Raw genomic sequence first — 58,016 nt, forward strand, 5'->3', positions numbered from 1 at the left:
TAATTTTAGAATTTAGAATTTTAGAATTTAGAATTTTAGAATTTTAGAATTTTAGAATTTTAGAATTTTAGAATTTTAGAATTTTAGAATTTTAGAATTTTAGAATTTTAGAATTTTAGAATTTTAGAATTTTAGAATTTTAGAATTTTAGAATTTTAGAATTTTAGAATTTTAGAATTTTAGAATTTTAGAATTTTAGAATTTAGAATTTTAGAATTTTAGAATTTTAGAATTTTAGAATTTTAGAATTTTAGAATTTTAGATTTTAGAATTTTAGAATTTTAGAATTTTAGAATTTTAGAATTTTAGAATTTAGAATTTTAGAATTTTAGAATTTTAGAATTTTAGAATTTAGAATTTTAGAATTTTAGAATTTTAGAATTTTAGAATTTTAGAATTTTAGAATTTTAGAATTTTAGAATTTTAGATTTTAGAATTTTAGATTTTAGAATTTTAGAATTTTAGAATTTTAGAATTTTAGAATTTTAGAATTTTAGAATTTAGAATTTTAGAATTTTAGAATTTTAGAATTTTAGAATTTTAGAATTTTAGAATTTTAGAATTTTAGAATTTTAGAATTTTAGAATTTAGAATTTTAGAATTTTAGAATTTTAGAATTTTAGAATTTTAGAATTTTAGAATTTTAGAATTTTAGAATTTTAGAATTTTAGAATTTTAGAATTTAGAATTTTAGAATTTTAGAATTTTAGAATTTTAGAATTTTAGAATTTTAGAATTTTAGAATTTTAGAATTTTAGAATTTTAGAATTTTAGAATTTTAGAATTTTAGAATTTTAGAATTTTAGAATTTTAGAATTTTAGAATTTTAGAATTTTAGAATTTAGAATTTTAGAATTTTAGAATTTTAGAATTTTAGAATTTTAGAATTTTAGAATTTTAGAATTTTAGAATTTTAGAATTTTAGAATTTTAGAATTTTAGAATTTTAGAATTTTAGAATTTTAGAATTTTAGAATTTTAGAATTTTAGAATTTTAGAATTTTAGAATTTTAGAATTTTAGAATTTTAGAATTTTAGAATTTTAGAATTTTAGAATTTTAGAATTTTAGAATTTTAGAATTTTAGAATTTAGAATTTTAGAATTTTAGAATTTTAGAATTTTAGAATTTTAGAATTTTAGAATTTTAGAATTTTAGAATTTTAGAATTTTAGAATTTTAGAATTTTAGAATTTTAGAATTTAGAATTTTAGAATTTTAGAATTTTAGAATTTTAGAATTTTAGAATTTTAGAATTTTAGAATTTTAGAATTTTAGAATTTTAGAATTTTAGAATTTTAGAATTTTAGAATTTTAGAATTTTAGAATTTAGAATTTTAGAATTTTAGAATTTTAGAATTTTAGATTTTAGAATTTTAGAATTTTAGAATTTTAGAATTTTAGAATTTTAGAATTTTAGAATTTAGAATTTAGAATTTTAGAATTTTAGAATTTTAGAATTTTAGAATTTTAGAATTTTAGAATTTTAGAATTTTAGAATTTTAGAATTTTAGAATTTTAGAATTTTAGAATTTTAGAATTTAGAATTTTAGAATTTTAGAATTTTAGAATTTTAGAATTTTAGAATTTTAGAATTTTAGAATTTTAGAATTTTAGAATTTTAGAATTTTAGAATTTTAGAATTTTAGAATTTTAGAATTTTAGAATTTTAGAATTTTAGAATTTTAGAATTTAGAATTTTAGAATTTTAGAATTTTAGAATTTTAGAATTTTAGAATTTTAGAATTTTAGAATTTAGAATTTTAGAATTTTAGAATTTTAGAATTTTAGAATTTTAGAATTTTAGAATTTTAGAATTTTAGAATTTTAGAATTTTAGAATTTTAGAATTTTAGAATTTTAGAATTTAGAATTTTAGAATTTAGAATTTTAGAATTTTAGAATTTTAGAATTTTAGAATTTTAGAATTTTAGAATTTAGATTAGAATTTTAGAATTTTAGAATTTTAGAATTTTAGAATTTAGAATTTTAGAATTTTAGAATTTTAGAATTTTAGAATTTTAGAATTTTAGAATTTTAGAATTTTAGAATTTTAGAATTTTAGAATTTTAGAATTTTAGAATTTTAGAATTTTAGAATTTTAGAATTTTAGAATTTAGAATTTTAGAATTTTAGAATTTTAGAATTTTAGAATTTTAGAATTTTAGAATTTTAGAATTTTAGAATTTTAGAATTTTAGAATTTTAGAATTTTAGAATTTAGAATTTTAGAATTTTAGAATTTTAGAATTTTAGAATTTTAGAATTTTAGAATTTTAGAATTTTAGAATTTTAGAATTTAGAATTTTAGAATTTTAGAATTTTAGAATTTTAGAATTTTAGAATTTTAGAATTTTAGAATTTTAGAATTTTAGAATTTTAGAATTTTAGAATTTTAGAATTTTAGAATTTTAGAATTTTAGAATTTTAGAATTTTAGAATTTTAGAATTTTAGAATTTTAGAATTTTAGAATTTTAGAATTTTAGAATTTTAGAATTTTAGAATTTTAGAATTTTAGAATTTTAGAATTTTAGAATTTTAGAATTTTAGAATTTTAGAATTTTAGAATTTTAGAATTTTAGAATTTTAGAATTTTAGAATTTTAGAATTTTAGAATTTTAGAATTTTAGAATTTTAGAATTTTAGAATTTTAGAATTTTAGAATTTTAGAATTTTAGAATTTTAGAATTTTAGAATTTTAGAATTTTAGAATTTTAGAATTTTAGAATTTTAGAATTTTAGAATTTTAGAATTTTAGAATTTTAGAATTTTAGAATTTTAGAATTTTAGAATTTTAGAATTTTAGAATTTTAGAATTTTAGAATTTTAGAATTTTAGAATTTTAGAATTTTAGAATTTTAGAATTTTAGAATTTTAGAATTTTAGAATTTTAGAATTTTAGAATTTTAGAATTTTAGAATTTTAGAATTTTAGAATTTTAGAATTTTAGAATTTTAGAATTTTAGAATTTTAGAATTTTAGAATTTTAGAATTTTAGAATTTTAGAATTTTAGAATTTTAGAATTTTAGAATTTTAGAATTTTAGAATTTTAGAATTTTAGAATTTTAGAATTTTAGAATTTTAGAATTTTAGAATTTTAGAATTTTAGAATTTTAGAATTTTAGAATTTTAGAATTTTAGAATTTTAGAATTTTAGAATTTTAGAATTTTAGAATTTTAGAATTTTAGAATTTTAGAATTTTAGAATTTTAGAATTTTAGAATTTTAGAATTTTAGAATTTTAGAATTTTAGAATTTTAGAATTTTAGAATTTTAGAATTTTAGAATTTTAGAATTTTAGAATTTTAGAATTTTAGAATTTTAGAATTTTAGAATTTTAGAATTTTAGAATTTTAGAATTTTAGAATTTTAGAATTTTAGAATTTTAGAATTTTAGAATTTTAGAATTTTAGAATTTTAGAATTTTAGAATTTTAGAATTTTAGAATTTTAGAATTTTAGAATTTTAGAATTTTAGAATTTTAGAATTTTAGAATTTTAGAATTTTAGAATTTTAGAATTTTAGAATTTTAGAATTTTAGAATTTTAGAATTTTAGAATTTTAGAATTTTAGAATTTTAGAATTTTAGAATTTTAGAATTTTAGAATTTTAGAATTTTAGAATTTTAGAATTTTAGAATTTTAGAATTTTAGAATTTTAGAATTTTAGAATTTTAGAATTTTAGAATTTTAGAATTTTAGAATTTTAGAATTTTAGAATTTTAGAATTTTAGAATTTTAGAATTTTAGAATTTTAGAATTTTAGAATTTTAGAATTTTAGAATTTTAGAATTTTAGAATTTTAGAATTTTAGAATTTTAGAATTTTAGAATTTTAGAATTTTAGAATTTTAGAATTTTAGAATTTTAGAATTTTAGAATTTTAGAATTTTAGAATTTTAGAATTTTAGAATTTTAGAATTTTAGAATTTTAGAATTTTAGAATTTTAGAATTTTAGAATTTTAGAATTTTAGAATTTTAGAATTTTAGAATTTTAGAATTTTAGAATTTTAGAATTTTAGAATTTTAGAATTTTAGAATTTTAGAATTTTAGAATTTTAGAATTTTAGAATTTTAGAATTTTAGAATTTTAGAATTTTAGAATTTTAGAATTTTAGAATTTTAGAATTTTAGAATTTTAGAATTTTAGAATTTTAGAATTTTAGAATTTTAGAATTTTAGAATTTTAGAATTTTAGAATTTTAGAATTTTAGAATTTTAGAATTTTAGAATTTTAGAATTTTAGAATTTTAGAATTTTAGAATTTTAGAATTTTAGAATTTTAGAATTTTAGAATTTTAGAATTTTAGAATTTTAGAATTTTAGAATTTTAGAATTTTAGAATTTTAGAATTTTAGAATTTTAGAATTTTAGAATTTTAGAATTTTAGAATTTTAGAATTTTAGAATTTTAGAATTTTAGAATTTTAGAATTTTAGAATTTTAGAATTTTAGAATTTTAGAATTTTAGAATTTTAGAATTTTAGAATTTTAGAATTTTAGAATTTTAGAATTTTAGAATTTTAGAATTTTAGAATTTTAGAATTTTAGAATTTTAGAATTTTAGAATTTTAGAATTTTAGAATTTTAGAATTTTAGAATTTTAGAATTTTAGAATTTTAGAATTTTAGAATTTTAGAATTTTAGAATTTTAGAATTTTAGAATTTTAGAATTTTAGAATTTTAGAATTTTAGAATTTTAGAATTTTAGAATTTTAGAATTTTAGAATTTTAGAATTTTAGAATTTTAGAATTTTAGAATTTTAGAATTTTAGAATTTTAGAATTTTAGAATTTTAGAATTTTAGAATTTTAGAATTTTAGAATTTTAGAATTTTAGAATTTTAGAATTTTAGAATTTTAGAATTTTAGAATTTTAGAATTTTAGAATTTTAGAATTTTAGAATTTTAGAATTTTAGAATTTTAGAATTTTAGAATTTTAGAATTTTAGAATTTTAGAATTTTAGAATTTTAGAATTTTAGAATTTTAGAATTTTAGAATTTTAGAATTTTAGAATTTTAGAATTTTAGAATTTTAGAATTTTAGAATTTTAGAATTTTAGAATTTTAGAATTTTAGAATTTTAGAATTTTAGAATTTTAGAATTTTAGAATTTTAGAATTTTAGAATTTTAGAATTTTAGAATTTTAGAATTTTAGAATTTTAGAATTTTAGAATTTTAGAATTTTAGAATTTTAGAATTTTAGAATTTTAGAATTTTAGAATTTTAGAATTTTAGAATTTTAGAATTTTAGAATTTTAGAATTTTAGAATTTTAGAATTTTAGAATTTTAGAATTTTAGAATTTTAGAATTTTAGAATTTTAGAATTTTAGAATTTTAGAATTTTAGAATTTTAGAATTTTAGAATTTTAGAATTTTAGAATTTTAGAATTTTAGAATTTTAGAATTTTAGAATTTTAGAATTTTAGAATTTTAGAATTTTAGAATTTTAGAATTTTAGAATTTTAGAATTTTAGAATTTTAGAATTTTAGAATTTTAGAATTTTAGAATTTTAGAATTTTAGAATTTTAGAATTTTAGAATTTTAGAATTTTAGAATTTTAGAATTTTAGAATTTTAGAATTTTAGAATTTTAGAATTTTAGAATTTTAGAATTTTAGAATTTTAGAATTTTAGAATTTTAGAATTTTAGAATTTTAGAATTTTAGAATTTTAGAATTTTAGAATTTTAGAATTTTAGAATTTTAGAATTTTAGAATTTTAGAATTTTAGAATTTTAGAATTTTAGAATTTTAGAATTTTAGAATTTTAGAATTTTAGAATTTTAGAATTTTAGAATTTTAGAATTTTAGAATTTTAGAATTTTAGAATTTTAGAATTTTAGAATTTTAGAATTTTAGAATTTTAGAATTTTAGAATTTTAGAATTTTAGAATTTTAGAATTTTAGAATTTTAGAATTTTAGAATTTTAGAATTTTAGAATTTTAGAATTTTAGAATTTTAGAATTTTAGAATTTTAGAATTTTAGAATTTTAGAATTTTAGAATTTTAGAATTTTAGAATTTTAGAATTTTAGAATTTTAGAATTTTAGAATTTTAGAATTTTAGAATTTTAGAATTTTAGAATTTTAGAATTTTAGAATTTTAGAATTTTAGAATTTTAGAATTTTAGAATTTTAGAATTTTAGAATTTTAGAATTTTAGAATTTTAGAATTTTAGAATTTTAGAATTTTAGAATTTTAGAATTTTAGAATTTTAGAATTTTAGAATTTTAGAATTTTAGAATTTTAGAATTTTAGAATTTTAGAATTTTAGAATTTTAGAATTTTAGAATTTTAGAATTTTAGAATTTTAGAATTTTAGAATTTTAGAATTTTAGAATTTTAGAATTTTAGAATTTTAGAATTTTAGAATTTTAGAATTTTAGAATTTTAGAATTTTAGAATTTTAGAATTTTAGAATTTTAGAATTTTAGAATTTTAGAATTTTAGAATTTTAGAATTTTAGAATTTTAGAATTTTAGAATTTTAGAATTTTAGAATTTTAGAATTTTAGAATTTTAGAATTTTAGAATTTTAGAATTTTAGAATTTTAGAATTTTAGAATTTTAGAATTTTAGAATTTTAGAATTTTAGAATTTTAGAATTTTAGAATTTTAGAATTTTAGAATTTTAGAATTTTAGAATTTTAGAATTTTAGAATTTTAGAATTTTAGAATTTTAGAATTTTAGAATTTTAGAATTTTAGAATTTTAGAATTTTAGAATTTTAGAATTTTAGAATTTTAGAATTTTAGAATTTTAGAATTTTAGAATTTTAGAATTTTAGAATTTTAGAATTTTAGAATTTTAGAATTTTAGAATTTTAGAATTTTAGAATTTTAGAATTTTAGAATTTTAGAATTTTAGAATTTTAGAATTTTAGAATTTTAGAATTTTAGAATTTTAGAATTTTAGAATTTTAGAATTTTAGAATTTTAGAATTTTAGAATTTTAGAATTTTAGAATTTTAGAATTTTAGAATTTTAGAATTTTAGAATTTTAGAATTTTAGAATTTTAGAATTTTAGAATTTTAGAATTTTAGAATTTTAGAATTTTAGAATTTTAGAATTTTAGAATTTTAGAATTTTAGAATTTTAGAATTTTAGAATTTTAGAATTTTAGAATTTTAGAATTTTAGAATTTTAGAATTTTAGAATTTTAGAATTTTAGAATTTTAGAATTTTAGAATTTTAGAATTTTAGAATTTTAGAATTTTAGAATTTTAGAATTTTAGAATTTTAGAATTTTAGAATTTTAGAATTTTAGAATTTTAGAATTTTAGAATTTTAGAATTTTAGAATTTTAGAATTTTAGAATTTTAGAATTTTAGAATTTTAGAATTTTAGAATTTTAGAATTTTAGAATTTTAGAATTTTAGAATTTTAGAATTTTAGAATTTTAGAATTTTAGAATTTTAGAATTTTAGAATTTTAGAATTTTAGAATTTTAGAATTTTAGAATTTTAGAATTTTAGAATTTTAGAATTTTAGAATTTTAGAATTTTAGAATTTTAGAATTTTAGAATTTTAGAATTTTAGAATTTTAGAATTTTAGAATTTTAGAATTTTAGAATTTTAGAATTTTAGAATTTTAGAATTTTAGAATTTTAGAATTTTAGAATTTTAGAATTTTAGAATTTTAGAATTTTAGAATTTTAGAATTTTAGAATTTTAGAATTTTAGAATTTTAGAATTTTAGAATTTTAGAATTTTAGAATTTTAGAATTTTAGAATTTTAGAATTTTAGAATTTTAGAATTTTAGAATTTTAGAATTTTAGAATTTTAGAATTTTAGAATTTTAGAATTTTAGAATTTTAGAATTTTAGAATTTTAGAATTTTAGAATTTTAGAATTTTAGAATTTTAGAATTTTAGAATTTTAGAATTTTAGAATTTTAGAATTTTAGAATTTTAGAATTTTAGAATTTTAGAATTTTAGAATTTTAGAATTTTAGAATTTTAGAATTTTAGAATTTTAGAATTTTAGAATTTTAGAATTTTAGAATTTTAGAATTTTAGAATTTTAGAATTTTAGAATTTTAGAATTTTAGAATTTTAGAATTTTAGAATTTTAGAATTTTAGAATTTTAGAATTTTAGAATTTTAGAATTTTAGAATTTTAGAATTTTAGAATTTTAGAATTTTAGAATTTTAGAATTTTAGAATTTTAGAATTTTAGAATTTTAGAATTTTAGAATTTTAGAATTTTAGAATTTTAGAATTTTAGAATTTTAGAATTTTAGAATTTTAGAATTTTAGAATTTTAGAATTTTAGAATTTTAGAATTTTAGAATTTTAGAATTTTAGAATTTTAGAATTTTAGAATTTTAGAATTTTAGAATTTTAGAATTTTAGAATTTTAGAATTTTAGAATTTTAGAATTTTAGAATTTTAGAATTTTAGAATTTTAGAATTTTAGAATTTTAGAATTTTAGAATTTTAGAATTTTAGAATTTTAGAATTTTAGAATTTTAGAATTTTAGAATTTTAGAATTTTAGAATTTTAGAATTTTAGAATTTTAGAATTTTAGAATTTTAGAATTTTAGAATTTTAGAATTTTAGAATTTTAGAATTTTAGAATTTTAGAATTTTAGAATTTTAGAATTTTAGAATTTTAGAATTTTAGAATTTTAGAATTTTAGAATTTTAGAATTTTAGAATTTTAGAATTTTAGAATTTTAGAATTTTAGAATTTTAGAATTTTAGAATTTTAGAATTTTAGAATTTTAGAATTTTAGAATTTTAGAATTTTAGAATTTTAGAATTTTAGAATTTTAGAATTTTAGAATTTTAGAATTTTAGAATTTTAGAATTTTAGAATTTTAGAATTTTAGAATTTTAGAATTTTAGAATTTTAGAATTTTAGAATTTTAGAATTTTAGAATTTTAGAATTTTAGAATTTTAGAATTTTAGAATTTTAGAATTTTAGAATTTTAGAATTTTAGAATTTTAGAATTTTAGAATTTTAGAATTTTAGAATTTTAGAATTTTAGAATTTTAGAATTTTAGAATTTTAGAATTTTAGAATTTTAGAATTTTAGAATTTTAGAATTTTAGAATTTTAGAATTTTAGAATTTTAGAATTTTAGAATTTTAGAATTTTAGAATTTTAGAATTTTAGAATTTTAGAATTTTAGAATTTTAGAATTTTAGAATTTTAGAATTTTAGAATTTTAGAATTTTAGAATTTTAGAATTTTAGAATTTTAGAATTTTAGAATTTTAGAATTTTAGAATTTTAGAATTTTAGAATTTTAGAATTTTAGAATTTTAGAATTTTAGAATTTTAGAATTTTAGAATTTTAGAATTTTAGAATTTTAGAATTTTAGAATTTTAGAATTTTAGAATTTTAGAATTTTAGAATTTTAGAATTTTAGAATTTTAGAATTTTAGAATTTTAGAATTTTAGAATTTTAGAATTTTAGAATTTTAGAATTTTAGAATTTTAGAATTTTAGAATTTTAGAATTTTAGAATTTTAGAATTTTAGAATTTTAGAATTTTAGAATTTTAGAATTTTAGAATTTTAGAATTTTAGAATTTTAGAATTTTAGAATTTTAGAATTTTAGAATTTTAGAATTTTAGAATTTTAGAATTTTAGAATTTTAGAATTTTAGAATTTTAGAATTTTAGAATTTTAGAATTTTAGAATTTTAGAATTTTAGAATTTTAGAATTTTAGAATTTTAGAATTTTAGAATTTTAGAATTTTAGAATTTTAGAATTTTAGAATTTTAGAATTTTAGAATTTTAGAATTTTAGAATTTTAGAATTTTAGAATTTTAGAATTTTAGAATTTTAGAATTTTAGAATTTTAGAATTTTAGAATTTTAGAATTTTAGAATTTTAGAATTTTAGAATTTTAGAATTTTAGAATTTTAGAATTTTAGAATTTTAGAATTTTAGAATTTTAGAATTTTAGAATTTTAGAATTTTAGAATTTTAGAATTTTAGAATTTTAGAATTTTAGAATTTTAGAATTTTAGAATTTTAGAATTTTAGAATTTTAGAATTTTAGAATTTTAGAATTTTAGAATTTTAGAATTTTAGAATTTTAGAATTTTAGAATTTTAGAATTTTAGAATTTTAGAATTTTAGAATTTTAGAATTTTAGAATTTTAGAATTTTAGAATTTTAGAATTTTAGAATTTTAGAATTTTAGAATTTTAGAATTTTAGAATTTTAGAATTTTAGAATTTTAGAATTTTAGAATTTTAGAATTTTAGAATTTTAGAATTTTAGAATTTTAGAATTTTAGAATTTTAGAATTTTAGAATTTTAGAATTTTAGAATTTTAGAATTTTAGAATTTTAGAATTTTAGAATTTTAGAATTTTAGAATTTTAGAATTTTAGAATTTTAGAATTTTAGAATTTTAGAATTTTAGAATTTTAGAATTTTAGAATTTTAGAATTTTAGAATTTTAGAATTTTAGAATTTTAGAATTTTAGAATTTTAGAATTTTAGAATTTTAGAATTTTAGAATTTTAGAATTTTAGAATTTTAGAATTTTAGAATTTTAGAATTTTAGAATTTTAGAATTTTAGAATTTTAGAATTTTAGAATTTTAGAATTTTAGAATTTTAGAATTTTAGAATTTTAGAATTTTAGAATTTTAGAATTTTAGAATTTTAGAATTTTAGAATTTTAGAATTTTAGAATTTTAGAATTTTAGAATTTTAGAATTTTAGAATTTTAGAATTTTAGAATTTTAGAATTTTAGAATTTTAGAATTTTAGAATTTTAGAATTTTAGAATTTTAGAATTTTAGAATTTTAGAATTTTAGAATTTTAGAATTTTAGAATTTTAGAATTTTAGAATTTTAGAATTTTAGAATTTTAGAATTTTAGAATTTTAGAATTTTAGAATTTTAGAATTTTAGAATTTTAGAATTTTAGAATTTTAGAATTTTAGAATTTTAGAATTTTAGAATTTTAGAATTTTAGAATTTTAGAATTTTAGAATTTTAGAATTTTAGAATTTTAGAATTTTAGAATTTTAGAATTTTAGAATTTTAGAATTTTAGAATTTTAGAATTTTAGAATTTTAGAATTTTAGAATTTTAGAATTTTAGAATTTTAGAATTTTAGAATTTTAGAATTTTAGAATTTTAGAATTTTAGAATTTTAGAATTTTAGAATTTTAGAATTTTAGAATTTTAGAATTTTAGAATTTTAGAATTTTAGAATTTTAGAATTTTAGAATTTTAGAATTTTAGAATTTTAGAATTTTAGAATTTTAGAATTTTAGAATTTTAGAATTTTAGAATTTTAGAATTTTAGAATTTTAGAATTTTAGAATTTTAGAATTTTAGAATTTTAGAATTTTAGAATTTTAGAATTTTAGAATTTTAGAATTTTAGAATTTTAGAATTTTAGAATTTTAGAATTTTAGAATTTTAGAATTTTAGAATTTTAGAATTTTAGAATTTTAGAATTTTAGAATTTTAGAATTTTAGAATTTTAGAATTTTAGAATTTTAGAATTTTAGAATTTTAGAATTTTAGAATTTTAGAATTTTAGAATTTTAGAATTTTAGAATTTTAGAATTTTAGAATTTTAGAATTTTAGAATTTTAGAATTTTAGAATTTTAGAATTTTAGAATTTTAGAATTTTAGAATTTTAGAATTTTAGAATTTTAGAATTTTAGAATTTTAGAATTTTAGAATTTTAGAATTTTAGAATTTTAGAATTTTAGAATTTTAGAATTTTAGAATTTTAGAATTTTAGAATTTTAGAATTTTAGAATTTTAGAATTTTAGAATTTTAGAATTTTAGAATTTTAGAATTTTAGAATTTTAGAATTTTAGAATTTTAGAATTTTAGAATTTTAGAATTTTAGAATTTTAGAATTTTAGAATTTTAGAATTTTAGAATTTTAGAATTTTAGAATTTTAGAATTTTAGAATTTTAGAATTTTAGAATTTTAGAATTTTAGAATTTTAGAATTTTAGAATTTTAGAATTTTAGAATTTTAGAATTTTAGAATTTTAGAATTTTAGAATTTTAGAATTTTAGAATTTTAGAATTTTAGAATTTTAGAATTTTAGAATTTTAGAATTTTAGAATTTTAGAATTTTAGAATTTTAGAATTTTAGAATTTTAGAATTTTAGAATTTTAGAATTTTAGAATTTTAGAATTTTAGAATTTTAGAATTTTAGAATTTTAGAATTTTAGAATTTTAGAATTTTAGAATTTTAGAATTTTAGAATTTTAGAATTTTAGAATTTTAGAATTTTAGAATTTTAGAATTTTAGAATTTTAGAATTTTAGAATTTTAGAATTTTAGAATTTTAGAATTTTAGAATTTTAGAATTTTAGAATTTTAGAATTTTAGAATTTTAGAATTTTAGAATTTTAGAATTTTAGAATTTTAGAATTTTAGAATTTTAGAATTTTAGAATTTTAGAATTTTAGAATTTTAGAATTTTAGAATTTTAGAATTTTAGAATTTTAGAATTTTAGAATTTTAGAATTTTAGAATTTTAGAATTTTAGAATTTTAGAATTTTAGAATTTTAGAATTTTAGAATTTTAGAATTTTAGAATTTTAGAATTTTAGAATTTTAGAATTTTAGAATTTTAGAATTTTAGAATTTTAGAATTTTAGAATTTTAGAATTTTAGAATTTTAGAATTTTAGAATTTTAGAATTTTAGAATTTTAGAATTTTAGAATTTTAGAATTTTAGAATTTTAGAATTTTAGAATTTTAGAATTTTAGAATTTTAGAATTTTAGAATTTTAGAATTTTAGAATTTTAGAATTTTAGAATTTTAGAATTTTAGAATTTTAGAATTTTAGAATTTTAGAATTTTAGAATTTTAGAATTTTAGAATTTTAGAATTTTAGAATTTTAGAATTTTAGAATTTTAGAATTTTAGAATTTTAGAATTTTAGAATTTTAGAATTTTAGAATTTTAGAATTTTAGAATTTTAGAATTTTAGAATTTTAGAATTTTAGAATTTTAGAATTTTAGAATTTTAGAATTTTAGAATTTTAGAATTTTAGAATTTTAGAATTTTAGAATTTTAGAATTTTAGAATTTTAGAATTTTAGAATTTTAGAATTTTAGAATTTTAGAATTTTAGAATTTTAGAATTTTAGAATTTTAGAATTTTAGAATTTTAGAATTTTAGAATTTTAGAATTTTAGAATTTTAGAATTTTAGAATTTTAGAATTTTAGAATTTTAGAATTTTAGAATTTTAGAATTTTAGAATTTTAGAATTTTAGAATTTTAGAATTTTAGAATTTTAGAATTTTAGAATTTTAGAATTTTAGAATTTTAGAATTTTAGAATTTTAGAATTTTAGAATTTTAGAATTTTAGAATTTTAGAATTTTAGAATTTTAGAATTTTAGAATTTTAGAATTTTAGAATTTTAGAATTTTAGAATTTTAGAATTTTAGAATTTTAGAATTTTAGAATTTTAGAATTTTAGAATTTTAGAATTTTAGAATTTTAGAATTTTAGAATTTTAGAATTTTAGAATTTTAGAATTTTAGAATTTTAGAATTTTAGAATTTTAGAATTTTAGAATTTTAGAATTTTAGAATTTTAGAATTTTAGAATTTTAGAATTTTAGAATTTTAGAATTTTAGAATTTTAGAATTTTAGAATTTTAGAATTTTAGAATTTTAGAATTTTAGAATTTTAGAATTTTAGAATTTTAGAATTTTAGAATTTTAGAATTTTAGAATTTTAGAATTTTAGAATTTTAGAATTTTAGAATTTTAGAATTTTAGAATTTTAGAATTTTAGAATTTTAGAATTTTAGAATTTTAGAATTTTAGAATTTTAGAATTTTAGAATTTTAGAATTTTAGAATTTTAGAATTTTAGAATTTTAGAATTTTAGAATTTTAGAATTTTAGAATTTTAGAATTTTAGAATTTTAGAATTTTAGAATTTTAGAATTTTAGAATTTTAGAATTTTAGAATTTTAGAATTTTAGAATTTTAGAATTTTAGAATTTTAGAATTTTAGAATTTTAGAATTTTAGAATTTTAGAATTTTAGAATTTTAGAATTTTAGAATTTTAGAATTTTAGAATTTTAGAATTTTAGAATTTTAGAATTTTAGAATTTTAGAATTTTAGAATTTTAGAATTTTAGAATTTTAGAATTTTAGAATTTTAGAATTTTAGAATTTTAGAATTTTAGAATTTTAGAATTTTAGAATTTTAGAATTTTAGAATTTTAGAATTTTAGAATTTTAGAATTTTAGAATTTTAGAATTTTAGAATTTTAGAATTTTAGAATTTTAGAATTTTAGAATTTTAGAATTTTAGAATTTTAGAATTTTAGAATTTTAGAATTTTAGAATTTTAGAATTTTAGAATTTTAGAATTTTAGAATTTTAGAATTTTAGAATTTTAGAATTTTAGAATTTTAGAATTTTAGAATTTTAGAATTTTAGAATTTTAGAATTTTAGAATTTTAGAATTTTAGAATTTTAGAATTTTAGAATTTTAGAATTTTAGAATTTTAGAATTTTAGAATTTTAGAATTTTAGAATTTTAGAATTTTAGAATTTTAGAATTTTAGAATTTTAGAATTTTAGAATTTTAGAATTTTAGAATTTTAGAATTTTAGAATTTTAGAATTTTAGAATTTTAGAATTTTAGAATTTTAGAATTTTAGAATTTTAGAATTTTAGAATTTTAGAATTTTAGAATTTTAGAATTTTAGAATTTTAGAATTTTAGAATTTTAGAATTTTAGAATTTTAGAATTTTAGAATTTTAGAATTTTAGAATTTTAGAATTTTAGAATTTTAGAATTTTAGAATTTTAGAATTTTAGAATTTTAGAATTTTAGAATTTTAGAATTTTAGAATTTTAGAATTTTAGAATTTTAGAATTTTAGAATTTTAGAATTTTAGAATTTTAGAATTTTAGAATTTTAGAATTTTAGAATTTTAGAATTTTAGAATTTTAGAATTTTAGAATTTTAGAATTTTAGAATTTTATTCTGATTGCTAGTTTTGGCAACCAGGAGATCTGTGTAAACATCGCGTGAATATTCTGACGAATTTCGCGCTAAATCGTATTCAGAGGGGGCTTCACCCTCTCAGATTTTAATGAATCTTTCTGTACATAAAGACTTTGTCACAAAAAGCCACTTGGCGAACTTTGTTTTTTTTTCACAAATGATCTAGACTGTCTTTTTAAAAGGGTCAACCTTTTTTCCAATGTTTTTCAAATGACTGCAGTCTAAAAATGACAAATCCTACAAAAATGTTGTAGAAGTGATTTTTACAAAATTAGTAAAATTTTTGAATAAAAATAATTAAAAAATTCTTCTACAGTGAAAAAAATCGATTTTAAAAATTTAAAGTCGATTTGCAAAAAAACACACATCTTTTATTATCATGAAATTTTGTTCCAAAATAGGTAATTATGTTCACTATCTACCGTCACAAATATAAGCATGGCACTTTTAAGGGACTTTTCCACTATGTACCCATCACATTTTAAGAATTTGGGGATTCTAACATTTCAAAAGGTTAGAATTTCAGATTTAGAATTTTGTAGTTTCGGATTTTTTTTTATATTCGAATTTTAGAAACTCAAGAGTATTTGAATTTTAGAATTTTAGAGTTTCCGAATTATACAATGTTAGATCTTTAAAATTATAGCATTTTTAAAATTTGGAATTCTTGAGTTTCAATTTCAATCATTCAAAAATTTTGACTTGAGGAATTTTACGATTTTTGAAATCCGTATTTTAGAATATTCTAACAAGAATGGTGCAATATGATCATATGGTCGGTGTTAAGTCAGATCGACCTAAGTGACAAAATATTGATTTCGAGAGAAATGAGTTTAAAGTTTGAATCGCAGCATCCTTTACATTATAACGTAGCGGAATAAAATTTGGACAAAATTCAAAAGGCATTTTTTTGTAGAAAACCAATTATTGAATGTTCTCTCTGTATGAAAACATTTGTCAGCTTATTAACTTAATGTAGAAAAAATTGAACCCATTCGAGAAGCTTTATGATAGTTTACAGGATCTTTTTGCAAAGGAGTCAAAAAAATTGATGTTGGCATATTCTTAATTTCTTTCTTAATTTTGATTATCACGTTTGTTTGTTTTAGGTAGAAAATTATTGGCATATACTCTCTGCTTCAAATTATTCCAGAAATCCTCATTTGGGCGAAATTTTGGTACATTTGGAGGTTTATCAGCCTTTGGTACAAAAAGTATGTCGTAATCCTCCAATGCCCTAAAACTTTTTTTGGCATTATAGCTAGGTGCCAGATTGGGCGTTCGCTGCCATATCGTTCACATGGTATCTCCTAGAGGGTCGAAATTAACACTGGATGTTTAAAATAAGTGTGCCTAGAGTATGACGTTTAGTATGATGCCTTGCAACCGGTTGCATTTTTGTTTTAATGCTGGAAGCGTTGTCCAAATTTCATTCCGCATACGTTAATTGGAAATTAATGTTTGCCATCATTCTTGGTTATTGTTACATATTGCAAATCTGGCAAAAGTCGAATGTAGCTGACGAAATTCTTTATCTATTGCTATTATTATCTGTTTATGTTTGGCGACAAGGTTCGGTCTGACTTATCACCGACCATATCATATTAGAATTTTAGAATTCAAAAACTCAAAAATTGTAGCATCTCACATTTTTAGAATTTGAGAGATTTTTTTAAATTTTTGAATTTCGGGATCCTAGAATCCTGTTTTCTTAGGGTTTGTATTTTATAATATTAGCATTTATAATTGTAGTCCTTCGGCAATTCAGAATTTTAGATTTTAGAATTTGGTAATTTCAGAAACTTAGAATTTAAAAATATTGAATTTTTTTGGTTTTGATTTTTTTGGTATTTCAGAATTTTGGAATTATAGAATAATAGAATTCTGGCATGCTAGAATTTTAAAATCACGATTTTAAGAATTATAGAAATCTCGAGTTTTAGAAATTTAAAATTTAGAATTTTTACCATCTTGTAATTTTTGTATATTGAAATGTTTGAATTTTGAGGTCCATTCTATGGAAATTGTGGCATTCTTTAATTTTAGACATTCGGAAACCCATAATTACAGAATTTAGGAATTTTTAGAATTTTATCATTTTAGAACATGAGATTTTTAAAATTTCAATCTTTTCGAATATTGAAAAATTTGAATTTTGTAATTTAAGGTATCTAGATTTTTTGAAATTTGAGAATATTAGAATATTAAATTTTTAAAATATTGGACTTTTTAAATGTTGGAATTTCAGATAGTTAGAATTTAGGAACATCAGAATTTTAAAAATTCAAAAATTTTAATGTCAAGAATATTGAATTTTTTTAATTCTAACAAATAAGATTTAAGGGGTTGCATATGTTGAGGTCGGCCAAAAAATCGAATTTTTTTATTCATATATCGAAAAGCTCAGGTTCCTAAGAATGTTACCTAAAATTTTTATAGAGATCGGAGCATTGGACGCAAAGTTATAGCGTTTTTCATTTTGCTCTCTTATGAAGGTGTTGCTTAACTTGAAACTTTAAACGCGATTATCTCGAAATCATGTTTCCCAAAAGCATCTTTGCGGTGACTACGATTGCCGGAAAAGTTTTCAACCGATCACAAAACTTTTTTTTGACTTGTTCGTAATTTAACTGCCGTGTCCTTGAACGATTCCATTTTTTCGTCAAAATTTTCATATTATTGTTAAGAATTTTTTAATAATTTTTTTCAGGTGAAAATAATGATTTTTTGAAAAAATCGTCCCCTTTTGCAAAAAGATTTTTTTTTAAATCGATCGTTCAAGGACACCACAGGTACATATACTAATGATTTTTTTTAGTTTGGTGGTTTCTGTTGAGTTGTTGGACTGGAATCGTAGTCACGGCAAATCTCTTTGAAAAAAAAACGCTTTTTGCGGAAGTATCTATAGCTTCGACAATTATTAATATTTTTTTTATTTTCTCAAGTGGATTTTGCAAATTGGACGTTGCACTACCCTAAACGTATAACAAGTATTTCATAAAAATATGACTACATACCTTTATAAAAATTCTAGAATTTTTGAGTTTTGAGCTTTCGGATTTTGAATTCTGGGAAGTTAGAATCAGGCGCCGGTATTGATCAATAATCACTTTAGGATTACCAGGAATTGCACATTGAAAGATGTTTTGCTACTCCCAAGCATAATTATATATTGATTCCCTGTGCAACTTCAGCTAGTCCAGATCGATAACGGAGTAGCAGCCAGGGGTCGCACAAGCTCAAGCTCAAATAACGTAGGGGAACTGGGGGTAAGCCCGACACCCTGGGTAAGCCCGACACCCCACGACTTTTCCCAGATATCAATTTTTAAATCATACAATAATGACAGGATATTATTAGTACGATTATTTTGGGCATTTCGATACACATCGATGCCGTATAGATTCGTTAAACGTCAACAAAATAAACAAAACAAGCGAAAGCAAAGTTGATGCGCATTTGGATGTTATTTTTAGTTGATACATTTTAAGGTTTCAATAACACAAAAGCTTTAAAAATGACCAGTTTTTGTGTCACACATTCTATTCTACTCTCCATATCGTTATTTGTGTGAATTGAAGATAAGTTTGAGTATTTCAATACTGTTAATTGAGCATTTAACGAAAATGTGCGCTGTTGGGGTAAGACCGACAGTTTGTGGGTGGGGTAAGACCGACACGGTGTTTAGTTGATTGGGTTCGTTTTTGAATCGATACAAACGACTGGGTATTTGTTGTGTTCAATTAGACTATAATTACGTCATGTTAATAATTGAAATACACGGAAACTATGTTTTTTGTCTTTCTTTATCAGTATTGTCTAAAAGCCGACCAAAAAATTAAGAATTTAATTGAACGTGATTCATAGTTATATTACAAACAGAAACGAAAAGTATAATCTAATATGAGATTTTGAAATGATATTGATGAAAAATTTTCATTGGCCGCCGGATTATTGATCAACAGTGTTCCGAAAAATCACAACACGAACCGGATAGCTTACTACGAAGCGTGCGTCACTTTTAAGTGAATGAGTCCTAGTATTAGCGTATATAATCTGCTTGCAGAACAGCTATTCTTACTTAGAATGGCTATACAAGTGGCAATTAGTCTCGAAAGAATTACTTGAGAAAACGCGTACCATATAAACCATGCGTTAAACATTATTTATTCATAACACCACGCATTCGAATGCTCTTCCTTTTGCTACGCGATGAAACTACAGAAAGCATGCGTTTGCATCACACATACTCATATACACTTAATTAGACTTTATCACACATACACAATACAATTTTAATGGAAAAAATTTGACAAAAAGAAAGTTCAAAAGGGGGTCGCTCTTGCCCCTTTGGGGTGTCGGTCTTACCCGCAGCGTTTTTACAATGTCATTTTTCTCCATTTTTTGGCAACCAATAATTTTTAATGAATTCAATTTTTTGAAATGCTGAAAAAATTATATTTTGTTAAGAACCACCTAAACAAGGATTATGCATAGAATATAAAATTTTAGGAGCTTTGTGGAATTTTAGAAAAATTATTGCGCTTATGGTGTCGGACTTGCCCCGCGGTCCCCTATCGGGTAACATGTTCGTCCACCTTATAATAACCGAGAAATATAAATTCATCACCCACACGGCATGATTTGGTACTTTTGAATTGCAATCCCATGTGTCGTTTGTAAATAATGAATTTGTCCTAAATTGAAAAAAAATTTAAAAAAATGCTCTCCTAGGATGATGGGCTTGATGGTATGGCTAACATTATCAAGCATAGTTCGTACATCAGTTTGAATGAACTTCTGACAGAAAATTGCTTTAAGATGCATTGATGGAGCATCGAGGAGACCGAAAGGGCTTATTGAGCCTTAACTCCGCCAATTATCACTACATTTTTATAAACTTATGCTTATTTATTTCACTGAAAAATGTATTCTGATTGCAGTTGAAAATCGAAATAGTGAACTTGCGCCTTTCGACTTTTCTCCTATTTCCAGCGTACGCAACTAAAGCGCAACTGGTGTAGATGATGCGCAACTTGATTCTCTAACATGTACACAAGATGAGCATTAGTTGCCCACTTTGTAAATAGGGAAAAAGCAAAAGGCGCAAGTTCAATATTTCGATTTTCAACTGCAAGTACACCAAAGTACTAGTTTGATGTAACGAAACATCAAGTAGAATTATGATCTCAGTGTCTACGGTGTTTAAATTGTGTGTGCTTACCTACTACAGCCCGTTCATATAGATCATTGTATTGATTACATCGTACCAGGCCTTGGTCAAGTTATGCATCGTTTCCCTATCATACTCTAACTCACTGGTGCCAGCGGAGATAAACTACTGACAAGCATTCGTAACCGAGCGCTCGTTCAATTTACACACGCGCGTTGTTTGTTAGTTAGACGATATCGGTGAAGGTGTTTATCCCAGCAAGGGCTGGAGTATAAACATGATCAACGTTAAATTGTGTCAGGCAATGCAGTGTAGTGCGGTGCTAAACAGATTTCGTACCTGAAAGACGGCTTTGTTTAGACGAGCTACACCAGCTCTCTACTGTGTGAAGGTCACGCGGGTGACGGATAAAAGAAATGAAGGATCAATTCACCTACCAGCTCGTCAGCAACGAACTGGTGAAGTGTTTCGTTTTTTACTTTTCTTATCGATTTTTTTATTGTTCTTGATTTTTTTTATTTTGATTTAGTTAAATAGTGTGGTCGAGCGTGTTGCTCCCGCGACAAAATGGATCAAGGAGAAGGATCTCCCTCCCAAGATGAATCTTTGGGAGAAGTGGAACACCTATCTGATTCGGAGACAGATGATGTTATGGACTATCCACTTCCCCCACTTTCACCCAATGTCTCAAACCACCCCTCGCGTCAAGGTTCACCAGGATGGATCCGCTGGTCCTTGGGTGGCATACTTTCGAACCAAAAATAAACCGTTTAACAGCATAAACGTTACTCGGCCGTAACCGAGATTAAAAAGGTTCGAAGGTTGAAACAGGCCAATGGTATCGTTAGCAATAGCCTCTTTGCGCAGAAGAATCGCGTCTACATTCCTTCTCGTGATGTGGAGATCGACGGTGTGCTAATTAATATGGGTCTAACTGTCGATGATCTGATGAATGATGGGGTTGGCCGCTTTAAAAACCCTAACCAATCAGTTAAGATTTTGGAGTGCAAGCAATTGCACTCAAAGTCCATCGAAGATGGGAATTACTATCCATCAGACTCGTTTCGCGTAACCTTCGCCGGATCTGCACTTCCGAGCTACGTTTAAGTGGGAGAAGCTCGTCTACCTGCGCGTCTGTTTGTACCGCGGGTCATGAATTGTTCCAATTGCAAGCAGCTAGGTCATACGGCCACCTACTGTAGCAACAAGCAACGGTGCGGCAAATGTGGTGAACGCCATGCGGATGGTACTTGCAGTAGGCCCACTGAGAAGTGTGTTTACTGTAGGGAGAATCCACATGCAATTTTGACATGCCCAACGTACAAACTTCGCGCGGAAACTGAAACGATCTGCCAAAGATCGCTCCAGACGCTCCTACGCAGAAATGCTTAAAAGAGCTGTTCCACTTATCTCCGAAAACCCATACGCTCTCTTGCCAACTGACGATAACGCCTCTAACGACCCTGGCGAGGAGCACTCTTTGACTCCGTTTGGAAACCATAGGAAAAGACCTAATCCAAATCCACCCGGACTTCCACGTAAGGGTCTTAGGTTGTCCCAAACAAAGGTACAAAATAAAAATAATTCATTAACTGGAAGTGCTGCTACAAATCCGAAGATAATACCTCCTGGTTTTGGGAAATTGAGATACAACCAGGAGTTTCCAGCACTCCCCGGGGCACCAAAAATCCCAAGTGCTCCCATTTTACAGTAAGAAACTCAAACTTTCAAACCTTAAACTTTCTGACATTGTGGACTGGATATTCACAGGTTCACATTACCGATCCTCTGAAAAGCTTACTGGTTAATATTCTACCAACAGTAAGAACATTTTTAAAACAGTTGACTGGGCAATGGTCCCTCCTTGCAGCGATCGTATCCTTCGATGGCTAATTTATTAAACGGAATCACGGATCTGATCACTGTGTTACAGTGGAACTGCAGAAATATTATCCCGAAAATTTATTCATTAAAACACTTGCTAAATTACAATCATTGTGATGCATTTTCCCTATGTGAAATATGGCTCACTTTCTAATATAAACCTCAACTTCCACGATTTTAACATTATCCGCTTGGATCGAGAAGACTCATATGGAGGGGTAGTTTTAGAGATCAAAAAGTGTTACTCCTTCAATTGAATCAACCTCCCTTCGACGCCAGGCATTGAAGTTGTCGCTTGTCAAACAACAAGCAAAGATCTTTGCATTACATTCCTCCTAGGGCCATGATGGGATATCGAAGATTCTCCAACGTGATTGAAAACCCCCCTCTTTGAGACTTTAACTCCCACGGTACGGGGTGGAGCTGTCTGTATGACGATAATCGATCTTCGACAATTCAAGACCCTTGTGACAATTTCAATATGACAATTCTGAACACAGAAGAAATGACACGGATTCGTAGATCACCTGCGCAATCAAGTGCACTGGACATATCTCTATGCTCGACATCACTACGGGTAGATTGCAAGTGTAAGGTAATATCTGATCCCCACGGTGGTGATACCGATTGTAATTGCAATCACCACTGGTTCAAGACCATCGGAACCAATCAATGTTCCCTATGACCTCACACGAAGCATTAATTGGAAGTACTACGCTGCTGAGATATCCAAAACTATCGATTCGACACAGGTACTTCCCTCGGAGGAAGAGTATAAGTTTTTGTCCAACTCGATTCTCGATAGCGCGATTCAAACTCAGACGAAACGAGTACCCGACGTGAACACCCAAAAACGTTCTCCCAACTTGTGGTGGTACAAAGAGTACTCAGACCCATACGCGGAGAAGGCTGCCGCGTATAAAGCCTTCCGTTATCGAGTGTACGCGATATTAGAAAAGCGAACGAAAAATTTAATGATAGCTAAGAAACGCAGTTACTGGCGCTGGTTTGACGACGGGTTAACAAGAGAAACATCGATGAGCACTCTTTGGGTCACGGCCCGACGTATGCGAAACCGAAACAGTAATAACGAGAGCGTGGAATATTCAAACCGTTAGATATTCGATTTCGCCAAGAAGGTTTGTCCGGATTCCGCCCGGCACAGAAAATCTACCGCGCCGCGTCCTCTAACAATACCGCAAAGGAAACACCGTTTCCGATTATGGAGTTCTCACTTGCTCTCATGTAACAATAAAGCTCCAGAGCCAGACAGAATCAAATTCAACTTGTTGAAGAATCTACCAGACTCTGCCAAGAGACGCTTGTTGAAGTTTGTTGAGGGTAACATTGTCCCACATGATTGGAGACAAGTAAAAGTCATTGCTATCCAAAAATCCAGGAAAACCAGTATTCGGAAGTTATTCGAGAAAATGATCTTGTTTCGCCTCGACAATTGGGTCGAAACAAATGGCTTTCTGTCAGATACACAATTTGGCTTCCGCAAAGGCAAAGGGACGAACGATTGCCTTGCGCTGCTCTCAATAGAATTTCAAATGGCCTATGTTAATGAAGAGCAGATGGCATCAGTATTCTTGGATATTAAGGGGGCTTTCGATTCAGTTTCTATCAACATGCTTTATGAGAAATTGCACCAGCATGGTCTTTCACCAATTTTAAACAACTTTTTGCTAAACCTGTTGTCTGAAAAACAAATGCATATCTCGCATGGTGATTTATCGACATCACGATTTAGCTACATGGGCCTTTCCCAGGGCTAAGCCCTCTTCTCTACAATTTTCACGTGAATTGACGAATGTCGTCAATTCCAGCACGCTAAGGCAGCTTGCAGACGACGATGTGGTCTCTCCCGGTAAAGTTCAGCCGGAAACGAACTGGAATTCTGGCTGGTTCCAGTTCGTATTCCGGCTCCAGTGATACAACCGATTCTAACTAGAATCGGTTGTGTCACTGAAGCTGGAATACGAAATGGATCCAGCCAGAATTCCGATTCAATTCCGACTGAGCTTAACTGGGCTATCACAGGTCCCAAAGCCGTCGTCTTGCAAGAACCACTGCAAAATACCTTGGACAATTTGTCTGCTAGGGCTCTCCAGCTGGGTATCGAGTTCTCTACGGAGAAAACTGAGCTAGTCGTATTTTCTAGGAAGCGTGAACCAGTGCAACTACAGCTTCAATTAATGGATCAAGCTATTGCTCAGGCTTCAACATTCAAATATGGGTATGGTTCGACTCTAAAGGTACCTGGGGATGTCGCATTAGGTATCTGAAACAGAAGTGCCAACAAAGGATCAACTTTCTCCGTACAATAACCGGAACATGGTGGGGTGCCCATCCAGGAGACCTGATCAGGCTGTACCAAACAACGATACTATCAGTTATGTAGTACGGATGTTTCTGCTTTCGCTCCGCTGCGAACATACACTTCATCAAACTGGAGCGAATCCAGTATCGTTGCTTGCGTATTGCCTTGGGTTGCATGCACTCGACCCATACCCATGAGTCTCGAAGTGCTGGCGGGAGTTCTCTCGCCGATAAATCGATTCTGGGACCTCTCATATCGATTGCTCATTCGATGCGATATTCTGAACCTATTGGTGATTGCAAATTGCGAAAGGCTTGTCGAGCTTAATTCTCAAACCTTATTCATATCTTTGTACTTCGATTACATGGCACAGAACATCAATTCATCTTCGTATAACGTTAACCGTGCTCATCTCTTAGATACTTCTGATCCAACTGTGTTTTTCGACACATCCACGAAGGAAGAAATTTGTGGAATTCCGGATCACATTCGCCCACAAGTGGTCCCAAATATTTTCTATAATAAATACCATCAAGTCGACTGCGCCAAAATGTTCTACACTGACGGATCAATTCTCGACGGGTTCACAGGCTTCGGTATCTTCAACGAAAATCTTGCAGCCTCATTCAAACTCAATGATCCTGCTTCAATTTACGTTGCAGAATTAGCTGCCATTCAGTATACTCTCGGGATCATTGACACCCTGCCCTCAGACCATTACGTCATCCTTCGGAAGTCCCAGCTCCTTTGAGGCCATCCGTGCGGCGAAGCCTGGAAAGCACTCATCGTATTTCTTGGAGAAAATACGGGAATATCTGAGTGCTTTATCTGAAAAATCTTACCAGATTACCTTGGTTTGGGTCCCGTAACATTGTTCTATTGCGGGCCATGAGAAGGCGGACTCCTTAGCCAAGGTGGGCGCATTAGAAGGCGACACTTACGAAAGACCAATTTTCTTCAATGTATTTTTCAGTATCTCTCGTCAGAAGACGCTCGATAGTTGGCAAACTTCATGAAGCAATGGACATCTGGTACGGTGGCTACATTCCATTATCCCGAAGGTATCAACGAATGTTTGGTTTAAGGGCTTGGATGTGAACCGGGACTTTATTCGGACGATGCCAAGGCTCATGTCCAACCATTACACATTTGATGCGCATCTCCGTCGTACAGGGCTTGCTGAAAGTAATCATTGTTTGTGAGAACGGCTATCACGACATCAAGTATGTTGTTTGGCTGTGCGCAGAGTACTGTGTTGCCAGGTTCCAACTAATAGATTCCCTTCGGGCCCGAGGTAGATCACCCTATGTACCAGTCCGGGACGTCCTGGCAAGCCGTGAACACCCCTATATTTTTCTTATCTATATCTTTTTGAAAACTATTGATGTCCAAGTTTCATACATTTTCCCCTCTCTCCTTCACAGTAGAACCTCACCAACCTATCCCTGTATCTACAATATGGCATTGCTTCACGAGTCTTCGATGCATACCCTTCTTGATAACCGTCTGTCCAGAACATCATGACATACCTCACATGTAGATGATATAGAGAACATCATGACAGCATCAGAGTGCCAATAATTATCCGAAATATCGACCCTTAGCGATTACAGGTTGGAAACCACTACAATAAAGTGTGCATATTCGCCACAATGATCAACCAGCAAATGACAATGTCAATACACATCCCCCTTCCTACCTTTTTCCTTTACTTACATAAGAGGGGAGCAAGCCGCCCCTAAATACGGCTTTCCCTTCCCCCACTAACATGTGCCATGTAATTAAAAAAAATTAATTATCGGCCTCGTTCAGCTACCGCATTTGGACCTAAATAAACGTATTTAAGAATAAACTACTGACAAGCATTGATCCTGCTAATTCTCCTACAAACAGACCGCCAATCACTGCTTTGGTTTTCGATGCCAAGAGGTATCTCTTGTTATATACTTAGCTAACTGTTTGCTGCACAGGGCAACATCTGTCCCGGTTGACATCGATACAGAGATAACCCTTGCGGCAAGTAGTTCATACAATTGACATAGGTTAGGTCTTAAAATAGATCCCTCCAGACTTATCAGCAACATTGATTTGAACAAAACTTGGTCTCACCAATCTTGGGTGGAAGTTTTCATCCACCATCGTTCATCGGAGTCGCTTTTGATGCAATCCAGATTTATCTCGCTGTTACTGATTGTACCAAATAGTTGAATTTAATTGTGGATAATGCAGAACGAATTTGCGTGTATTTAATGTATGTTTTTTACTACAGAAGCTCGATGAGGAGTGCATAGGATATGTTGCTGATCGGTAACAAGCTGAAGAAGAATGCATATAGTTGATTCCCGGAAATGAACGAATTGTTCAAGCGATATAGGCAAATCGAACATCAGCTTCGATGTATTGAGTAATATACGATAAAGCTTCATATCTGCTCTGTATTCTAGTAGGTCAGGAGCCCGCAAGCACTCATCTCTGCCGCTGAAAGTTTATGTGGACCGACTGCGTTACAACAAGATTACCGATCAATTGAACCATAGGTAAATGACAAGACTAAGCTGTAAGTATATTCTGTAATTGAATTCTTTTTAGTAGGTCTTCCTGGGCGGATACGTAATTCATCCACTGATCAACAAAAAACCTCCAATTTTGCCCTGAATAAGAAGGAACACAACGGAAAGGCGAGTAACATTCCTGCTCTACTCCGACGGTGGATACGTTGATATTACGTACTCGACCCTCTTCGATTTCTACTTGTATAAGACAAAGACTTCGAGTAGCACAAGCTTCAGTACATAACATAACTGTTATGTCATATTGCGGTAGTTGAACAAAAGAGAAGTGTGTCGATACACATATTTAAGACTTCACTATCATCGACGCTCTGTTGAAGTTGAGGACTGGACAACTCAACCTGGTTCTCCATGCGAAGCGGTAACACTACACATCAATACAAATGCGGTTTCTTTATTTTGTTTTCCCTAAATTGTTTTTCTTTAGGTGTTGAGCGAACATGTGATCTCAAAGATGACACTTCTCAGCCAAGAAGCAAATAATGCACAGCAATAACCATCACACTACTACATCTTGCACAATTACATAAACTATAGATGGATAACAGTGTTGAAATCAAGATCGGTCCCAGGAAATTGAGATGTGCAGCAAGTATGCGAACCCAATCGTACTGCATTTGTGTGTCCTTCACCCAGAAAATTGCTGTACCGCTAAAACTTCTTTACGGTCAATACAATAACGAAGATTCGGTCCGGGTCACTCACGTTACGAGCAATGGCTGGCAGCATGAGGACCAGTAGTTGACCGAGCAAAATTACACCTTCCACATTTCCGCACTGTGTGCTACTTTCAGGCAAATGCTGAAGCAGGCTGGTGCGGTGATCGGGCCCAAAATACTGATGTCATATGTAGCAGGATTGAAGCAAACGGACCAGATACAATGTTCCAGTAACCGATCTCAATATCGACGTACCTCAAAAGGATCTGCTACGCTCGCATTTTAGTTTCGCCTAAAATTAACATAAGGTAAAATAATTTTGATTAACTTTTGCAGTTCTTCAAATAGCTAACAATCTTTTTAGCTCCGCATGGATGTGTTCAGCTATTTCCTAACGATAACCATTTGTTGTTTCATAAACACCTACGTACGTACAACGGAGTACGGGTGTGGTCCAGACACAGCAGTTTTGCATGAAGTAGACCTGCTGATAATGTACAGCAGCCTATACAACGACCACCGTCGAAAGTCGTGCACTTTCATCTTCGCTTCCACGGGAATTTCGTCAGACGTGAAATTAGAGAAAAATCATAACGTGTACGCTTATACACTAATACCATCACATTGAATTCAAAGGCTTTCAATGCCTTGCTAGCACTCGGCCAATCTCGCATATTGTCAGCATTGAAAGCATAAAAATACAGGGCAGCAATCTCTGACGTCGTGGCCTGCCAAAAATGGTTACCAGTGGAATGAGTTCCAAGACGAAGCACCAGATTCATCGATGTTAGCTGTAAACTCGGCATGAATAAATCCGACTGTGGAATGAGCAGCATGTTTCTCGGGCGCTACAGTTCCGAAGAATAAGTTGCGGTGAGAAGCTCATAGGACCGTCACCGCCACTGGCCCTCTGTAAATGTAAATTTAAACAATGATTGGAAAATTCTATTACGCCGATTGTATATATATATATATCTATATATATATATATATATATATATATATATATATATATATATATATATATATATATATATATATATATATATATATATATATATATATATATATATATATATATATATATATATATATATATATATATATATATATATATATATATATATATATATATATATATATATATATATATATATATATATATATATATATATATATATATATATATATATATATATATATATATATATATATATATATATATATATATATATATATATATATATATATATATTGCAAGGATCCGAATATCCGCAATTTAAATGGAACCATATTTTGTATGAAGTGCGAATAAATTTTAAAAAATTGATAAACATTATTTTAATAGACAAGAAAACAAAACAGGAAAAAAGAAGAAGGCAAATGTCAAAATAAGGGGGCCGACGATCGGCCGATTTTCTATAGTTCGATGTCGGGCTCACGTCGGCCCGATAATGTCGATGCGTTTGATATGTTCGAAGGTTGACGCGGTTTATGCAAATGGTGCAGAATTGCACGATATAAACCCGATATCCTGCTCTGATCGGCCCGTTATCGGGCTTAGTCGGCCCGATCATCGGGCCGATTTAGCTCTACAAAATTTACTGGGATGGACCAAAAGCTATGTTCGAATTTCGAACTTACTACAGTCCAAGCTGAGTAAAGTTTTGTTCATACCAACTTGAGCAAATGCTACGAGAGTTTACTTTGCTCAGAATCGGGCAGAGCAAACTTGTCTTGAGCAAATGCTCATTTTTATTCATACGGCTTAATGTCAGCGTGGCAAGCAGAAAGTTAGCAAAAGTTGAGCAAAGCGAAATTGATGCTGGCAGAGTTTCTGCGAGCATTTTGCGCGTTTTGTGCGAGAATTTTGGCAACGAATTCGCTCAAATGCAACAACCGTTTCTGACAAAAGCGGTTAAACCAACCGATGCTGCTCACTTTTATCCAGAATCCAGCCAGAAATGTACGGCCAAGATCTCTGCACGCTTCCTACCACATCTTTGTCAGATGTTTTGCTCGATTCGTGCTAAATTCTACCAGGTGAGAATTGCCAGGATCTTTGCACAGTTTATGTCTGAATTATGACAGGGTTTTGCTCGGTTCCTGTCAAAATTTGCCAGAAAACGCAAGCGAAACCGAGTTCGCCCTAGCTCAACCAGCCCGACAGGATACGCGCAGAAATCTGACAGGGCTGCCAAACCAAGACTTACAGAAATCCCGCAGAGCGGTCTCTGCTTGAAAATTTGCTCACTGGGGAAGGGCAATCCCTCGTGACCAAGAGGCCATGACGTATCCAACGGATAAGAAATTTGGCAAAATCTGGTAAACTAACCCGACAGGATACGCGCAGAAATCTGAGAGGGCTGCCAAACCAAGACTTACAGAAATCTATCAGAGCGGGCTCTGCCAGAAAATTTGCTCACTGGGCCTGATTGGAGTGCTCTAGAATAAACCCAACGTTGTATATACAAGTATGGCATAGATGGCACTTTGGTATTCGTGAGCTAAATCTTACATGAGTGATCACAGAATAAATCGACTTGCTTTCGTCATACCGGTCGTTCCACTCCCATTGAATCGTGTGAACGCTATGACGTCGACCCGTTGTGCTTCTGGATTGTTTACATACTTTTGGTTGCCAACTGGTACGGGACGTGCAAAGTGAAATTAACTAACTGTCATCGCGAACCGGCAATGGCCTGTCATTGCGAACCGAACCTTTCTTGATGATTTTCATTTTCTTGTAATAGACAGTGTCTGGGTAGTATCGTAATATCCTGGCTATATAAACGGTGTTTTTAGCAAATATATTTTACATGTTGCTTAGATGCATGTACATGCACAGAAACAAATATGTAAAATGCAACGACGGCACGTGCAATTTTATTATTCTGCTCAACAGTTATGGTTAATGTTTTACTGAGCTCAGACAAACGATAACATAATCCATGTCATGTTTGAGCTCTATTATTTTCGGCACATATCTGTACCTCATCGGCAGAAATCTATGCCGCATCGGCACAGCACTATCATCGTCACTTGCTTGAAATGATTTGGCCAGCGGATTTTTTCCTGCAAAATAACATCAATATCGGAAGGGAAAAAGAAGACCGTCTTCGCATGTCCCGTCCCAGGTTGCCAACACCAAAGGCGTTGTTTACTTATGTAAAGGCTCGCACAGAATGAAGCCAAATCTACCAATCGAACATGTCAACGGCTACCTATCGTGCAAAGTAAACAAACATACTTCTTTATCTATACCCTCATGCGTGCTCGCAAGGGGAGTATAGTTATTGGCAGGAAAAATATTACAATGATAGGAGTGAAAAACTATTTGTTTATATATTTACCTTTTCTCATTTCTTCTCCTCTACAGTGCCATTGAACGACTATCAGACTTGTATAGTTGATAAATTCACAAACGGAACGTTACAAAATGCTCTATTATCTAATTGCGAATGTTATGACATTCTTCTTCAAAGTTATTTATGGTAAGTGAATTTATGAGTGTTGCCAGGTTTGATGAAACGTTTTCATTACAAGTAACGAGACTCGTGACGTCTCGAAATATTCTCCTCTTCAGCGCGATAAAAAACAAATAAACAATTTCTGTTACATACAATAGTGCCACTAAATCCCCACTAAAATCTTTAAGTATAGTATACTTTGTAAATTGTTTTAAAATGGGGTCGTACTAATACCTGGTGTAAAGCATGCCTCACAAACAGTATAGTTTTTCGGGACACTCTTAAGAATGTATCCTGCAATATGGTACACTAGATTACGTTCGGAGTTATCAAACACGCTATCGTCAGAAATCTTCAGAATACTCCTACTCCACAAGATCTACCTGAAAAAGGAAGACATTTTAGACCAAGACTAAATTTGGTACCACCTGGTTTACTTTTTCTTCCATCTGTTCATTATACTCTTTTTGATCTGATTTGATTTGTTTGATTTACGGATACCTTCGGTTAGGTTCATTAACCATTTTCACTAAGGAATTTCAGATATAAACTATGATAAAGAAAGCAACTTCAAGTTATCTTTAAATTGAAAAGCAGTTGGGTGTTATTCAAGCTGTATTCTTGCAATAAATTTACACCAAAATTTCAAGTAACAATTAATTTCCTTTTCCAACAAACAATGATTCAGCAAATTAGCATTAACCCATTATAACCCAGGGGTTTCAAAAAGTGAGCCAAATGCAGTGATATCTTCAATTCCACCAAAAAATGTATCAAAGATTATGGGAAAAATAAAATCATCGCTTAAAATGGTTTTGAGAATGAAAATATCTCGTGCAAAAAAATTCGCACGCTTAAATAAAAACAACAAATTTTAAGTTGTTTGACATATTTCTTCGGATTTTCTGATAGACAATACTTCTTTTACACCTGTAGGAACGTTTTGTCACATAATGGAATTATTAGCACGAATTCCAACAATAAAATTCAATTAAATGTATTGCTTACTTTTCAGCCGCCATTTGCCCCAACTATACACGGTTCAAAAATGTAAACAAAATTATAAAAAATGACAGTTGTCTTGTTTCACAATGAAATATGAGGTGCAATAATCCCATTAGTGCAATAATAAAGCAGTTAGATGCCAAAATTCTGCAGTAAATACGCGTTAAACGATGGAGAGTTCTGCGTATGAAATTTCATACGCTAGGATATAATGGGTTAAATGTTAAATGCGTGAAACAAAATGATTTGTTAAATAACATTAAAAAAATAAAAATCAACACATAGCCATAGTTACTGTGAAAATCTTGTTTTGGTATTATAGTATAACATTGGACTTCACTGCAAACGGTTATTATTGTTCTGTCACAGTGACATGGTTTTCTTACTGTTCTATTAGAGTGTCAAGTTCATCCGAAAAATTCCGCTTAAAATAACCTGAGTCGTGCGTTGACTCGAATTCTGTGAATAAATTTAAACACGTTATTAATTGATTAAATAGCATTCAATAAATCAAATGAAATAATGTTTGAAATGGTTTTCGCTGGGATGTTCCGTTTACCACGATAAAGTTGCTAAATTTTCATTCAGTATGAATTTATTTTGTGATTTTATTAAAGTGGTTGTACGACTTTCCCCCGAAAACCATTCCCCAGAAACTAAAACACCGAAGTTTTTTCCCCAGAAAGAGCCATTCTCCAGAAAACCATTCCGTCGAAAGTACCAATCACTAGAAAACCTTTTCCCAGATAGTATTTTTGCCCAAAAAACCGTTACCCAGAATGAACAAATACCCAGAAGAACATACCCCAGAAAAAACCATTTCCCAGAAATTGAGGTATTTTAACTGAAGATGTCTTATTTATTAGTATTATTATTCAGGTTTGGTTTTGTAATACAAGAGCTATTGATAAAATGGTATCTTTTAATGTTGTACCATCTTCCTGGTCGGCAATTAGAACTTCTTTTAATTTTTTGTTTCTCCTGCCTGTTTTTTTACAGCGACGCCGGTTTATCATATCTCCTTGCAGATATCGCATATATTCCGCCGACGTGAACTGCTCTTCCTCTTTGAATGCTTTCACAACCACATAAAGTTTAAGGTCACTGGTACCTTTAAGAGTGCATTTAATTGGTTGTGATACGCTTCTATTGCGTTTGAGGTTCTGGGTATGTCATTGAGGGTGTTGTCTCGCATGGTCCATAATTCAGGGAAAAATCTGGCCTGTGCCTGTGCGCAGTGTTTTCCAACCCTTCGCTTCCCCAAAACGTATTTTTATGTAATCGAAGTACGGGGACATTTATTCCGGAGCTGAAGCACGGACAATACCCAAGCCTTCAGGCACATCTTGAGGTTTCAAAAAGTCCAAGGCCTGGGTTTGTCTGAAAGCGATCTGCATTTGCACGCTTTTCAAATAAATTCCAGATAATCCCAATTTTTGGATCCGTTTCCACCAATGTTTCGTTAGGTGGAAAAAGCAACCATATCGCAAAGAATTGGGAACAATCCTTGCTATAGCGTTTACCTCAGCGCACAGTGGTCCAAAACGCGAAAAACGTGATCGTTTTGAATAACTTCAAAATGGTTAGTTATAGCGATATACTATCTTCGGAAGAATTTATGAGAATGAAACGCCCCATCTTTATAAGTCAAAAGTTTGATGATTAATCCTCCTATAAGTGAGATTCAAAATTTATTTCTCATATAATTAGAGATAGCAAATTGATGTATTTTGCAAAGTTGTAGTAAATTCTTCTGCAAGAAACTTTTCTGAAGGTGGTAAAAGTCTATCTTTAATAGTCTTTGAGATATAGAGCATTCTTAAAGGGAATACCAAAAAATCAATTTTTTCATTATAACTTCATTCCAAGATTTTTTGAAAGTTCAAAATGTTCTCCAAAACTATCAAAATTAATGAAATACAAAATTTCGGTGAAGGAAGCAACTTAATATGTTGAGCAGATTCTGAGATATTCACGATTTTTATTCGAAAAATGGCCTACTTTGCACTCAAATAATTCATGAACGGGCAAAAACGGGCAGACCACTCAATATTCATTTGAAAGTACGAGAAAGATGCTATAATATTCTGTGTTATTCACTTGTATCTCGTTGTATCCATGGCTCTGGTAGCTAGATTTAAAGAATATCATTTATTAGTCTAATATCTTGATTCGAAACATATTCGGCAAACTGAAGAGATAAAGTGGGACTATGTTCGGCATTCTATGTGGAATGTTCTCACAAGAAACATTGTCGAAGACAGCAGCCTTCTGTCTTGACCGGTTTTTAGATACAGTGCATTGTTCGGTGGTACGGAGAGTAATGCGCTGTCTTATGAGCCATATAGTCGAATCCTAACAAGGCACGATTTTAAGTATAATAAGTGAAATCGGTTGCAAAGTTTGTCAACACAGAAGGTCAAGTTCCACAATAGAATGTAGTACCAGGGCTTGGAACATTAATATAAGCATACCGTTTACGTTTGCTATGAACGACTTGACAGTTGAATTTATATTGTTATATGAAAGAAAGCCTTTTAAAAATTTGTTTATTGTCCACCATCGCGATTACTGCAAATACAAATCATTCGATCCAATAAACTAGTTTTGTTGCTTACGGAGTCTGACGTAACGCTATGCAGTGACAATTCTAAACAAGTAATCAAAGCATGCGCGATTACCAAATGAATCGCTTTTAGTAGGCTTTCCATAAATATTGCACCGTATCTAAGAAACTAGTAAAGATGGCAAACTGGTGTCTTCGGCAATGTTTCTAAGAAGAATATTCCCCGACACTTTGCCGAAGGTACTACCACTTTATCTCAACAGCTTTACCGAATATGTTTCGTATCAACATTTTAGACTAATAAATGATATTCTTTAAATCCAGCTACCAGAGCCATGGATACAACCGGATACAAATGATTCATACAGAATCTTGCAGCATCTTTCTTGTACTTTCAAATACATATAGAGTGGTCTGCCCGTTTTTGGCCGTTCATGAATTATTTGAGTGCAAAGTAGGCCATTTTTCGAATAAAAATCGTGAATATCTCAGAATCTGTTCAACATATTAAGTTGCTTCCTTCACCGAAATTTTGTATTTCATTAATTTTGATAGTTTTGGAGAACATTTTGAACTTCCCAAAAATCTTGGAAAGAAGTTATAATGAAAAAAATGATTTTTTCGGTATTTCCTCTAAGAATGCTCTATATCTCAAAGACTATTAAAGATAGACTTTTACCACCTTCAGTAAAGTTTCTTGTAGAAGAATTTACTACAACTTTGCAGAATACACCAATTTGCTATCTCTAATTATATGAGAAATAAATTTTGAATCTCACTTATAGGAGGATTAATCATCAAACTTTTGACTTATAAAGATGGGGCGTTTCATTGTCATAAATTCTTCCGAAGACAGTATATCGCTATAACTAACCATTTCGAAGTTATTCAAAACGATCACGTTTTTCGTGTTTTAAACCACTGTGCAGCGGTTTCAAAATCTGTCAATATAATCGACGGATTAATTATAATATTGTTGTTGGCTGCTATGGTTTTTATCAATTCTAGGGCTTTTTTTGTAGTTAAATTCTGATTTATCTGGAAGGAGCATGTGTACTAAGGGCAGGAACGTTCGTTCAATGCTCAATGTTCCGATTGACCCGTGGATGGCAATTTATGTAGTAGATGAATCAATAAGGGCATGACCTGTGATCAACACGTATGCTCGGTTTATTCGAACATAGGAGTTGACTTCTTCTTTTAAACATGAGCAACTCTTTGAATATGTATACCAAATATATTATAGAAATTTGCTAAAACATGAGCATGAGCATGAGCATGAGCATGACGACTGTACAATTCGTAGTTGCTATTCCATGATTGACCAGAACAAGCGAAATTGCACAGAGAATCAACGAATGGAGCCTGGGAGTAGCTACCCATTCTCAATGTGCACGTTTCGAGGGTTCTACACTTTTAAATGCCAATAATGGCGCCGGCCACGTCCTTACAGTCATCTGGGAAGGAATGTTAATGTGACAAACGTTGTTTTGAAGACCGTGTATACCTCTGCATCTCCACGTTTGCCACGGGAAGGAGCTTTTGTTAGTGGGATAGGGTAAAGAGTTACACAGATCTGGATTCACCTTGATAAGTGATACGTTCTATGCAACTCTCAGACGTGTTATCATGTGATTATTGCTCTGGGCAGCCGGCCGCCGAGAATTTGTAATAGATTTATCGTTTATTGAATTAATTCGGACATTGTAAGAGCTTGTAAGATTTAACTTCAACTCCGGACAACCGGTTGTCGGGAGTGTTACTTATGTTTAATTGAATCAGACGGCAAGTAAACGTTGACGCCTTGTGTTTTCCGGTTTAATTTGGCATGCCTAGAACAATACAATATAACGAAAGTTCTTTACTGTTTCGCGGAATTTTTCGGAATCGATATGTTAATAATTATATAATTTGAGATTTCGTTATATAAGTAATATTTATCATTTATATACTTTAGTATTATTATATGCAAAGAAACGACTACTATGTATCGTTTTCCTTCTCCACGAACGATTGGATCAAATCTCGACTCGTATTCAATCAATATTCACGCGCGATGTTATGCTAAACGGTGGTATATGAACTAAGTCTGAATGACAAATAAAACAATAATTTGATGTAAAGGAGTAGACGAAAGAGGAAAACGAAACTACCGTCTTTGTCGTCTCTTATATGGAAGAAGGAACAAATTAGTTGTTGCATCTGCGGCCTGGTGTCACACGTCACTCACATATCTAAAAGAACTGTGTTCAAACCTATTATCTATTCAACCCTAAAAGATTAAACCCATCTATCCCACATCAACATACAACAACCGATCACTCAAACATGCATGCATCTGGGCAATAAGTGTCAAGCCAATGAAGAACCACATCATTCTAGAATCAGACATACATTCCGACGTCTTAGGTACCGACCAGCGTCGTAAGTCAAATAGTTCACACCTCTTCGGTCCACCACGGCTCAGCCCCACGCACGGGCACCAATATATTTCCCATACACTCCACATGCGACAACTCACACATGTCCGACACGGCGTTGTGCTGGACAAGTGCGAACGGTCGTCCCCAAAGTGTATGAAAGAATACCAGTACACACGCACGGTACTAAAACGCAACTGAAACGGATTGGATACGAACTTACACACGTTCCACCCCCCCCCCCCTCCAAATCACATCAATCATGCATGTCGTACAATCGCTTATGGAAAAGTGATTCCAAAATCAATTCATAACGGACTCTTGCACGTGCAATAAGTGTCATTACTAAGTAATGACATTACTAGAATTGTATGGGAATTCTGTCCTAACTCGCTTTACACGTTCATTAAATGAGATTTCCGCTCAGCAATGACATTACTAGCGCCTCATGTAAGGACCGTTATACACACATAGTCCCGTTAACTTGACCCCGCAATGAGCCTTTCCATTCACATTAAAAAAGAAAAGGCTCCGAACCCTATCGCGAGGAAAACAAAACATCCTGCACTGTAAAAACCTGACAAAAACCTTAATATCCAACTGTGAACGCATTAGTGCTCGCACATCGCTGCCAAAAATAATTCAAAGTGCAGTAGCCTTGACGTCTAGGGGCCCAACACAACTGCAATGTGTATAGACATATAAGTACATATGGACAATATAGACTTATTTCACAGCTTTTTCACTACTCACTGCGACAAGGATTAAACAGTGGCAGCTAGTTATGAAACCACTAAGACCTTAAAAACGGGTAGTCGAAACGGACACAAAAATACTATCTACTTTGCATCAATGCTTTCACGACCAAACAAACAAAGAACCTCCAACTCAACCATCACACAATGTTGGGGAAAAACACTTCCACACTGCTGGACAAAGAAATGCTTCTAGAAATGGGAGCCCCCCCCCACCAAGGCAAGCGAAGACACCAGCCGACCTAAAGGTACAATCAAACTAAATGAAACCCAGCTGAAGTCACCCAATCACGAAAACATGAACGATAGCTAAAAATACGCCCATTCATCATTCCTCAGCACGGGACCACGGCGTGACATCCCACCCGCACAGGCGGCATCTTTCCGAACTGACCCTCATTTCCGAAGTGTTCGTAGAAACTTGATTTCCACTTTCATAACAAAAACCACTTCCGTGCACTCAAGACACCTGTCGCAAAAGATAAATATGATTCCACCACCACTGCATGGCTCAGAGCCGACTTCCAAAAATGTGCGGCATCTCCCCCGAAATCACCCCATTCCATACTTTAAAATGGATATTTTCTTCGAATTTCGAAGGTTAGGAGGATTCTTATAGGGATTTCCCAAGTTCTACGATGGTTTTTACGGTACCTATAAAAGGAATTTAACTATTAAATAAGCATAACCAATCAAAGCTTACAAATGCTTCTATAATGCTAATAATTACACACAATATTTCTAAGGAAGGTTCCTCAGTTGAATAGAACACTCCGATATCAATGAAATTCTGAGCACAGTTAAAGAAAATAGTCATTAGTAGTAATAGTAAGGAACGCGCTCACCGATCTATTGCTATGTGCCTATTTCTATGTCCTTTTACAGTAGTACATCTATTGACCGCGCGGATCCTCCAAGTCGCAACTTTCATGCACAGGTAGATGGCGGTAGTCATTTATATCTTCAAATAGGTGGAGTTAGCATTATTTTTTCTAGGACACCGATCATCGATTCACTGTAGCCACAGTTTATCATTACGGACGATGGGTGTGTGAACTGGTATAATTTCTCTGTTGCTACACATACACATACACTTCACTATATAATTTTTTTTCCGGATGGCGTAGCCCCTAGAACAAACGTTTGGCCAAATTTGCGTTCAATTAACTTTTTCACCGTTACATTTCGCGAAACACCATTTATTAATACACGCTGCTGCTGCTAAAAACGTTGTGCCACTGGAGCAACCAACGAAAGATGTCGAATTGACACGTAACCCCGTTGTCGGCTGCCACAAAACACTATATATATTTTCAACTAGCTCGGTACAACACTCCATCGAAACTCCTTTGGCTGGATATTTCAAATTTTGCGAAAAAAAAATAGGTTTTCGAAAAAGAAAGAAGCAAAACTTCTTTAACATAAACGTCATCGTTTATTTTATTTTTCTCAATTTTGCAGCTCTATAGTTCAGCTACCTGTTTCAGTTTATCAATTCTTTATCTATTATAGAAATTTGCTAAAACAACTGAAATAGTGAGTTTTCCTTGATTTTTGAGCTCCTTTGCAGCTATAGTGGGCCAAATGTACCTAGAGTTGCATGCTCCAAAAGTAATCAATGGGTTTTGCATCTATAGGAACCGGAATTAGCAATTGCGCCACTATTGCCTCATGCGGAGCAAGCGGTTTTAAATGCAAAAATTAGTTCAAAACCAATTATAATATTTTTTCTATCAAATAGGAATCGAAAGATTTCATTTTACATATAATCATCAACCGTAGATCTTTCCATCTTTTTTAATGCGTTTAAATTTAAGCACAATGCGTAAATATTAAAAAAAATACTGTGAATAGCAAACTTATAACAAGTATTTAAGTACACATGATCTAAATGTAACGAATTGTTTATTGAGAAAATAGAAAAAAAATTTCGGTAAAATAATTTTCTGGGTTTTGGTACTTTCTGCGGAACAGCTTTCTGGGTTATGGTTCTTTCTGGGTGAAAGTTTTCTGGGCTTTGGTACGTTGAGAATCAGTTTTCTGGGAACTAGTGCTTTCTGGAATATGTGTTTCTGGGGAAAAAGCTTCGGTATTTTTTTCTTCTGGGGAATGGTTTTCGGGGGAATGTTACACAATTGATTAAAGTCACTCAAAGGTTCAGCAAATATTCCGGTTACCAGAAAAAAATAAATAGTCTGTATTCTACGCAGTGTTGCGCATTTCTCTGTACGGGACTCTATATTGTACACAGACTCTAGCCAACACTAGCAAACCTTGTGTTCTGCCACACCTTATTGGGGCGTTTTTGTTCCAATTTTACGTCAGAATGGTCCAGCTCCTGGTTGGTTGTTTCTGACTTTTTTCACCGTACCGAATGTTACTGCAGGGATAGTGAAATGATGGTTGGCAGTGTTGCTATATTTATAGGAAAAGATTGTCATTACTTTTGACAAATAAAATTATTATCGTTAAAAAAGTAAAAGTGATTAAATTGAACAGAAATTGTGTGGCAAAATGAAACAACACTAAAAAATAGTAAGGTAACAGTTACCATATGAGGACGTAAATTCGACTTTGCGGGTATAGTGATTATTAGCCGACTACAGCATTAGCTGACTTTAACTATATACATGCTCAAGTGTACTATACAGGTGATCTGTACGATAATAGTAATATTGAACACTCCATTGCAAGTATAACGAATAACCAATATGCATAGTAATATTTACCTGGAAATGTTTGTAAAAACAAAACCAGAAGAGTTGAACCATCGTAGTAAAACTGAACTTGACATTGTTTGAATCACCATTGTATGCAGTTGCTTGAAATAACAATACATCTAGTCATTCTAACCTGGGTCTGTTTGTAATAACTAAAATGTCGTGATTTTAACATTTGTTAACTGGTTATTTTAAAATGGACCATCTGGTTGAATTGAAAATGACGCAACCTAAAATAATCAGAGAGCCGAAGGATTATATAATTAGAGCGAATTTCGGAAAATTTATGAATTTAATATCTTTCCATCATTTCCTTTTCATTTTTTTGATATATTTTCTCTTAACTTAATGATACAATATTTGAATTGTTACCTGATCAATTACATGTTGCCAATTTAATGAATGTGTATATGAGGGTCAGCGTTTTGTTCTGTCTTGTGAGTCGCAGATTTTAGTCCACTATCACTCACTTCGAATAAAGCTAAATGGTGTACACATCCAAGTACCAACTATTTATTACCAATCAAGTATTGAGGGTCCTCAAGTAAATCAGAAATTACGACCCTCAGCTTCATCTTTCTCGGCCATAACCCTAAATCCACAGAACATCTAAACAAAAAACATTTTGAAACATCCCGATTTCTCTATAAAAAGGATTCTGAAGTATTTACTTACCTGATGCAATATTGATCCAATTAGTCCGTGAAAAATCTAATATTAACCACACTGCGCACGTATGTTACGCATGAATCTTTTCGCTGTTATGGCGGCGTCATGTAGAAATACGAAAATGAAAACGCAAATATTGACAAGATGCATAGTCAGTAGTACTACAAAGCATAGTGGACTGAAAAACACTATATACCAATGGTGTTTCCGACAAGAGCCACGTTCACATGAACAATGTATTTAGTTATTATAACATTTGCATTCCCATAACTATTATATAATTTGTCTTCGTGACTTATTACAATATTGTAAAGAAAACAATCAAACGAAAAGTAATCATGGCATTAATACTGGTTACATCTAGCATTTTCGTATTTTCATTTTTACTTTTACATAGTCACGTCAATAAAAATTGTCACCTCAAAACTGACGTTGAAATAGTCTATAAGGTGATTTATACTATTCCATTGTTATTTTTGAGATGGTAAATATTGTTGCAGTAACTATATTCGAAACATCATGAATACTAGAAGCATAGTCAAGCAGTAATCATTTTTTCTAGTATTACAGATGATACAGAAGTTTAGTATCATCGATCTCATGGTCATTACTACTATTTTGTTGAATAGTTGAAGTAACCAGAAAAGTCGGGTCATACATACCATAACTTTTTTCTCAGTGAAGTATTTATCATGCATTCACCGTATATGTGGTTGATTAACTTTAACAAAAATAGGACAGAAACCACATCATAATCTAAAATTTTTCAGAAAATTGTTTCATCAAACCTTACTAAACTTCCATGACATGGAAAAACGGTGCCCTTCATCAGTATAGTGGAACAAAGATACAAAATATTGCCAGCATAAAATAAATTAACAAGGCTCCTTTTTTATTAATAAAAATAGCAACACTGTTCGGAAGATTTCGGCAAGGTGAAAATTATAGTGACTATATTCATAGTAAGGCGGAGACACTCTAGTTAGAGTGCGACCAAGACGCGTTTGACGTATCTAAACGAGCAGAAATCTGACGTATTCTATTCATGTTCGTTTGGATACGTCATGGCCTCTTGGCCACACTCTAACTACACGGAAACAAAAAACTACCTAAAATTGAGTTCCTTTGACTCAATCTCGTGGTATCGTGGGGGAACTTAAAATTAGGTAAACCGTGTTGAAGGTAGTTTCCATTTAACCACGGCAAAAATTACAACTCATTGATAGGTTTTTTATACTCAAATTTAAGTTGAATTTACCTAATTTTGAGTTCACCCCAAACAACTCAAAAGTAACTTCCCCCACGGAAGATCTCGACTGAGTCGAACCTCTCGTTTTGTTTTTGACAACACTAATAAGTGCGAAAGCGACGCACAACTCAAAAGTAAGTTAAAAGAACTTTTCTGCAGGTTGTTTTATTTAACCGTGTAGAGTGCTCTAACTGTGCGGAGCCAATTGAGCATGTCAAATGCCGGAGCCAATCGAGCATGACGTCACATAACATGTTCTTTTCAAATGTTTATGGAAAAGGTATTGTGATTATGGTGATAATTATTTTACTTTTTCCTTGTGTTATCGAGCGTAGAGAAACGAGAATAAACAAAAAAAAATCTGTGACACCAAGACATTCGTACAAGCATGAAATCAAATCATATCATCGGATTCGTGCATGTACACTGTTAAGCTCAGCCGGAAATGAACCGGAATTCCGGCTGGTTCCAGTTCGTATTCCGGCTCCAGTGACACAACCGATTCTAACTAGAATCGGTTGTGTCACTGGAGCCGGAGTGCGAACTGGAACCAGCCAGAATTCCAGTTCATTTCCGGGTGAAATTTTACTGGGTACCGCTCAAGGCTGGCTGCCTCACGCCTGCCAGCGGGCGAAAAATGGCTGGCAGACATTCTGGTGTATGGCTGCCTCGCGGCTGCCAGAAATACAACTCAATCGATACAACCGTTTCTACCAGGATTTTGCCCATCGGTTTTGAGGGAGGCATGGCTGCCAGCCGTCTGCTATACTTCCCACTGAGACGTCCAACAAAATGTTTCAAAATCGTTCAACACGCGTCCAACGATGGACATTTGTTGAACGGTTATTTGGACGTCGTCCAAATTGGTCCAACGAACGTCCTTCATTGGACGGTTTTGAAACCAACCGTTCTTAGAGGGTTCTGGCAGCTAGAGTGCCCACAACCGCTAGTGAACCGGTTCTTGGTCTTCTACTTCTTCTTTATTTTGATTGTATATTGCTTGTCAATTTATGTTAACCAATAAAAAAAGAAAATTATATATTTTCGTTTAATTATTATGTTTTATTTTTTTACTCATAGCGTATTCCCAAGAACAAAATTAATGTGAATAATACATTATAAAAATGTTATAGCAATGGTCTAACTAATGGTGCTGATAGTAGTACACAGTAGTAGTATCCGACGAAGCAAGTGAAAAAGTTTCGATGGCGAGTATTTTTGTTAAAGTTGATTCTTAGATGCGACTGAACAGTATGATTTGCTACATCGACAGTGCGTACGTCCGAAATTTGACACACCGGTCGAAACGACCTGAGTCTGTACATGCAGTAGGTTGGAAGCGAATATAGTAGCTAGTATACGGGTTGATAGACTGGCCCGAGAATCAGCGTATAAGCAACGCCTACAGCCTCGTCTGGGTGTATCACCAGTTCTACCAGCGCGGTGAGATCGTTGTTGTCGCAGAGTAATAACCTGCATTCTTCGCTCGTTTCCAAAACGAGCATAAACCAATACGTTTCTTATACACGTTAGGTGCGCCAAGCTGCGAATTCCTTTTCCCGAGTCACATATGGTAGGGTGTTCCAAGATCGGGAGGTCTAGTCACACCCGCCAGGAGAAGTGTTGTACCTGTAAAATCAGTCAGGACAAGAAAGAAATCAATTATCAGAAGCTGGTTGAAGGATGCGCACCATAGGTATTTACATTCAATTTAGCACCGTATTGACTCGGTAGTTGGAGGATTTTGAGCGAACCAAATTAGATGCAACCGCTGCGTCGGTTCAGTCTGTATTAAGCAAGAACAGGTATTGCGCGAATTTGTACTGGCCCTTGTAGCAGGTGATTATCAGACAAGCATGGCAATAGCGGTCTATTAATTCGATATCTGTGGAGGAAATTAAAATAAAAATAATTGTAGGTTGTTATGGTATTCAGTTACACCCTGTTATAGTATTCAGTTCACCCTGTGTTTGCACCTCCCCACCTATCGGCTCTGTCGTGTCTCACGATAAAGACTGTACTTTTAGTAAGCCATTCTCTCTCTGTACGCCGCTCAGTGAACATCATAAAATAAATATAATTTTAAAAGTGAGTGAGTTGAATCATTATTAGAGAATAGAAAACATGGTGTCAGAAGTGGTAGTGTGCTTCTGAATACAGTTTCTCGGCGTCATTGGAGAAATCGCGAGAAAAGTGTGGAACTTTACACGAATTTTTGGGAAACGTGTCTGAACAAGTCGCGCAGCGTCGCCGCCATCTTGTTTCTATTAGTGCAGTGAAAATAAGAGATCCTCTTTGAAATGGATCCAGACCAGTTTAATCAGTTTCTGGAGCACCAAACGAAGCTGTTTGGACAGCTCATGATGGGTTTAACCTCAGCACAAAAATCGTCGGCATCCACATCGTCAACAGCATCATTAGGACCGTCGTTAGGAGCGAACATTTCGGTTCCGCAGCCAGCACCTCTAGCTCTAGAAGGCGATATGGAGCAAAATTTTGATTTTTTTGAGAGAAGCTGGGACAGCTACACAAAACCGTTGGTATGGACCGCTGGCCAAGTGTGGATAACGCTCAAAAGGTCAGTTTCCTTATGTCTGTGATTGGCGAACCTGCGAGAAGGAATTATTTTAACTTCGAGTTGACGCTAGAGCAACAGAACAGTGTTGTTGACGCTTTGAAAGCTATCAAAGATAAGATCACGGCGAAACGCAACATAATTATCGATCGATTAGATTTTTTCTCCGCTTCTCAGTCGTCAGAAGAATCTATCGATGATTTCGTCACCCATTTAAAAATTCTCGCCAAATCTGCTTCCTTCTAAATTTCGCCTACAGAGCTTTGGAGGTCATCCGATCAAAGTACTCGGACAAGTGAAGATTCCTTGTCGTCGTTTGGGTCGAAGATATACGCTGGTATTACAAGTGGTTGAAGGTGACCATCGTCCTCTGCTTTCAGCTAAAGCGTCCAAAGTTCTGGGATTTGTCAAGTTCTGCAAAGCGGTTACCTTCGAACCTGCAAAGTCAGTCAAGTCATCGCGCGCACTGTTGAATATCTATCGAGTAAAAGCGCAAACAATAGTGGAGGCCCACGATGAGATCTTTGTTGGTTACGGAAAACTACCAGGAACAGTCTCTTTGGAAGTGGACCATAGCGTTCCCCCATGTATCCAGCCACCACGCAGAGTGCCTATAGCTATGCGTGAGAAGTTGAAGAAAGAGTTGGAAATACTTGAAAAGGAAGGCCTGATCATCAAAGAGTCTAAACATACGGACTGGGTCAGTAACGTCGTCATTGTTCAACGCGGTAGTCCGGAAGCAACCAGCATAAGAATCTGCTTGGATCCGATACCGCTCAACAAGGCACTTAAACGACCACATCTGCAATTCGTGACGCTCGACGAAATTCTTCCGGAATTAGGTAAAGCTAAAGTGTTCTCAACTGTAGATGCCAAGAAAGGATTCTGGCATGTGGTACTAGACGAGCCTAGTAGCAAATTAACAACATTCTGGACACCATTTGGTCGCTACCGGTGGACTCGTTTGCCATTTGGAATCGCTCCTGCTCCAGAAATCTTCCAAATGCGACTCCAGGAAGTCATACAAGGGCTTAAAGGAGTAGAGTGCATCGCGGACGATTTGCTAGTCTACGGAACAGGCGACAGTTTAGAGGAGGCTCTTATCGATCACAATAATTGTCTGGAAATGCTTTTGACCCGTTTAGAAGAACACAACGTTAAGCTAAATAGATCCAAATTAAAACTTTGTCAGACGTCAATTAAATTTTATGGTCACGTTTTAACTAACCAAGGCATAAAACCGGACGAAAGTAAAATCGCTACTATTCGGAACTTTCCTACACCGACCAACCGCAAAGAAGTACATCGCTTCATAGGAATGGTCAATTACCTTAGTCGATTTATCAAGAATCTCAGTGCAAACCTAACTAATCTTCGCAAGCTAATTTCTGAATCTGTACCATGGCAGTGGACGTCTGTAGAAGACGAGGAATTCAATCGAGTAAAGTTACTTGTAGCGGATGTCAGAACTCTTCGATATTACAACGTCAACCAGCCTCTAACGATCGAATGTGACGCAAGTTGTTTCGGACTTGGGGTAGCTGTCTATGTCTACCAAACAGATGGAGTTATTGGGTATGCATCGAGGACTCTAACACCGACAGAACGGAACTATGCTCAGATTGAAAAGGAGCTATTAGCTATTTTGTTTGCGTGCACTCGATTCGACCAATTAATCGTCGGTAACCCAAAGACTGTGATCAAGACAGACCACAAGCCGCTCATCAGTTTGTTCCAGAAGCCACTACTTTCTGCTCCACGTAGACTACAGCACATGCTGCTCAACCTACAGCGTTACCGATTATCCATCGAGTTTGTTTCCGGCAAGGATAATGTCGTCGCAGATGCTCTGTCTCGTGCACCCCTAGAAACGGAATCGAGTGATGAATTCAAAAAACTCAACATATATAAAGTTTTGAAAGAAGTGGAAGGGCTTCAACTGAGTAAGTATCTGTGCGTTTCGGATAGCCGTTTGGATGAAATAAGGACTGAGACCGGAAAGGACCCGACGATGCAACGGATCATCGGCTTCATACAGCATGGTTGGCCCGCGACAGCCGACCGCGTACCCGACAGCGTAAAGATATACTTTAATTATCGCAACGAGCTAGCTACACAAAATGAAATTGTGTTCCGTGGAGATCGTATAGTCGTACCGCATGTTCTTCGACGTAAACTTGTAGACAGCTGCCACGTCAGCCACAATGGGGTTGAGTCTACATTAAAATTGGCCAGGGCTAATCTCTTTTGGCCAGGTATGTCGATGCAGATCAAGGATATCGTCAGAGAATGTACCACTTGCGCCAAATACGCAGCGTCTCAACCAAATCCGCCAATGATGAGTCACTGCATACCAATTTACCCGTTTCAGCTCATCTCGATGGATGTTTTCCAAGCAGAATATCGTGGCATCAAACGTAAGTTTTTGGTAACAGTCGATCACTATTCTGATTTTTTCGAACTAGACATTTTGAAAGATCTGACGCCTGAATCCGTGATCGTCGTCTGCGAACAGAATTTCGCTCGTCATGGTAAACCTCAGAGAGTGATTAGTGACAACGCTACAAATTTTTCCAACGCAAAAATGGCTCGCTTTGCTCGTGATTGGGATTTCGAATGGGTAACATCAGCGCCTCATCACCAACAGGCAAATGGAAAATCCGAGGCAGCTGTAAAGATTGCAAAGCGGTTGATTAAAAAAACGGAAGAAACTAACACTGATTTGTGGTTTGCTCTACTACATTGGAGAAACATACCCAACAAGATTGGTTCCAGTTCTGCAGCCCGTTTGTTTTCTCGCTCCACACGTTGCGGTGTGCCAACATCTGTAAGCAATTTACTTCCTCGAGTTGTTAAAAACGTACCTGAAGCCATAGAACGGAATCGTAAGTGTTTCAAACGTAATTATGATAATAAAACGCGTATGTTACCGGAACTCCAGATTGGTTCTCCTGTTTATGCTCAGCTACAACCAGAAACTACGAAGCAATGGAGTGCTGGAACGATTACAAATCGTTTGAGCGAGCGATCTTACCTGGTCAACGTTGACGGTGTAGCCTATCGCCGCAGTTTAGTACACTTGAAGCCACGTAAAGAACCGAACACGACACACTACCGTTATTCGCTCGATTCAACAAATTTCATTCCTTTGACGAACACATCGCAACCAACTGTTGGGCTTGGAGATGAAAATTTGAATGACTGTCAAGCAAAAAACTTGAATTCGCCAGAGTTTGCTACGATTGAAACGCCGCCAGTAGCATCACCTTCAATGGCGCGTAATCGCGCATCGCCTGCTTCTACTACGCGCGTTCGCCCGATAAAGGAGAAAGAGACATTAACACCTATCGAGACTACAAATGAGAGACCAAAACGATCGCTTCACGTTCCTGCTAGGTTTAAGGATTTTGAAATGAACTTCGATTAGATTTTAATTTTAAAAGTGGAGAGGATGTTATGGTATTCAGTTACACCCTGTTATAGTATTCAGTTCACCCTGTGTTTGCACCTCCCCACCTATCGGCTCTGTCGTGTCTCACGATAAAGACTGTACTTTTAGTAAGCCATTCTCTCTCTGTACGCCGCTCAGTGAACATCATAAAATAAATATAATTTTAAAAGTGAGTGAGTTGAATCATTATTAGAGAACAGAAAACATAGGTATATTGCTTACAACAAAGCATTGCTGTTCAAATCTAGAACTGAAATGTTTCAAAAAAAAAGTATGTACCTATTAGGATCAAGTCTGTTCACTCACAATTAAGCGTGTAACTGCCTTACCTGAACTTATATACATTGAGCTGTATTTTTCATATTACCACTACGTTGTACTTTACGGTATACAAATTAAACACTTCCAAACTGTACGTCAAACTGAGCAAACGTGTTTCTCTTATTTGCTCCACTCATATCCCATTCTCAGGTTATGGGCCCAGCGCTACGCCCTAACCTGCAATTTTTTTTCGGCTTTCTAAAACCACATGTGCGTGATCGTCGGAATATAGTTTTTTTGTTCGGTTGAGTGAAAGGGATTTTTTTTCTTTTCTCGGTTGAGCATTTAAAAGTATTTTCCACGATGGAAGTGGACAGAAAAGTGTACCTCTTTGACGGAAGTAATTTCGCTAACTGGAGCTTCCGGATGGAAGTCCACTTGGAAGAGCTAGGGCTCCTTTCGTGTATTGAACAAGCGGCAGATGATGTGCCGGAATATCGTGTTCTAGCCAGTGACAGAGCTGAAATTAAGTTGGAGAAGGAGAAAATGCTGGCGGAAAGAAGAGTAAATGACGTGAAGTGCAAGTCGGTTCTGATCAGGAATATAGCGGATTCGCAGCTAGAGTACGTCAAGCAGAAGCGAACGCCAGTGGAAATCTGGAGGGCCCTGCAAAACGCATTTGCTCGGAAAGGAATTTCGGGCCAGTTCTTGCTCAAGAAGCTGTCGGCAATGAAGTATGATGAGGGCGGATCGTTGGAAGAGCATCTGCTGATATTTGACAGAATAGTGCGCGATTTGCAATCGGCGGGTATAAACTTGGATGAGCGTCTGGTCGTTTTCTATCTGCTCCAAACAATGCCGCGGTCTTACGGTCAGCTGGTGACAGTACTCGAGACTCTTTCGGATGATCAGTGTACACTAAATTTTGTACGAGCTCGGTTGTTGAACGAAAGTGTAAAGCGTGCGAACAGTGATGTTGTGGAGGTGGAAAATGAGTCCACAGCGTTCGCTAGTAAATCTTTCGGAAAAAGTGGCAATCGAGACAAGAGCAAGCTGAAATGTTTTATTGCGGGAAGCTCGGGCATGTACGAGCAGAGTGTCCATATCGAAAAGAGCAAGTATTCGAAAAAGAAACCACGAAAAATGTGCATAAGGGAAAAGCTCATGTCAGCGAAAAAGAAGTGGCCTTCATTAGCAGTCTGTTTAGTGGTGGTATGGGTGGCAGTGCAAACGACTCACTGAACAGTGCCGAATCTTGGATTCTGGACTCAGGGGCGTCCGATCATATGGTGGGAACGACGGAATGGTTGCGTAATATTAAGCATCTGGAAGAGCCAGTGATTATAAAAGTTGCGTCCGGTCAAGTGCTTGAATGTAAATACACTGGGACAGTGGATATGACGATAACGTGGGTAAGAAGCAGCAAAAGTGCGTTGTGAATGATGTACTGTACGTTCCGGGACTGCATTACAACTTATTTTCGATAAGACGTGTGGGTCTGCAAGGAATGAAAGTTGAGTTCGGAAGCACAATGCAATTATTAAACGAGATGGCGAGGTGGTTTGCATAGCCAAACGGAAGGATTATTTATACGAACTGGACGTGAACGTGTGGAAAGTGAAGGGGCAGACCACCCTATTAAGTAAAAAGACGATAAGTGACGAAGAACTATGGCACAGACGATATGGTCACATAGGAAATAGTGGACTGATGAAGTTAGTGAATGGAAATATGGTGAAAGGTTTAGTGATGAAGACAAGTAGAGGTACAGAAAGCAAATTGTGCGGAGCTTGCTTGAAAGCTAAGCAGACCCGGCGACCGTTCATTGAGATGCCCTTGCCTAGGAGTTCTCGCCCGTTGGAGCTGATTCACAGTGACGTGTATGGAGGTATGAAGCCTATTGCGTGGAATGGTAAGCGATATTATGTTTCTTTCACCGATGATTATACTCATTTCTCGGCCGTGTATATACTGTACACCAAAGATGAGGTTCATGATGCTTTTGTAACATTTGCGGCTATGGCAGAATCGCACTTTGACAGCAGCATATCGCGCCTCAGATGCGATAATGGGGGCGAATACGTAGGAGATAAATTTCGCAATTTCTGTCGTTTGAAGGGTATACAGTTAGAGTATACCGTTCCATATACACCACAGCAGAATGGTGTAAGCGAGCGGCTTAATCGGACCGTTATGGACAAGGCAAGGGCAATGATAGAAGATGCAGGGATGGATAAGAATATGTGGTGCGAGGCGGTATTGACTGCTGTGTTCATCATCAACAGGAGCCCGACAGCAGCATTACCAAACGGAAAGACGCCCTATGAGATGTGGTACGGCCACAAACCTGATGTTTCCAAGTTACGGATTTTCGGTAGTAGAGCCTATAGTTTTATACCGAAAGAAAAGCGGAATAAGTTAGAGTCGCGCAGTAAGACTTGCTTCCTCGTCGGATATGGAGTGAATGGATATCGTTTGTGGGACGGCCGAAAGATATTTATTGCCCGTGACGTTGCTGTGGATGAGTCCGCTAAACTGCTGAATGAAGGAGGAGATGCTTCCGTTGAGGAACATGGCTCAGAAACGGTCGAGTTGGCCGGGCCTTCACGATTGGTTACGATGGATCATGAGGTTCCTGCATCAAATTCTAGTACAAGACCTGTACCGGATGATGTAAATTCGGAGATTGCTGGACAGGATGATTATGTTGACCATTCATGCGATATGGTTGAGGTTAGTGACAATGAGGAATTCGACGACTGTGAAGGTGATAGTGAATTGGAAGATAGGGATCCTCTACACGGAAAACCGATTCATCACAATTTCAACTAAAAAATTAGTTGAGTTTTTGGTTTCGTCTAGTTAATATTTGGGCGAACTAAATTTTTGTTGAAAACAATAATCCAACGTTGTTGGTTTGATGCTGTCAGTTTCAGTCTGGACACGAACGTTTCATCCTAGCACAAAACTTAAAAAGCTAAAGCACAAAACCTGAAAAGCTACATGAGCTAAAGCTTGAAACGCTTGTCTCAGCTTCTAACGCTTGTTTTAGTCCAGACACAATTACATATGCCGTTACACTACCTTTTCAGCCAAGACACAAACGACTAGAATTCAACTAATCTCATTGTTGAATTAAACTGCTTCATCGTAAAATACAACATAGGATATTTCAAACGTTTTGTTTCACCGACCGACGGATGAAAGGTATGGAATTAAATTGTTGAAAAATTCCGTATTTCAGTAATTCACACGTAAATATAATACAGAGTTATGTTTCTCATAATGTTATCTTTTTATAAACTGCAATCTTAAATGAGACGAAATAGCCAAAGGTATTTAAGGATTGTTGGAAATTGATTGATTTGAATTTTAGAATAAAGGTACATTTTTTTCTATTTAGTCACAAACACTATCCAGCACTACAAAAAAAACTTCATACTTATTCCACATCTAGTTTGGAATCTCTAACGATGAAAAATAATTATCATATTACATATTACATTGGTTATTAATTGAAATGTTACTATATAATCGACTAAATCCGAAATAGAATGATTTTGACAATTTTCGACAATACTTTCAATTTTCAGTGCACATGTATTGAAAAAAATGTCAATAAAAATCATCCCTTTATTGAAATGTTTTTAAAGAAAAACTAGGTAAAACCAAAATGAGGTCAGTTGAATTTCTGTTTTTTTGTGTACTGGTTCAGGTAGTTGCGTCCAGGATAAAACAAGCTTTCCAAGCTGAGACAACTACCTACGTGCTTAACCGTTATGCCCAGCGTGTTGCTGTCGCTACCTTGATGTATTTCAGTAAGGTGTGCATCTTAGCTACTTGCTGTCATTTCGTATGATGTGCGTCTTGAATCAAAATCAATAATAATTTTCAATAACTATTATTTGAGAATCTCTCAAAATTAAGAGAAAATTTAGTTACGTTATTCATTTTTCTGTTGAAATCAACTAATTAGGAAAACAAAAATTTGTTTTGTTATTTTCTTCATCGAATGGCTTTCAGTGTAGCAATTCGACGAAGTGAGCGGAAACGTACTCTGCCAACGAGACTAAAGGACTATTCTTACCTCGCATTTGCTCTGAATGCGGAGAGTTATGTTGCTAACCTTCCGGACACAATCGAGGAACTACGAAAGAGTAATGATTGGCCCGAGTGGAAAGTGGCCGTTGACGAGGAACTTAAATCCTTAACCGACAACGAGACTTGGCATCTGGTAGACCTCCCAAAAGGTCGTAAACCAATTGGTTGTAAGTGGGTGTTCCGCCTGAAAACCAACCCGGATGGTTCTATATACAAAAGGAAGGCTAGGTTGGTCGCAAAAGGGTTTACCCAGCGTTATGGGTATGATTTTCATGAAACGTATGCACCTGTGATCAAGATGTCGACCGTGCGAATGATGCTAGCTTTAGCAAATCACAATGGCTTCGTAGTTCACCAAATGGATGTAAAGGCGGCTTTTCTTAACGGAGTCCTCACTGAGGACATATACATGCGTCAGCCCGAAGAATTTGAGGAGGGGGAGAAAGTGTGCAAGCTCAGCAAATCAATCTATGGACTTAAGCAATCTTCAAAGAAATGGAATGATAGATTCGATGAATTCGTGAAGCGGATTGGATTCCGGCGCTGTGTAGAAGATAGCTGCTTGTATGTACGTCAAGGGAAGTTTGGTCCAGTGTACCTTGTTCTGTACGTAGATGACGCTCTTATTATGTCAAAGAATCTGCAGGAAGTTGAAGCGGTTAAGCGTTTGCTGCTACGGGAGTTTCGTATGGAGGATCTGGGTGAAGCTCAGATGTTTTTGGGTATCCGGATCGAGCGAGATGTCAAGAATGGAATCATGAAGCTGAGCCAGCCTTGCTACACAGAGGCAATTCTTAAGCGTTTCGGTATGGAAACCTGCAAACCGGCATCAACGCCCATGGCCACCACCTTGTTGTTGCAGAAGGCATCAGAGGAGAAGAACCTAGAGATACCCTATCGCGAGTTGATAGGTTGCCTTACATATCTTATGGTAACAACACGCCCTGATATAAGCGCTGCTGTATCATATTTCAGCCAATTTCAATGTAATCCTACCCAGGAACACTGGTCCTACGCAAAGAAAATACTACGCTTCTTGAGGGGAACTACTCAACATGGTTTGGTATACAGAAGAGATGAATCAGCAAAGCAAATAATTGGTTTTGCCGACGCAAACTGGGCAACCGACCCCAGTGATCGCCACTCTGTCTCCGGGTATATATTTCAGATATATGGTGCAACAACTTCTTGGAGTACTCGCAAGCAAAGTACAATTGCCCTGTCTTCTACTGAATCGGAATGCAGTGCTTTGGCTGACTGCATTTGTGAATCGCTGTGGATCTCGAAGTTATTCAAAGAGTTGAACCTACTACACACGGAGAGCATCATTATATTCGAGGACAACCAGTCTGCTATCACGATAGCTGAATCAGAGGCGCCTGCTAAGAAGCTGAAACACACAGACATCAAGTTGCAATTCATCAAAGAATGTGTCTTGAGTCGGAAGGTTAAAATAGAGTATTTGCCAAGCAGCGAGCAACCGGCAGATATGTTGACAAAAGGTCTGGTTCCTGCCACCTTCAACAAGCACTGTACTAGGCTGGGGATTCAAAAGTGGTCAGTTTGAGGGGGGATATTAGGATCAAGTCTGATCACTCACAATTAAGCGTGTAACTGCCTTACCTGAACTTATATACATTGAGCTGTATTTTTCATATTACCACTACGTTGTACTTTACGGTATACAAATTAAACACTTACAAACTGTACGTCAAACTGAGCAAACGTGTTTCTCTTATTTGCTCCACTCATATCCCATTCTCAGTACCATCAAAACTTAACTCGCGAACAATGCGATCCATAACTTTTGGATGCCTTTCACGAGCATCAGAATCATCAGCCTGTGGTCCTGCTTCCGATCTACGTTTTTGAACACACAGCATCGGTTTAACGATCGTTTCGACTGTTTATGTTTCCAGGTCTGATTCGTTCAACATCTGCATGTCGTTGTCGCTCGACTCGATATTCGCTGTGATCTTTTACCTACGAATTTTTTTCAAAGACACTATTTCCTGTTTCCGGTACTATTTCAACTTCATCATCATCGTCGTCCGAGTCGATGTGAATCGCCTGCGCTTGTCGTCTTATCGCTTGCCGATTTGTGCAGCTCTCCAGCTTTGAGGTTCACTTCATGCTCATCGTCGTCCAGTTCATAGACAACTGCCAGAGACATCCTTTTCAGCGATTCGGCTCGCTCAGGTTTTGAATATTGTTCAAACCTTATCGGCGGACTGTCCTTATAAAAAGATCTTTTCGTACAGACGATAGTGCTTCTTTCCAGCCACTAGCATGTCATTGACGGCATTTTCTTCTACTGGAAATTAAAACACCTCTTTCCGTGGATAATGGATCCGTTTCAGCTCTTCGCGCAAGTTCGGAGGCTTTCGAAAGAACATCTTCGCTCACGGTGTCTTTTTTAACAACTTTATGCAAAAAAAATTCAGCATCTCTGAAACTTCAGGATATGAAAGAATGGGCTTTCCCCTTTCATTTGAAACCAAAATCAAAATAATCCGTCGGGGGGTCTAGAACAACTTTTTTTTGAAGTATTTTTTCGTGAAAACATAGATTTTACAATGGAACTAGTTCATATTTCTGCCCCTAGATGGTGCTTTAGACATTCGAACAACACTAAAAGTGAGAATCTGATAGATTATTTAATTGTCTACAACTTTGTTACCAACTAAAACCGATTTGGAATTATTCCGAAAAATAGTTTAATATTTTAACGAATTCTAAGTCTAAGTTAGTTTCACAGAAGACCTAGTGGTTTGTTAATTCACAAGCACTTTTTTTTATTTGCCAAATAGTTGTGTTTAGTTCAATAGTGAATTCAGCGGAATTTGAGAGCTTGGAAAGTCATCTTTTAGCTGAAAATTATAATTCCTTCACTGAAAGCCATTCGATGAAGAAAATAACAAAACAAATTTTTGTTTTCCTAATTAGTTGATTTCAACAGAAAAATGAATAACGTAACTAAATTTTCTCTTAATTTTGAGAGATTCTCAAATAATAGTTATTGAAAATTATTATTGATTTTGATTCAAGACGCACATCATACGAAATGACAGCAAGTAGCTAAGATGCACACCTTACTGAAATACATCAAGGTAGCGACAGCAACACGCTGGGCATAACGGTTAAGCACGTAGGTAGTTGTCTCAGCTTGGAAAGCTTGTTTTATCCTGGACGCAACTACCTGAACCAGTACACAAAAAAAAACAGAAATTCAACTGACCTCATTTTGGTTTTACCTAGTTTTTCTTTAAAAACATTTCAATAAAGGGATGATTTTTATTGACATTTTTTTCAATACATGTGCACTGAAAATTGAAAGTATTGTCGAAAATTGTCAAAATCATTCTATTTCGGATTTAGTCGATTATATAGTAACATTTCAATTAATAACCAATGTAATATGTAATATGATAATTATTTTTCATCGTTAGAGATTCCAAACTAGATGTGGAATAAGTATGAAGTTTTTTTTGTAGTGCTGGATAGTGTTTGTGACTAAATAGAAAAAAATGTACCTTTATCCTAAAATTCAAATCAATCAATTTCCAACAATCCTTAAATACCTTTGGCTATTTCGTCTCATTTAAGATTGCAGTTTATAAAAAGATAACATTATGAGAAACATAACTCTGTATTATATTTACGTGTGAATTACTGAAATACGGAATTTTTCAACAATTTAATTCCATACCTTTCATCCGTCGGTCGGTGAAACAAAACGTTTGAAATATCCTATGTTGTATTTTACGATGAAGCAGTTTAATTCAACAATGAGATTAGTTGAATTCTAGTCGTTTGTGTCTTGGCTGAAAAGGTAGTGTAACGGCATATGTAATTGTGTCTGGACTAAAACAAGCGTTAGAAGCTGAGACAAGCGTTTCAAGCTTTAGCTCATGTAGCTTTTCAGGTTTTGTGCTTTAGCTTTTTAAGTTTTGTGCTAGGATGAAACGTTCGTGTCCAGACTGAAACTGACAGCATCAAACCAACAACGTTGGATTATTGTTTTCAACAAAAATTTAGTTCGCCCAAATATTAACTAGACGAAACCAAAAATTAAACTAATTTTTTAGTTGAAATTGTGATGAATCGGTTTTCCGTGAATTGATACAGGGCACCATTCATATTTTTAGGATGAGAAGATTTAGATAAGTGTTGACCAAACTAGTATGATATTAATATTCTTTTTTATGATGGTAAGTGATTCCTCCCGCAGAAACAGCCTTTTCAATTATGTATGCCTTCTTTTTCATTTTTTCGATTGTTCTCAGGGATGACTGATAACTATTCTCACATGAATCTCCTACTCTGTTAGCATCTTCGTATAAAATTGACTTGTCCTGAACTTCAACCATTATATTTGAACAAACTCAATGAAAATTTTAACGTACCATGCAACATTTCGCGTGGGTTAATGCTTGAGACCGCGGTTGTAAAGTTATAGGTGCTGAAAAGTTCACTTAAGTAAGGGGGTGTTTTAATGTTGGCGAAATTGCGAGCGTAGGTGAGTGTGGATGATTGAAATTGTACTGTAAATTCGCGTTTTTGACCAGGTTTGTGTTATCGCGAAAGTTAAGGGCGTTTGTGCGCTTTGGATGTGAGTGTATATGGGAGAATATGCTATTGATTGTGTTAGTGAGTATGAGTATGAACCCAACTTAAGATATAGTAATAAAAGGAAAAATAACATGCCGAATGTTTCTTTTTTTTAGGTCGCTAACCGTGCATCGTCGAGTCCAGTCTGTCCGTCTCGTCCTGTCGTATCTGGGGTTTCCAGGTTACATGCATTCACCAGGTGAGACTAGCTTATGTCAGTTTACTTGTGCACTGATTTCGTAGAATCGAGGCGATCATCGAAATGATAGATCCTACGAGTGAATGCACTTGGCCTAATCACCTGTCAAGCATTTGTGTATTTGTGTATGTTGAGATATGTGTGGAGCCTGTAAATAATATTTTAATGCGAATAATAATTTATACGTTAAAATAAGAAATGTGTTATATACTACTTGCAGTTTGTTGATCGTTCCTACTTATCTGATTCCATCGAGTATGAGAATACATCTCCATTGTTCTAAAACCTGGCGACGTCTGATGGCAGAGAAGAATCATTGTTGGCAGCAATGTTGGTCTTCTTGGATTTATGAGCTCGAAAAGG

General features: G+C 32.2%; 1 protein-coding gene and 1 long non-coding RNA gene across 2 annotated transcripts; both read left to right on the top strand.

Moving 5' to 3' along the window:
- The first annotated feature begins 26,826 nt into the window (after positions 1 to 26,826).
- Positions 26,827 to 28,004, top strand: LOC131692679 (uncharacterized). Its single transcript, XR_009306039.1, has 4 exons — positions 26,827 to 26,909; positions 26,962 to 27,303; positions 27,370 to 27,909; positions 27,966 to 28,004. It is a non-coding gene; the product is annotated as an uncharacterized LOC131692679 (long non-coding RNA).
- A 16,751-nt stretch (positions 28,005 to 44,755) lies between these two features.
- On the top strand, positions 44,756 to 48,457 carry LOC131687822 (uncharacterized protein K02A2.6-like). Its single transcript, XM_058971910.1, has 2 exons — positions 44,756 to 44,995; positions 45,290 to 48,457. Exons 1-2 carry the CDS (start codon positions 44,756 to 44,758, stop codon positions 48,455 to 48,457), a joined length of 3,408 nt encoding a protein of 1,135 aa, XP_058827893.1.
- The last annotated feature ends 9,559 nt before the right edge of the window (positions 48,458 to 58,016 follow it).

The sequence above is a fragment of the Topomyia yanbarensis genome, chromosome 3, assembly GCF_030247195.1.
Source record: "Topomyia yanbarensis strain Yona2022 chromosome 3, ASM3024719v1, whole genome shotgun sequence".
NCBI lineage: Eukaryota > Metazoa > Arthropoda > Insecta > Diptera > Culicidae > Topomyia > Topomyia yanbarensis.

Coding starts and splice junctions, on each gene's coding strand:
- LOC131687822 (XM_058971910.1), top strand. CDS start 44,756: ATGGATCCAGACCAGTTTAATCAGTTTCTGGAGCACCAAACGAAGCTG. Junction 44,996..45,289: donor ACAGCTACACAAAACCGTTG/GTATGGACCGCT, acceptor TTTCGCCTACAG/AGCTTTGGAGGTCATCCGAT.